At 33.0% G+C, this 72,089-nt stretch overlaps 2 protein-coding genes and 1 pseudogene across 3 annotated transcripts; all 3 read right to left on the bottom strand.

The window, feature by feature from the left end:
• Positions 1–22,572: 22,572 nt before the first annotated feature.
• LOC100794339 (50S ribosomal protein L17-like) lies at positions 22,573–44,894 on the bottom strand (annotated as a pseudogene).
• Positions 44,895–57,245: 12,351 nt separating this feature from the next.
• On the bottom strand, positions 57,246–58,195 carry LOC112999617 (uncharacterized). Its single transcript, XM_026125944.2, has 2 exons — positions 57,791–58,195; positions 57,246–57,712 (listed from the first exon to the last, which is right to left on the bottom strand). The coding sequence occupies exons 1-2, from the start codon at positions 57,918–57,920 to the stop codon at positions 57,246–57,248; spliced, it is 597 nt and encodes a 198-aa protein (XP_025981729.1). The 5' UTR covers positions 57,921–58,195.
• A 460-nt stretch (positions 58,196–58,655) lies between these two features.
• Positions 58,656–64,301, bottom strand: LOC102670457 (L10-interacting MYB domain-containing protein). Of its 2 annotated transcripts, XM_026125666.2 has the most exons (3): positions 63,933–64,301; positions 63,511–63,692; positions 58,656–59,313 (listed from the first exon to the last, which is right to left on the bottom strand). In XM_026125666.2, the coding sequence occupies exons 1-3, from the start codon at positions 64,030–64,032 to the stop codon at positions 59,044–59,046; spliced, it is 552 nt and encodes a 183-aa protein (XP_025981451.1). In that variant the 5' UTR covers positions 64,033–64,301; the 3' UTR covers positions 58,656–59,043. The 2 variants fall into 2 exon arrangements, with proteins under 2 accessions (XP_025981451.1, XP_025981450.2); XM_026125665.2 differs by lacking the exon at positions 63,933–64,301 and having other exon boundaries at positions 63,511–63,901.
• Positions 64,302–72,089: the final 7,788 nt, after the last annotated feature.

Genomic DNA, 72,089 nt, shown 5'->3' with positions numbered 1-72,089 from the left:
GTTAGTTCAAATGTTAATAAAACAATTTTTCATTGGTGTTGGTTTTTATATGTTGTTGCTTATTTTAATGAATATGTTTGCAAAATATCTTTAGTGTTGGATCTACGATCATTTCCTGTCTATTGGTTTTGCACTAGCTATCAAGGATTATGACGAGAGGAGACCGCGTGCATGCCGATGGGCCTCTGGCAAGGCACTACTCGTGTTGACGTATCGTAGGCATCTGGATAGACTGGCCCCTGATGTTGTGTGTAGGATTCCGTATGGTGACCATCATTCATTTAGAAAATTTGAGGTCATCTTCTTATTTTTCGGCCATCTCAGATGGAGTCCCTTGACGGTCATTCACCGATCAGAGAGGGTTGTACAATAGTTTGGGTACATCCAAACTATTCCACCACATCCTATTGCGCCTTCGACTTCTCTTGAAGAAATGGATGCTAGATGGATGCAGTTCAGTGACTACATTGCACCTGTATGGCAAATTTGTGTAGTGCCTAACCATTGTTTGTTAGATTACATAGAGTGGTTCTACATGATTTCACATTCATTTATGACTCCAGCACAACCAGCAGATCCTCCTAGAGTTACGCTGGTTCAACAATATGACACATTTGTTGAACCAAATGTGCATCAGCAATCGGTCGCGACAGCGGCACCTGATGAAGCAGACGTTGATGTGCATTGTCCTGGACATGCAGTGGTAATATATATATATTTTTTTTTGGTATTTTGTGTTTGTTGATCTGTTTTTTATTTTATTACTAACAATTGTTATGTTTGTTTTTTTTTTCACTAACTAGGATGGTTATGTAGCAATTGCTGATAAGTTGGAGAGGCTACTGAACCTGAGTATCCTGACTGAATGAACAGAAGCCTATACTGTTGTTGAAGAATGTCTGAGCATCGCAAGAAGCTACAGTGACCAATCAACTGTAGGTCATAGATCGAGGCGTAGGCAACGTATGGACGATCATTGAAGTTGTTTTTTTGCCTTATATATGTCAATTTTAATTTTTTGGATAATTTTTTTATTTGGTATATTTATGTGTTGACACTAACATTTGGTTAATTTATAGTTTTTGTGTGTTACTTACGAACACGTTTTTTTAATTATTTTATACAAAATGTGTTATTCGTTTATCATTAATTAGCCATTAATGTTGATTTGAAGAATAAATTAATTCATCCATAACAAATTACAAATGTATGTTTTTGCAACATTTAAGCATCATAAATCATTTTCAAAGTAGACAACACACTGTGAATTGCATGCGTCTGTTTAAAAAAATGAATACTACACCTACATATTGACATAGAAATGGCTATTCAGTTATTTTAGTTTTGATAGTAACAATGCATATCTGATGCAAAATTAAAGCATGACACAACATTGTGGTACTTGACAAGACAAAGGAAGTGACACGCGTCTGTTAAAAAAAAAAATAAGCAGTCTCATTGAACAACATCTATATATACCACACCAACACTCTCAACAATCACACATTCTCACCCAATCTACCTCTAGAAACCAAATTCTACATGAAACTATGACATTTTTGGGAGAAACAAGCAGTCAGACCATTGTCAACTGTAGATTTGCGTTTATTTTTCCAAATGGATCAATTATTCACAACAAATCTAGTGTTTATTTCCAAAGTTCCACTCTGATACACATTCGAGTACTTGATGATTGTGGTTTTGAAATACTAAAAAGCAGAATGCAGAATACCCTTCAACTAACCAACAATCAATATTTGGATGAAATTTACTATCGACAACCATTCACAGATTCAGGTAACCAATTTGTCTTTCAATGTATGCAATTGAAAAATGATGATGATGTTAACACAATGTTAATGTGTAATAATCAATACTCATGTGTTGGCCCGAAGGAGTTATTATGTCCCATTGGTAGAGCACCAGATGGTATATTAAACTTACTTCAAGCTACTATGACTCCTACTCATGATGCCTTGCTATATTACAACGAGAGGTAGAACATGTCACGCCAACACAACTTTGTCAGTTACTCATTCACAGGAAAAAATCCAAAAAGATTTGACATTCCTTCGGGATGTAGCATCGACGGACTGAAGGATGTGATCAAGCAAGTTGCACCTCAAGGGATTCCCCCTTATGGTATTCATGAATCACAAACGGTAAGGCGATTGTTTTTTCGATAGCTAGGTTATTTTGAGTATTCAGAAAAAGTTATCAAATTTGAATTAAATGAGTTGAAAATTAATGATGACGTACTGAAAGTCTTAGTACAGTCTAACTACTGGAAACAATTTGGTCCAATAGAAATTTTAGTTGTTTTAAGTAAAACCGGTATTCGAAATGGAAGACGACATGTCTCAGTCGCAACATGATTCAATGCAAAATTAGTATTAGTTAATTATAGTTTTTCATGTAATTTTTTTTGTTTCAACTATGTTGAAGTTAATGTAATGTTTAAATTGGTGTCCATTAGCTGATGAAAACATATGTTTATTATTTTCAAAGTACTTATTTATGTCCTAATTTTTTAAAAATAGTTAGTGGAAATAACATGCATAGCATAACAAAATGTCAACAAAATAATTATTTACAGAAACATTAGTGGAAATAAGATATTTTATGTTCATTTTTCACCTAAATCAACAAATTTGGTTTTCAGCCTAGAGAAATTTGTGTAATGCTGCATTCTACCTATGGATGGGGAGGGTCGCTGCTTTGCCTAATAATGACAATGTATATTCCACAACAACGCCAATGGTGGTAAAGGACAATGGTCTCATAAAAAAACCTGTTACATGACGACAAACAGATTCAATGTAAGATAACCAACAACATCGTCAGCATTTATACTAACCTAATAATTAAGCAATTACCTATATAAAATGATTCTCATACATATGACCAATGCATATTACGTGATGCACAGAAGAATCTGGTTGTGGTTGACTTCTAAGAGGAAAAAATGTAATGCTTTGTTGTTGTGAAAGAGAAACAACGATCATATTGTATCGTGAAGCAATAACATATCTCATATCTGTAATATTCATCCACTTGTCTATGGTAACCTACATGTAACAAATAACAAATAACGGTTACTTAAATGTTATTATAAGAAAAAGTGAGATAACAATAAACTTACGCACCATAGGTAATCTGCCAACAAGTAGGGAACGTAATGCTTTAATTCCTCAAATCTCTCTATGCCACCAAGCAAGTTGATATACTTTTTCGACTAGCTTGTGAGTTCTTTATGCAGATGGTTGCGCACCAATGACCATGATTCTTCACTCATACCCAACAAGGAAACTATTGCATGATAACCACGGTTACCATCCGCTTTGACATCAATATCGTTTTCAATAGAATCCTGAATGCACGGATGAAACTGATCCAACATTGGAATATTGCGTCTCTATATTAGTTGCTCAGATGATGATGCTCTACATTTAACTGAAGAAATACTATTTTACACAGAGTGTAATACATCAACATACTCCCTATAAGACGGATCATGTTTTGTTGAATTTTATTGTTTGGTCAGCAGTTTTTTTGGAACAACTTTGGTTTTCACCTTTTCTTGAGGAGGACACATAGAGTTTAGATTATGATAATCAATTTCTCAAAGCTTTGTCTTCAAAGGTACTTTGCCATAAACATTGAGATGCTCAAATTGTTTCAATATGGTTTCCATCTCCTCAATTATGGTCACCTCAGCCTCACATAACCCTTGATCTGAAAAAGTAAGCCTACGCCAAAAAATGTGGATTATCTTTAGTGGTATGAAGCCAACAACATATTTAAACAACTCACATCCACATGGAAGACCGTGGGTAGTCCTCATGACACATCCACAACGTGAAGGGTTTTTGTCAGCTTAAGGTACACGCTCATACTCAGCAGCAATTTCATTTAAAGCGTACCTTGATAGCATTCCAAGTAGTTTTTTGTACAAGGTAACTTTAAACGCATGCCCAACCACGTGTATACTTGTCTCAAAAGATGTTTTAATTTGGGCGTGTTGAAGTGTCATCATGTTGTTCATTGCTTCCTAAACACTGCATATGTCACCAAGGCTATTTTGTAGAAGTCTCTTTAATGACTAATGAGCACTCTCAACCTTACAAATGAAATATACAACAACGTATAAACAACCACAACATTTTAATTTAAGTCAACACTTAAATAAATCAACACAAAAAAAACAATATTCATACCTGTTAGTAGTTGTGTTTCCTAGATGTGTCACTTTGTTAGTCTATGTTTTCACAAATTTTTCTTTGTGCGGAATCACCCATGTTTGACACACATAGTCCTCAAAGATAGGCCACAAAGAGCAAGTCATTTCAAATTTTTTATGGTACTCATTGAAATAACTCTCACATAGACAATCAACCAAACTCCCCCAAGCCTTCATCACATAATCCCATGCATTCTTTTAAGCAACCAGCGTTTTGCACTTTCCCTTCACATCTTGTCAATGTGAAATCGACACAACAAGTTCGTAGCATCCTAGAATACAGTTTTCAGGGCATTCACCAAAGACAGATCTCTATCGATAACAATAACCCTAGGGAGTGCATCAACTTTCATGAAAAGACCCCGAAAAAGCTGTAGAGCCCAAACAACATTATTAAGATGATCTTCTTCCAAATAAGCAAAAGCAATGAAGAATGTCATTCCTGTTGGTCTAACACCAACAATATCAAGCAACGACAGTTTGTACCTATTAGTTCTGTAGGTATTGTCAATAAAAAAAAACAAATTACAAGAATTGGTTAATTTGACTGCATTAGGATGATGATAACTGCTAATTATGAGTATGTTTTGGGGTTAAATTATATAGGAATTTGTAATTTTTCTCTTCTAATTTTCCTTTTTGAGAAAATAATTGTTAAATTAACATCATTTAAGTTTTTGTGCAGAAAATATTAAAAGTGATCGATTTATGAAGCTTATTGAGTAAAATAAAACCGAAAAATGCAGGAATAATTAAGGAAAGCAAGCTAATTGAGGAAAAAAGATTAATTGAAGAAAGTAAGGTTAATTAAGGAAAGAAGACTAATTGAGGAAAGCAAGACTAATTAAGGAGAGTAGAATAATTAAGGAAAAGAGAATAATTAAGGAAAGGAGGATAATTAAGGAAAGAATGATTAATTAAGGAAATCAGACTAATTCAGAAGCCCGCTAATCTACACCTATAAAAGAAAAAGAGAGAAAAAGGAGAAGACATAGAAATTCCAATAGAATACAATTCCTTGTAGAAGGTCAAGGCTAGAAGAATGAGAAGCAAGCAATGAGAGTCATTCCTTCCCTCCATTCTCTTTCTTATCTTTTCCCTCTTTACTAAATACTCCCTTCCTCCAATTGTAAAGTTTTCATGACAATGAGAGACTAAAACCCCTTTGTTGGGAATTTGGCAGCCAAATACTCTTGATGTAATTTCTCTTTCTATCTATTTATAATATTATATTTGCATTATCCTTTCTTGTGCTTAATATTATTGTTTATGGCTTGATCACCCATTTGCATGGTAAGTTTTAGGAGTAGCATTGGGAAATGTTATTTTCTAATAGATCTGGGAAAGAGTATCTAAATGAAGTTATCACTAGAGATAGGTTGATATTTATTTAGCCTGTTATACATCTTTATTCTTAATGCAATTTACTATTTTAGCTCTACAAAAGGGATTTGGGAGAGAAAATAGATAAATTAGGCTCTTTCATACGGGAGACCAAAGTTAGAGTATATTAGTAGATACAGGTGTAAATTGAAATAATTATAAATAGAGAAAAATCATTAACATTACATCAAGGAGTAGCTCTGGTAGGCTAAGCTCCCAACATTCTCATCTTCCGAATTTCCTTCTACAATATTATTGGATTTTCTCATCTTTTTTTTCTTTAATTAATTAATTAATTTAAATTAATGTTTAATTATTTTTCTTGTTTGATTTAATTTTCAACAATTTAATTTAGTGTTTTCTACAACCTTTTTTCAAAAAAATTTCTTAATAAAATATTCATCTACCTAAGTACAAACATAGTCCCTATGGATACAATACTCGGACTTCCATTTTAACTTTACTGCTTGGAACGAATTGGAGCACTTGCCAATCCATCAACAAATGACTCCAGAATAAGTCACATACAACATTTTCATCCTTCATCCTATGTCAGTGAATATATTGATCTCGGTCAAGGAGCATCATGAGCTGTTGCATTTCGGTGTTACTCCCTCTTAGGGAATATTGGTAAGCATGTCTGACATTGTAAATTTTTTTGACTGTTGTATAACTATTGGCATTGTGATCCTTCAACGTCAAAAGAACATTTCTTGGCTTCACCATGGACTTCGTCATATCAGCAACAATAATCTTCTCATCTTTAGTCAGTTGACCCACATATAGATGCCCAACAAATGGCTTTGCCATCTCATAATTGTGAGTCCCACAAATTAACTTCACCATCCATTATTCTCCTCCCAAAACTAGCTTCACACACAACTTAAACGGGCATCCACATTTTCTACTGTCAATGCATGTTTTTACCAAATCATTATTCTTAGGCTTATACTTACCACTCCTTTCGCAAGCTATTAATAGAAATGAGGTTCTTCCTCTAACAACAGTACTTGTGTCTGATCTCATAATCACGACAACAAATCCAATTACATGAGCCACCGATCGAGCCCAATGTAAAACTTCATCACGGGTAGCAAACACCTATAACACAATTCAAAGAAGGTCTGAGATCAATGAACATTTATGTAATATAATTACTGTACCAACAACAAATTAGACAAATACCTGAGAAGTATTAAAGGCATTAGAGCAATCAACGTGTTCTACTTTCACGCCACATCTTCCTCATTTTCAACATTCATATCAACTTCTTTAGACATGATACTATCATACATCCACTATTCTTAACAAATTCAATGATAAACAAAAAAACAACATAAAAAAAATTAGACCGTCATCTCATTTGTTTATGACACAAATATAGCTCTATACAAAATTAAAAAAAAATGTATTGATATAAATTATTGTACATTTTCACTACATATCTTCACTAAAATATTCAACTATAACAAATAAAAAATAATATTATAATTAAACAAAGGACTAATAAATATCGTATAAATTCTAATAAATATATCATTCAATAAAATACCAAATTTGTTTAATTATCAATTGCTATAATAAACATCTAAATACATCATTCACTTAAAATATCATATTTGTTTAATTTTCAATCACTATAATAAACATCTAAATACATCATTCAATTAAATACCAATTTTTTTAACTATTAGTTTATGTAATAAATATCTAAATACAACATTCAATTAAATATCAAAATTGTTTAATTATCAACTTTAGTAAATATTTTAAATGTATACAAATTCTTTTTAGTAATCTAATGTTACTTTTATCCATCAAATTACTAAATCATTTTCAATTAATTACTAAATTAATTTTTTAACAATCTAATGTTAGTTTTAGTAATTTTTAAAAGTTTATATATATTACCATTTTTTTACCAATCTAATTGCTAAATTTAATTACTAAAATAATATCACCATATCAATATTTATAAAATTGCTAAAAAAACTATTACAAAAAAATTACACTACAAAAAAAAAATTAAAAAAATAAATCAGAAAAATATATTTACAATTTTTTTTTAAAAAAGCCCTACGGATCAACAATCCGCATGAAATATCATACGGATTGCCAATCCTTATGTTTTAAAAAAAATTATGCACTTCTTCTCCGGCAATGATAAATCACCCAACTTCACTGTATATTCGTAAATAACACACGTACACTTGCTATTTGTAACCCAACTTCTCCGACAATGATAAGCCCTAGCGGAAGTTAACGGAAGTGAATTATATTAAGGGAGAGAGATTTTATTAAAAAAAAATAGGTGTTGCAGAAATGAAAAACGTAACTTGCTATTTGTAACCAAAAATACCCTTAAGGGTATTTCTGGCATTTTGAAAATCTGTTGGGTGTCCCAGCAAAAACGCTGGGTGCCCCAAGCAGTTGCCTAGTGATTTGTGAATTTTGATTAGTTATAGTTAACATGTTAAATTATGTCTTGATAAGAGAGAAAACTCGCATATAAAAGAGGACTTCGACCACATTCACTAGATAAAGGGCCTAGAAGTATTTTTAGAAGGAAATAGAAAATATATGAAATAAGCTTCTCCATAAGCTGAAACTAATCATCCATTAACTAATCAAACTAATCATGCATTAACTAATCATGGACTAATTTGTAGATGTACTTTCATCTTTTAGAGAAGGTGTATGAGAAATATATAACTTCTACAATGTAACTAATGGAGAATTCACTTTAACTTATAAAAAAATTAATTTCATTTTTTTCATCTTATTTTTCTCTTATAAGTACTTGTAAAGAAACTTATCCAAATAGGTCATAATCCACCGTTCTTTTTTTCCACAAATAATTTCTATAACAAGAACTCCAAAGCTCTAAACATCAAATTTCACTGAGAATAATCCTTCCATTGCACACTCTGAAGCCATGTATCCACTAAAGGAAATCATCAATAGAACTTCATTTTTTGAAATAATTATGTGTTTAAAACTACATTAATCCTATAATTTAAAGAAATTAGGTATTGGCTTGCGCATTATGCAGATTTATAAATAATTATATAAGATGGAATACAATTTAAAGATATTAAAAATATTTAATATCAAATTATAAAAAATACATTTACTAAAATTATACTAAAAATCACATATGTATCGAACTTATATATCAATTATATAAATTATTAATTTATAAATTAATGTTTGTATTTGATATAATTTGAAGGTGTTAGGAATATTTTAAAAAAGGAAATACTATATTAAATTATAAAATATTTGTTGAAATTATACTATAAAATTAACAGATATATTTGTCAAAACAATATTATTTATACAAATTCTTTGTAAATTAATTTTTTTTTCAAAATTTTATGTAAATTATATATAGAAAATATATATTTATCAAAGTTTAGGAGATAGGCATTCCTAGGATATTGTGAATGATGTGATCTTAAGTGTAACCAATATGACTTTTGAATTTGACATTAGCGTTAATAATCTTTTTGAACTTAACTTGAAGAAACATTTGAACTTTGGGAGATTATAGGTCAACCAATTGAATAGAATGGATATATAATAATATTTTTGAATACCGACTAATCATAAATATTTCTGATATAATTCACAGAAATTTAAAGATATACTCTAGTTCATGTATTATTACATAAATTAAAAATTATAAATAATATAATAAATATAATCATAAAATATTTTCTAAATTATTTGATTAAAATAATTGACTTTTCTTAGTATGATTCTCAAATAATGAAAAGGTAAAACATTTCTCGACATGAATATAAATATCATCCAGTGTACTGCGGGAATTGAAGATGATTGAAGTGTTTATAAAATTAAAATCCAATAATAATGTACATCTGAGAACATGTGTTTTTAATGTCTACGATGATAGAGTTGTTATATTGTTAAATTAGAATGTATGATCCGTGTCATGCACGAATAATAAATATTATTTATAGACAATTTTATAAAATATTATTTTATTAAGAAATATTTATAATTAAGTTTTTTATTTTAAATATATTCACTACTACAAAATCGTTATTCTACGTCGATATTATTTCTGACATTCAAAATTGATTATTAACAATTGTTATAAACAACATCGTACAAAGTGAATATTTTTTATAATGGTTCCATAGAAAATCGTCATAGAAAAATGTATCATTCTAAAACAGTTTTTAACTAAAAGACTGTCTTAGAAGGATAGACTTTCTAAATACATTCTAAAATGGTTTTTTTTATAAATGAAACAATATTTTGAGGATTCTAAGACGGACCGTTATAGAATGTATACTTTTTAAGATGGTCTTTCAAAGAACCGTCTTAAAATATTTTTTTAAAAAAAAATTAAAAATTGGAATACAATAAAAAGGTCACAATTTGACTTTTCTATAAACAAAAGAACTAACAAAAGGTCACAATATTAACTTTGGCGTGAAGAGTAAAGTGTTAGGTGCTTACTCTATAAATAAAGGAACTAACAAAGGATCACAATTATTCCGATAGATATGGATAGGTGGCAGGAAATCATGGAAAACATATACAATGAATAAAGGAGAGCAAGACAATACAAAGTGATAGAAAGAGATCAAACAACATATTTAGAGAAATGTTATCAGACTCATGGGAAATTGAAACCCTCAACATTCAGAATTACGACTCAGTAAAGCAATCAATAAAAGATTGAAAAAATATAGTCAAGGAAACAAATTTAGAAATTTTATGAGTGGATTATAGTCAAGAAAAAGAAGCCAAGATATTGGGAATATGGGAATGAGATAAATGCTTCTTTAACAGTCCCATGGTTGTAAGGATTTCATCAAATGTGGCATGTGCAAGAATCATTGTTATCAACCATAAATGTTAAATATAGTACGTATCCCAGAATGTAACCACACATACTTGTTACAAGCACACACTCAGTGTGATAATCATATATATATATATATATATATATATATATATATATATATATATATATAATTGTTACAAGCATGTGCTCCTTGATAATAAGAATGATATCATATCATTAATAATATTGTGCAAAGAACAAGTCAAGATGAAGTTGTTTCTTAGGGAAAAAATATTTGCTCATTTTGTTTTCTTAGCAGTGTCTTAAAGTTTATAAAATGGAACAAACCCAAGGATATCATCATAGAAATGGTCCTTGTCACGAACTGCAATACCCAACACATTGTCAAACTCCCATGTTATGATGGGAATTTTAAATTCCTCATGCCATTTTGGAGTAAGTGTTTTCCTTTGTATTTTTGCCCTAAAGCTGGATACACCCATTTGAACTTTCACAAATAAAAATTCTAAGAGATGAAGATCATAAGAATGACACGTAAGGGATACCCCAAGTAGAATCCCCAGGGCTACCAAGTAAATTGGTTATTGCAAAAATCTATGAAAAGCATGACATATATTTACCTTGCTATGGCGAAAAAAATTTCTCAACATCAGCAACCAATATTGGGCTGCAAAAATTCCAAACATGTAAATATAGGAAAATAATTAAAAGGCTACAACAATTTCTAATAGCAGAAACAACTAAAAGATGAGAAGATTTCTGACGCATTTGATATTTTTGTCACATCATTTCAATACCGCAAGAAGCCAACATTAGTAAAATATACAAAACTAACAAGATGGGAATGAAACAAAGAACAAACTTCACCTCAACAAGGGTTTGTTCAAAAGTAATAGACAACAACTTATCTTGATAAAAGATAAGATAAGATAAATTACTTACAACATGAGCAGATAAGAATGAACATAGATTTTGTCTAAAATCAAGGTATACTTACTAGCCACCCAGCAATGCCTAGAAGTTCAGTCACATCAAGCCCATGAGTAAACATAGGTTTGACAATTATTTGACAATATGGAGGTTCAACAAAGCATACACACAAACAGCCAATAAAAGACCATGTCGGGAGAAACTTTACCCTAACTAAAACCTACAGAGTAAACAGATAAAATAATATTATTGATGATAATAACATAATTTAAAAATTTGTTTTATTCCCTTTTCTATTCTAGCTACCTGAGAAACTACTCACAAAATTTGCATTTAGTTATATATGAAATTAGCTTTGAACTATACAAATCTCATAATGAATTACTTAACAAGTCTTTCATAAAAACTGCCAAGGAGTAATAAAGGTGAAAGTAACTTGGAACAATACAGGAGAGAAAAATAACTTAACAAGTATAATTATAACCTTTAAGGTTTGACTTAAGAAAGATGGTGAGATATTTAATTAAATATAACAAAAACTTGGGGCATGTTTAGATTGAAAAACATTTTCAATTTTTTTTATTCACAAGTGACAAATAAACTTTGTTCACTTTGTTTCCTATATAGAAATATTTGGACAAAAATTTTCAGCTTTCATTTTTTTGCATTCACAAGTAAGTATTAAAAAAGAATCTGTTTTCACTTTCTCCCATCTACAAATATTTGAACAAGGTAAATCTTTGGAAACAGCAACAAAGTTGGCATTTTTATAATTACATTTCAAAAATAGAAAATGAAAACAAGAAACATGTTTTCAAACCAAACATGTAAATTTTCTTCTTCATCCTATTATTTCTTCTCTTTAATAAGAATTAAAATTAGAAATAGTAAATTATTTTAATGTTAACTAACAAAATGCAACACCACCCATTCAATACACCATTGTCATCTCTTTCTTCAAACAAAAGATAGTTTCTAAGAATCAAATAACATGTAAGAATATTAGGAATTTCCCTTAAAAATAATCGGCAAATGCACATTGCTGAATCCAAGCTTGTATCCATGAACTTGTATTGAGTAAATAATAGAAAAAAGAATTTAATATTCAACAAATGTGTCATTGTAAAAGCAAAATTCCATTGTCATACCTTCCCTTCACCATGCATTCATGTAATGTATAGTTTTTCTCATATTCCAAAGCCCAAACTTTTCTTAGTTTCACAGCAAGTATAGCACCTAGACTGTTCTAGAATCTGAAAGCACCTGAAGCACAAGACATTATGCAAGATAAAACAAAAGAGAATCAAAGAACCGAAAATTAACTTACAATAGAAAAAAAAAGAAACATAAAATACATATTAATACATTAATTTCCTACTGGGGAGTATTTTTTCTTATTCTCTTAGTTTTAGTCATTTCATCATCCTTTAATTAAGCCATATAATTTTATTTTCATCATCAAATGAAAAAACATTGTTTTCAAAGAACAAAAAGAAAAGAATCTTGGACTATCAACCAAGAGAACCTTATTGATAAGTAATACTAATATACTAATCCATTCAAAATGCTTATGTATTTACTTTGTCTCTTATCTCAGGACCAACTTCAAGTTAAGGGAATGGTTTAACTTCAAATTACTTGACAGCCATGTGTCTACAGAATATTGTGTGGTACAGGCAGATAATTTCTCGTCTGTGGCTTGTTGATTAGGTAAAATGCTTAGTCTTGCATGCTGGTAGAGAAGTGAATATAATGCAAAGGTACCTCCTGCACAAGTGAACCATTGATTCTAAAAAGGTTTCATTAATTATCCTCAGCAACACGAGAAATTATTTGATGTTCATGGAGTAAGAGATTTTCTTGCTCTCTACAATTTAGAAAAAATAATGGCTTATTTAGAAAATTGTTCAACATGGAATGTAAAGGGAGGAAGTGATAGGAAATTTCTACAATTGTACTGTAAAAACAAATATGGAAGTAAGTCACGAGTAAATTAATCCTGAAATACTACTCTGCTAATTAATAATTCATGTTAGGCATGATTATATTTCATGAAACTAAAGATAAAGGAGGAAAATTATGCTCATTTATATATTAAGTTAAAAAGAACAAATGACTGGATATAGACTGTGCTTTTCTTTTTTCCATTTGGTAAAGCATAAATATTCAATCGTGTAATTTTTGGTTTGATAAGAATCTGATTATAAAATTATGTATCAATCTCATGTAGTTATAATTGGCTTGGCTTTTGCAGCTTGGAAGCCTGGGGAACTGGACAGACACACACCAAGAGAACCAAGATCATGATTCAAGATTTTACCTTCCCCATTGTCATTAGCAGACATCACAATGAAAGCATATTTGAATAGAGCAACAATGGTAAATGTCCAAAAGATAAATGAAAGCAAGTCAAAAATTTCCTAATCATCTTCTTTGAGCCTCAATTTCCTTGACAATGTGGTCTTTTAAAATCCAAAGCATAACATGGCAATGTCCTTCTTATACACCTTAGGGGAACACCATGAATACAAGTAACATTTTATTAGTTATCAATACAACAGACAAAAGTCACAAAACCCCATCTACCTCAAAATATCGAACTTGTTCATGGAAGTTCACAACCTCAAAATTTTTTACGCAACATTGGAAAATATGAATACAATCACTAGATAATGACTATGTACAAATGGATTAGTTAATAAAAAAAAGTTGGCAATAGACCATGCAAGTATTAAGGGGTGCTAGTTCCTTTAGTTTATAGACTTTGAACGGTAACAATAAAAAATGAACACAAAAGAGTACCTGTTGAGACATTCCATGTTCCACAAATTTCTCAGATGGATTCATGGCTAAAAGAGAAGGAAAAGTGAGGATAATGCAAGAACAAAGATGAGGTCAATTATAATGAGACAAAATAATGTATAGAAGTAAAGGATAGATAGAGAATACAGGGAATGCACAATAGAAGAACTGAAGTAGTAGAAAGGCAAGTGGTGTGTGTCCAAAGAAGTTGCAAAATGCATTCAATTCACTCAATGCTCTATAACTCTCTCTTGGTAGACACAAAACAGTAATGAAAGATACACTAAACAATTAATTTAATAAAGACACAAAATAGTTCCACAAAAGTAATGAAGGACACAAAATAATTATAAGCATAGCACAACTTCAATTATACCAAAGATACACTAAACATATCATAGGCACAATAGATCAAGAGCATATAATTTTGAAGTTGATCACAAACCTATAAGAAGCTACACTTTTTCTAAAAGGTATCTGCATAAATAGTAGAAACCCTTCATCAGTTTGACCCATTGAACAACTAACAGGGAATTCAACTTTAAATAAATAAAAAAAAAACATTCAGAGAAACAATAATTTCTTTGAAACCCTAAATTATGATTCTGCGAACTAACATGAAACTTGATCATTAGTACCCTTATTTTGCTATAAATTGAATTCTCACGTTCCTCTCAAAACCCATTGCACAAGAAAATGTTTGAGCCCACTTGAATCTTCTTCGGGGTTAAATTCTCTCTCCTTGATTATTTTGCACCAAAAAACATTATCACCTGGTTTTTAGTTGGATAGACAAACTAGGACCGAACTTGAGCCTTACATCATTAACAATGCGAAAAGAACCATGATACGAGGAAAATGAAAAATCATTGAATACAAAGACAAAGGGAGAGAAAAATTACATCTTGCAAAGAGATCTTGAGCCAACTAAGGGGTGTTCTTTTGTAGGGCAAAGCAGAAGAGGATATTCCCTTACTGGAATCAATAATAAGAAAAATCAAATGTTACTTTTGAATAATATTGGGGATAAAGAGAAGAAATTCGATGATAGAGATGAAAGAATGAATACAAACCTGTGATTGCTCATACGACCCATGGTTGATGGCTATCACTCGCTTATAGCTATGCTTCTTCTTATTATGGTTGCGACTACGACGCTCTCTTCTACCCACTCCACCACATTCAAACCCTAGATTTTTTTCTATTTATTTATTTATAAAAGAAACAAACACTTGTTCTAAGACGATTTTCGCAAAACCATCTTAGAATAGTAGTTTCTAACATGGTTTTGGCAAAACCATTTTAAAATTATTTGTGTTTATTTACAAAAATGCCATCATATTTCATTCTAAGATGGTTTTTTGTCAACCAACTTAAAACCAGCGTCGTAAAAATAGCTTTTTCTAGTAGTGTTTATTTTTAATTATTAATTTTCATTATAGATATATTGTTCATTGTATATTTGGTAGACTATAGGTTTTACAATATAATAAATAAGAGAAATAAAAATTAATTATATGTTATGTTAGGCAGTGTACTGTTCGGGTCTACTAGTGACATGGCTAGTGATGCGACATTAAAGCACACAAATCAACCCTCCTCGTAAGCCACAAGTCTAGAACGCAAATGCTCTTCTCACAAAGTCAACCTTAGCGCCTAGTAGCCAAATGATTAGGCTATTGTGATTTTGATATATGTGAATCTGTAGAAGTATATATGCTATATGAAGTTTTGATGATGCCAAAGATAAACGCTTCTCAAGTTTAATCCAAGTCAATAACTCAAAAATTCAAGAAAAATAATGAACTTAGTCCCTAGAATCTTAGAAAGCATTCCTTAATTGATGATGCATAGATTTGGCCAAAGTATATTTTACAAAAGCTTTTTGTGATTTCAAATATATGACATTTTCTCTCTGGTAATCGATTACCAGAGGATGTAATCGATAACCAATGGCTAAATTCATTTCTGAAACAAATTTGCAAATTTTGAATTAAAATTTTAAAGTTTGTAATCGATTACCAGAAGTTTTAAACATTTTATAATAGCCTTCAGAAATTTGAATTTAAATTTTAAAGCCTATAATCGATTACAACTTGTGTGTAATCGATTACCAGACATGAAAATTCAAATTTCAAATCTGAAGAGTCATGACTCTTCATAAACTAATTGTGTAATCGATTACAACAGTTTTGTAATCGATTACCAATAAGGAATTTTTGAAAATAATTCCCAAGAGTCACAACTGTTCAAAAAGTTTTTGAATGGCCATCAAAGGCCTATAAATAGGTGACTTGGGATACAAAATTCCTTAGAGTTTTTCTGAACAACATTGTCTTATCCTCTCAAAACAAAATTGTCTTATATAACTCTCAAAATATTTCTTGGCCAAAATACTTGCAAATTCAACAAGGAATCTTGATCGATCTTCAATTGTAATATCCTTCTCTTAAAGAGAGAAAATTCTTCTTCTTATTCTTATTCAAAGAGATCTGTTTAAGAGACCGAGGTTCTCTTAAGTTGTAAGGTTATCTGAACACAAGGGAAGGGTTGTCCCTACGTGGTTCAAAATTTTGTAAAAGGATTTTACAAGATAGTGGAAATCTTAAGCGAGTTGCTTGGGGACTGGACGTAGGCCCAGGGCGTGACTAAACCAGTATAAAAACTGAGTTTGCATTCTCTCTTCCCTTAAACTTCTTTTTATTATTGTAGTTTATCTTTTATTTAAAGAATTTTATTTTGAATTATTCTTTGAGTAATTTATATTAAGGGTGCATTGTTAATCTAAAAGAGAGTTAAAATTTTAATTAGGAAAAGTTTTGTATCTTAATTCAACCCCCCTTCTTAAGATACTGAGGTCACTTGTCTAACAAAATCTTGATGATAAGATTGTACTCTCTTATCAAGTTGTTACAAGGCAATTGCACGTGATTAACAAAGTTGCTATGTTGTTACAACAACCCCGACAAAGGAGGAACCAAGGTTTCCATCCATCACTATAAATAATAGTTTCTACATTCTCTCCAACTCACTTTTTCCCTCATTCTCAACTCACTCAAACACTTAATTGAGCATCAGATGGAGGATACCTGCGAGTCCACCATCAAGGGAATCACTAGAGTGTATTATGACAGCAGACAATCCTGACGTCAAATCGGCTCCAAATTTTAGGAAGTACATTTGGTGCCCACTGTGGAGCCATGGTAAAAATCTCCCTTCGGCCACCTGTACTTACGGTCAGCACATGATTTGGTCTTAGGAGAGTGACACCCCCTGAAAATTCCAACCCATTTCCGATGGCCACCATGACAGACAAAGATGCACTCCACTAACTCTAAGCCCACATCATAGAGATAGAAAGACGCCATGAGGAAGAGCTCAGAAAATTGAAAGTTGACCATGATGAACTAGATGCTCGTGTTAGATGTCCTCAATGATACAATCACTTCGCTCACACAATTCACGAGCACACCCAATGTGAATTGCACCCTTGACAGACCAACAATACCATGATGGCACAACACCTCGAACGTACAGTGATATGAAGGGCGAATGGCATCCTTTTGTCGATCGAATCATGGAGGTCGACTTACCTCTTGGTTGGAAACCGCTCAACCTGGAACATTATGACGGGACCACCAACCTGGATAAACACCTGGATGTGTTCCTCAGCCTGGATAACCTCTATACTAATGATGACATGATCTTATGTCGGGTCTTCCCTACGTCCCTTAAGGAGTGATGTTGACATGGTTTAAAGGACTCCCTCCCTGGTCTATTGACTGTTTCGACACCCTTATCAACTGCTTTAACTTTCAATACGCAATGAGTTGATCGTACCTCCCAACTTTTGCTGCTCTAGCTAGTCTACAACAGGAAGACGACGAGTCACTCTGCAAATTTATAGACAGATTTGGTCGCCTCGTTGTCCAAATCAGGAATTTCAATCCCGAGGTCACGCTACATTTCATGTTCATCACCTTATGACCTGACAAGTTTGTTGGCAGTCTATGAAAGAAACCTCCTAGGAGCGTGGACATGTTTCGAGAACGAGCCAAGGGCTATATTCAGATGGAAGAAGGTTGAAGTTCTGAAATGATGTTTGACAGGCTGGACAAAAGTGTGAGAAAAGAGAAACTAGCCCTAGGATCAACTCACACAAGTCGAACAAGAGACAAAAATAGGACACACGTTAGCCTCTTCCAAGGGGAGCAAGGTACGAGCGGTATACACCCTTGACGACAAATTAAGCCACCATCCTCAAAGAAGCCTTTAATGCGGAGATATCCATACAATTACCCCCTATACCTCCTCCCAGACTTGGTCTAGATGGAATTAAGCACTGTAGTTACCATCGCAACCATGGCCACAACACTGAAGACTATTGGGCCCTCAAGGACAAGATCAAGAAACTTATATAGGCAAGTCACCTAGCCCAACTTGTAGAAAAACCCAATAATAGTCAAATAAGAGGCCGGTCTAAGGGGCACAATGAGAACCATCACAGGAGAAGAGATATCGATAGAAGGGGATACAAAATAAAGGATAGAGGGAGGCAAAGGTATCACCTACAAAGGCGTGACCTCCAACCCCAACAAGAGCAAAAAGATGAACCCACTCAATAGATTAAAGGTGTTATCAACATTATTGTGAACGAATTTTCCTATGGAGGGCTATCTAGCTAGTCCCAGAAGCGTCATCTTCATGCCATCAAAGATCTTGATGTCAACTATGTCAACATACAATCACTGAGAAGTCTTCCTCCCATAGCCTTCACCAACAGAGATTTCAAAGGCATCAACCCCATTAACCAAGACAACCATATGGTTGTCTCTATTGTCATTGCTAACTTCATGGTGTCTAAAGTCCCTATCTACCAAGGAAGTTCCATAGACATACTCTATTAGAAGACATTTCAAAGGCTTGAAATCTCACCCACCATAATTCAACCAAACTACGGACCACTCCTAGGTTACCCTGGGAAGAGAGTGGAAACCAGAGGTTACATGGACCTGATGACCACCTTCTGTCTGGGCAAGCTCTCATGGAGTTTCACTATAAGATATTTGGTTGTTGATGCAAACACTTCTTATTTTGCTTTGATTGGGAGGAAAACATTGAATGAGCTCGAAGCCATAGTCTCTACACCACATCTCAAGATGAAGATCCCTACCTTGATTGGAGAAATTGTCACTATCAAGGTAGGCCAGAAGCAAGCCCAACAATGCTATGCTGTGAGCCTAAAGGTGGCCTCTTATCCTCCCATCAGAGAGTCAAGCAAGCCTCATTCCCCCTTTGGTGGCAGCAATAGTCAAGTCATGAGCATTGTCGAAGAATTCCCCATAAGGACCCTAACCCTCTACAAGACAACCAGGGGTAATCCTGATGACACATTTGACGTAGATCCTGGGGATGACACCATCGACAAAGGCCTAAAACCAATAGAAGATATTTTTATGCTACAACTTGGACCTAAACCCGGATAATTCACATAGCTCAACAAAGACCTCACCAGCCACGAGCACAAACATATAGCTGAAGTTCTACTAAGGAACACAAATTTGTTTGTCGAGTAAACATCTGATATGTCAGGCATCCATCCCAGCATCCTATGCCATAAATTGGGCACTTAAGCCAAACAAGTCTCACAAAAGAAGAGGAAGATGGGAGAAAACTACATAAGGTGGTTAGAGAAGAGATTGACGAGCCGCTTAAAGCCTAGTTTATTAGAGAAGTCAGATACTTGACCTAGCTGGCCAACATTGTCATGGTGAGAAAGGCCAATGGGAAATGGCGCATTTGCACTGACTACATCATCCTTAACAAAGTGTGTCCCAAAGATACGTATCCTCTGCCTAGCATCGACAAGCCTGTGGACAACGCATCTGGCTTCCAGTTGTTGAGCTTCCTAGACTCTTATTTAGGGTACAACAAAATCAAGATGCACCCCCTGATAACTGCTAATTAGGAGTATATTTTGAGGGTTAAATTATATAGGAATTTGTAATTTTTCTCTCCTAATTTTTCCGTTTTGAGCAAATAATTGTTAAATTAATATCAATTATGTTTTTTTGCAGAAAATACTAAAAGTGATGAATTAATGAAGCTTAGTGATTAAAATAAAGCCCAAAAAAGAAAGAATAATTTAGGAAATCAGAGCTAATTAACGAAAGTAAGCTATTGAGGAAAGAAGGGCTAATTGAGGAAAGCAGTACTAATTAAGGGAAGAAGATTAATTAAGGAATGCAAGATGATTGAGGAAAACATGGTTAATTAAGGAAAAAAGACTAATTAAGGAAATAATAATTAATTAAGGAAAGTAAAGTCGAGCTTAGTGTAAGAAGCTCGCTAATATGCACCTATAAAAGAAGAAGAGAGAAGAAGGAAAAAACACACAGGATTTCCAACAAAATACAATTTCTTATAGAAGGCGAAGGCTAGAAGAAGGAGAAGCAAGCATTGGGAGTCATTCCTTCCCTTCATTCCCTTTTTTATCTTTTCCCCCTTTACTAAATATTTTCCTCTTCCAATTGTAAAGCCTCCATGACAATGAGAGGCTAAACCCCCTTTGTTGGGAACTTGGCAACAACCTACTCTTTATGTAATTTCTCTTCCAGTCTATTTATAAATATTACATTTGCTTTATCTTTTCCCGTGCTTAATATTATTGCTTGTGGCTTGATCACCCATTTGCATGGTAAGTTTTAGGGGTAGCATTGGGAAATGTTATTTTCTAATAGAACTGGGAAATGATATCTAAATAAAGTCATCACTAGGGATAGGTTGATATTTGTTTATCTTGATATACATCTTTATTCTTAACGCAATTTACTATTTTAGCTCTACAAAGGGATTTGGGTAAGAAAATAGATAAATAAGGCTCTTTCATTCGGGGGACCAAATTTAGACTATACTAGTAGATGGAGGTATAAATTGGAATAATTATAAATAGAGAAAAATCGTTAACATTACATCAAAGAGTAGCTCTGGTAGGCTAAGTTCCCAATATTCTCATCTTCTGAATTTCCTTCAACAATAATATTGGAATTTACTATTTTGTCTTTAATTAATTAATTTAAATTCTTGTTTAATTTCTTTTTCTAGTTTGATTTAATTTTCAACAATTTATTTTACTGTTTTCTATTACCTTTTCCAAATCTTTTTTCTTAATTAAATATTCATTAGCCTAAGTACAAACAAAGTCAGGGCCAATTTAAACTTTACTACTTAGGACGAATTGGTGCACTTGACAATCCATCAACAACCCCTAGGTGAAGAAAAAACTGCCTTCATCACTGGAGATACCAATTTCTATTACAAGGTCATGCCTTTTGGACTCAAGAATGTCGGGGCCACATACCAGAGGCTCATGGATCAGGTTTTCAAACATCTTATAGGTTGAAATGTCGAGGTTTATATGGATGACATGGTCATCAAGTCTCACAGTGCGGCCTAACATGTAGCAGACTTAGAGGAAGTATTCAGAGAAGTTCATAAATATGACATGCACCTCAACCCTAAAAATGCACCTTTGGGGTTAGCGGGGGAAAATTTTTGGGGTTCATGATCACCCACAGTGGAATCGAAGCTAACCCTAACAAGTGTACAACGATACTGGATACCAATGTCGAAGAAGTTCAGAAGCTAAATGGTAGATTGGCGTCTTTCTCAAGGTTCCTCCCGAAATTCGCTGAAAAAACAAAGCCTTTCTATAGGCTACTCAAAAAAATTGAACTATTCTCATGAGACAAGGCTTTTAAGTAAGCTTTCTTAGGTTTGAAGAAAACTATCGCAACACCGCCAGTTCTAAGTTGACCCAAGCCTAAAGCACCACTGATTCTCTACCTTTCAGTAGCAGAAGAAGCCACCAGTTTAGCACTCGTCCAAGAAAAAGGAAAGCACCAAACACCCATCTACTTTGTTAGCCGCATCCTTCATGATGTTGAGAAGATGTACCAAATTATCGAGAAAGTAGGGTTAGCACTCAAGGAGAAAAGAATAACTTCATCAAAGTATGGTGTTAAGACACTACAAAATCAAGATATATAATTCCATTAATATAGTTTATATAGAGATTATATCCAAGACATTTTTGTTGTATGTCAAAATGCTCCTTAATCCCTATTCTATATATCATATTCATATAGAACATATATAAGTCACTATCATTATATAGTATTTGTTGTCCTTTTGACAAAACTTAACATAATGGAGTGTAATTTACTCAATAATAAATCACAAAATGATGTTCTAGTATGGAACATAAGTTGAAGATGAAATGAGCTTACGAGAAGAAAGATATACGCCTCCTAGCATCTAAGTTGGACAAAACATTCATAGTTGACTCCTTGATAGTAAGCAGCAAAATGAAGAATTTTTATCTGCAAAAACAACAAACCAATAAATGAATAAACCATATCAACATAAGGAATAAGAAGACTAACAAACATGTAATAGAATTACACAGACATCCAAAATCTCGATAAAATGAGGTTGAGAGAAAACATATAACTTTTATGTTCCTTAACGATAATTTTTTTTTACTGTGAAACTAACTTTCTCTGTCTAGGCATCAATATTTGTTTTGATAGGAAATTGAAGTTTGCCAAAAACCATATACTATTTTTTGAGGGGTGTGAACCTTTCATCTTTTCCGTAAGACCCACCATGGCTTGAATCTAGCAAACTACAAGAGAATGATAATGAATCCAAAATTTATCAAATTAGCAAGGGATACAAAAAATTTAAAGGACTTACCCCTCAATGTCTTCATCCATTATGTCTTTGCTCACAATCTCCAGCATGTCAAGCAAGAAAATCACAATTGAATCCTTGTCCTCCTCTTTGTTTTCCAACTGAATAAATAACAAAAAAAATTGGTTGAAATTCACACTTGATCATTTTCTATACCTAGTGGCTAGTACAAGTTCATTTTCTATAAAAATCCTTTACCATATTCAAACAATTGGGATAAACTTAGTTCTATAAAATTCATTTACCATATTCAAACACTTTTCTGTACCTAGTGGCTAGTACAAGATTTTTTTTTTTTTGTAAAATTCTTTTACCATATTCAAACAATTTTTTGTACCTAGTGGCTAGTACAAGAATTTTTTTTCTGTAAAATTCTTTTACCATATTCAAACAATTTTTTGTACCTAGTACAAGATCATTTTCCTAGGCATCATATTTGAGACACAAGAATGAAGAATAAATAGCCAACGACTTACATAGAAAATTTCAGCTCACATAACTCATAGGCATTAAGCAAAACCTTTCAGAAGATGGAAATGAATAAGAAGCCATATCAAAATCAGTTAGTCTAACACAGGTTTAAAATTACTACCTTATCTCAATCGCCATTATTGCATTGCTTCTGACTGTTGGAAGAGAATAATTCAATGAAAATTCCTGAAAAAATGAAATATAACTCATCATTTGTAATTTTAATTTTAGGTAGCTCATGAAGAAAACAAAATATCATGAATGAATTGAAAAAAGCCCCAACTTGATTACAGATTTCACATATTGTATTTCCTTTCTTATTGCACCATCTTTGGATACACTTCCTATGAGCAAACTGTACGCCAAGAAATAGTGAGCAAACAAGTTCATAATGAATCACCAAAAATCTTCACTGAACTCCAAACCCTCTTCCTCTTGTACAGATGCAACTATGCAAGTGATGCAACATGAGTTAACATGAGATGAATCAATGTACCATGATTGTGAATAATTGAAATGCTTTCAAAAATGACAATTCAACTAATTCAAGAAGCCATAACATTGAGACAAGTAAAGACACTACATGCCTGCAGATCCATGCTACTTAAAAGGGAGGGGGCATGACAAGTAAAAACAAAATACCAATACAGGGAAGGGTATAAACTCATAGTCCTATAAGTTGCTCACTAAAATTAAAACGTTCTTACTTTTGACTTGGCCCTATAAAAGCCTTTTTGGATACTACAACAAAATATATTAGACAGAAGGAAACATTAAGAACAATGAGAAATAAGTTGTAATGTACTCACTTAATATATGCCATTGGTGCAACATCACCCACTCAAATGTGTCTGAAGCAATCTGGTATATCCTCTAGCTCTATCCCTACACAACATAATGTCTAGTCAGTGTTACAACCTTACTATCATAAACTAACAACTTAAACTATATCTTGTTTATTACTTACTTGTACCAATAAGCCAGTTCTGTAAACAACTTGTGAATGACTTCATTTCCTTGCACAAAACTAGCAGCACATTGGGATCCCTAAAACAATTTACAATGTATTGTAAACTATAGGCCAATCCCAGTAATCAAGCTAAATGAAAAAAGAATTGGCTACTCTGCCAAGTTCATTCTTAAGGCCAAGGTGAAAACACATGTCCACATTTATGTGTTTCGAGTGAATTGTATTCTAACAAGCATATTGACACTAGCAATCATATCAAGGCATAATAGCTCATATTAAGAACCGAAAACATATACATCATACAGGAACAAGTTCGCTGCACAATATAAAGTTTCACAAAATCAAATGTATTAAAGAAAACACAAATGAGGACTCTCACCCCCAAATTAAAAATTATAAAGAAATGCATACAAATGAACCTCCTTACCAAGTTGTACCATATTATCTATGAGTCTTTTGATCTCTTTCGTTTGCGACCAAATTACAAACACCATATATACAATTTGATATTGACAAAGTGGTAAACAACGCCACTTTGATTGATTACCTTGGCAACAGTAGTTTTGATGTGCTCGTGCTTCACCAATTATGACACCATGGTTCTATATAAATGAGAACACAAGAATCAACACCTTTGTAAACCAAAAAAGAATGATTTGAAAGTATTATCTTTTAATTAACCTGAGCATGGACATTCAATTACTAAGGGTCAACCCAATTTCCTGAACTTTGTCAGTTTCGCACAAACCCTAACTAGTTACCATTGCACTTTGCACACATATATGGTTGAAGCTAGGAACACACAATGGAGAAGATAGGTGTTCGTCCCTCGGCAAGTGTACCGATTCGTACAAGTAGTATATAAAATGGTAAAACCGAGTATCGTATCTACTGGGAATTTCTTTCACCTAGACTATGTATATTCAGTATGTAAACACTTTTAAAGCTTGAAATAAAATAAATATTGAATGGTGGATTAAGTTTTGCACTATTGAACTACTTAGCCAATATTAAAATACTCAAAGCTATAAAATATGACAACTATCAAGATAAACGCATTGGGGAGTTCCTACTGAAATATCTCTTGTTGTATAAAAGGTTTTTCTCTATTTAATGCTAACCTAGTGTTCTTACATCAAGAAAATACTTAGACCATGATTCCTCATATGAATGAGCCTAACTCTCTTAGCTTTTGTTCTTGATTCCTCAACAAACTTGCTCTAACAGAGTTGCACTAAGCATACAATGTAAATTATACTTGACCACTGCACTACATTCCTAGACATACAGATTTCTAGCTTGCTCTATCAAGTTCTAAGGTTTTAAAGCATTTTCCAATACTAAAAAGCCTAACTACACATACAAATGGGTGATCAAGCCACAAGCATGTAAAATAAGCATAGATAGAAGCAAAGAACACACCAGAAAATAACATTAAATAGATAGTAAGAGTATTACACCAAGAGTTTCAGTAGTTACTCCCCAACAAAGAGGCTCTAGCCTTCCATTACAAGCAAAACTTCAAAATACAAGAAAGAAACTATTTTTGGTGAAAGAAAATGGAAGAAGATGATGGAGAATGTCTTCTCCAGCCTCTCAACCCTAAATCTCTCTATTTTTCACGAAGCTAGGCTCTCCTTGTTGCTCTTGATCGGTTGTGCCTTTTGAGTTCCACCAATCTCAATGTTTTAAAGACTCTTGGACTTTTCAGCTTCCGAAAGCTCGCTCAACGAGCATGTCTCGCTGAGAAAGAGTAAGTGAAAATCCGCTAAGTGAGCTTGGGCGCACTAAGCGTGAGAAGAGACAACATCCTCACTAGGCGGGCTGGTTGTGCGCTGGGCGCACAGATCTCTAACTTATCCTCTTCTAGGGTTTCCCATCCGCTAAACGAGCTGGATGCCTCGCTAAGCCAAACTGCCTCGCTAAGCGAGTCATCAGTAGCTTTTACCTTCTCTTCTTTGGCCTAAAAACTGAGTTGGATTCAATATTAGGTCACAAAAATGGAGTTTCTACTCTATGAAATCACACAATAAAGAAAATATGTACAATTTCTACAAAAAGAATCATAAATTGGAGGCACATTGCTATTTCCTTGCAAATTTTCAATACCAAACTAACTTATGAATAGCAACTAACAACAAGAAGGCTGATGCTAACAAGGAGGAGGTGGAGGAATAGGATATGGTGGGGGAGAAGGAGGAGGAGGGACATTTGGGGTTGAGGAATTGGTCGAGGGGTGTTTGGCTTCTCCCACGAAGACACGATATTATGGAGCACTGGTGTCTTCTAGTTCAGGATTCCAAACCTGCACCTTTTCTCTTCCAATTCTCTCCCTCTCATTTTTTTGACAGCGGCTAAGAAAACGAAAAAACATTAGAATGACAACATCCTTTTTTATTAAAATCAATGTTAACCGATAAATCACAACATCAATTTTTCATAAAATTGATGTTAAGGGATAAAATACAACATCAATTGTATAAGAACCGATGTTAATATTTTACTATCAACATTGGTTTTTTAAAATCGATGTTAATATTTCTCTATCAACATTGATTTTTAAAAATGATGTTAACATTTCGCTATCAACATCTGGTTTTTAAAACAAATGTTAACAATGACATTTTATTTACAAAAATACCATTGCGCATTTTGTAATATCATTTTTTGTCAAAACTTATATTAATTGGGCAATGTTGAATCTCTTTTTTATAGTAGTGGACTCGTCAGCATGTTGGTTACAAAGGATACCTAGATAATGACACATTGGGTTTTTGGGAATGTTGTAGCTTAAAGAATGTTATGTAGGTTTGGTGTGGAAAATGATGATGATGCATCACTTTCTTTATTTTAGAGACACATGACATCCTACTTAACACTCAGAGACACGTGTCAACCCTTCACGTCAGCCTTGTTACAAGAGCGCGTACGCCTGATCCTTTGCAGTCGGACTCCCCAAGAAACAGGTTATCTCTAACCTGACTAATATTCAAATATAATTGAATATATTATCTATTGGCAGATATTAAATTATTACTTGGAGAAAAAATAAATTATCGTAAAATTCAACAGACTTACTAAGTTTAAAGAAAACATGTGTTCATTAAAAATATAATATTTAACATTATATTTCAATTTTAATATTTATATATTTGTTTCACTATTAAAAATATTTAAAATGGATAATTTTATTTATTTGTATTTATTTTTCAAAAGATATTAGATCATCATTATTATTTGAATGAATAATAAATTTTAATATACTCAATTTTTAAGATAAAATTCACTTAATTAAAAATATAATTATCAAATTTATCATTAATAATATAATTATGTTTAACTTAGCACCAAATATTTAAAAATTGTTTTTTTGTTTATATAAATAAATATAAAATAATATATATATATATACTATTTTTTTTTTAAAAAAAACCCCGTGCAACGCATGGGTTGAACGGCTAGTTGTTCTTAATATATATACATGTAAAGTTCACTTGAAGTGTTAATAGCTGTTGATAAAAACACTTAAATTCACAATAATCATTGAATTGAATTGAATAGATTTGGTTTAATCGGTTTTAACATTAATGGACGTACGATTAAATGATTCACATTCATGCTTTTTAATACACAATTTAGACACATGAAATATTTCTATTCTATGATAATATTTTCTATTAATTTCTATTTTTACAATTTAGATATCATAATAATTTGATTTAACTTAATTCAATATACTTAAAATTTAGATGTTACAATTTAGTATACTTTGTTTTTTAGTTTAATTTTAGTTCATTCTTAAATACTAGCATTATAGAAATAATAATAATAATAATAATCTCATTTTCCAACTTTTTCTTATTATTCTCCAACACGTGTAGTGTAGAGCATATGAATATATTATATTAAGTGCTTCATTCTTTGAATATTAGACAATATGTACATGCTAATCTAAGACATCAACTTCAGTCACCTTTGTTACCAATTTTCCATGGAATATCTACATTGAATAAAAATCCAACTATATATGGCTTAGACTGTATTGTCTTCTGCGAAGGTAAGAGAATATAGTACTGTGCGAAGGTAAGAGAATATAGCACTGTGCGAAGGTAAGAGAATTATGTGTTAGCTGAAAATATAAGCCATATATTTCAAACTCATTTCTTGAACATATATATGACTTTTGAATTTTGAATAAGTCATTACAAAAAAACAAACACTTGTATTATTTTCTTCTTAAAAAAGCTTGTATGTATATTTTGTTTTCAATCTTAACTTACACGGAAAAGCATTGATTTTTTTATCAACTACTAAAATCATTAATAGTCTAGTCTTACACTATCTTACTTTTTAACGCCATACTTTACTTTGTATTTGCTTGGTGAGCATTCCCTTTTTTCTATCAACCAATTTTTTAATCTTTCTACCACTGAAAATTTAGAAACATGATTGTCCAAACTTGATTTTTTCTTGAATGGGTTCAATAGTACTTTCTGCAAATTATGAAGATGTATCTAATTGTTATTTAATAGGTAGTCCATTACTAATTAATTAAAGGATATATCTTGACAATTTGCAATAGATACTATTGAACCCAATCAAAAAAGAATCAAGTTAGAGAAATCAAGTTCTCAAATTTTGAGTAATATAAAGATTAAAAAATTGAGTAATAGAAAAGAGGAAATACTCACAAAGCAAAGACAAAACAAAACATGACATTAAAAAGCAAGATAGTATAAGATTAGACTATCAATGATTTTAGTGGTTCAGAACAAAAAAAATCAATGTTTTTAATGTAAGATAAGATTGAACACAAAATATACATGCATGCTATTTAAATAAGAAAATACTACTATTGTAATGACTTATTCAAAATTGAAGTCATATATATGTTCAAGAAATGAGTTTGAAATATATATATATATATATATATATATATATATATATATATATATATAGCAAGAAAGCAAAAATGGCTCAAGCTGTTGCCGCCGTAGATAACCAAGTGCATAATTTTAACATTTAAAACATAAAGTATTCTATATAATTTATACCTATATCCTACATATTACATAGGTTGAAGAATAAGATGATATTTTGGGAAAGAAAATTACACATTTTGGGAACGAAAATTACAAACAGACTTCTAACCACAAGATCTACCTTTTCAATTTGATTTGAATCATTGGATGTAAAGTTGAAGTTTAGATCTAATGGTTACAAAGAACCCCAAGTCTCTTTTACTCTATATATATAAAGAAAGAAAGAGATAGCGATAATTAGAAACTATAACATTTGTAATAGTATTTATGATTTGAATAAAAGTACATTAAAAAATTATACTGATATATATAAATAACAATTTATTTATTAATTTCTATCCTTAATTATTAACTTAAAAGATTATATGATAAAATATATTTTATTTGGATATGAGCCATATAAGTGTAGTGTTCATCGGACAAGGAGGGAGGCGCTGGACTTGGTTGGGCCTAATCTCGTTTAAAAAGTATAATATACTAATTCAAAGAAATATTTCTTTATAAAAATATTTAATATAAATTTGCAAAATAAAATGAGCAAATTCAAATTTATATATGTATAAAATATTTAAGATTAGAATAAAATAAAATAATAAACATTAAATACATTTTTGTTAAAAAATTAATTATCAATAACGAAAACTGATACCATATTATTATTTTTATAATATTTATTATTGTTATTGATAATTCATTTAAATTATTTAAATTTTACTCAAATTATTTTTATAATTTATATAATAATATTCAATATTTAAGTAAAACTTAACTAAAATATAAAGTATGCTAAAGTAAAACACTACTACACATCACAATATTGTTAATGTGATGAAATTTGACAAACTATCTCAATGGGAAATTCAAACATTAATTGTCTAATCAATACACAAAACACAAAATCAATTGATAGCCAGCTCAATGAAAAATGAAGAACAAAAACAATAAATTGTAAATATCATAAATAAAAAACTTAAAAATTTGATATCATCCATATGAGTTGAACACCAAAGACCAAGTTATATCAACATCTCAACTAAAAGAGAGTAATCTCAATATTAATGCCTTGAAAAGGCTTATTATAAAATATCTTAAAAACTTCAAACATTCTCTATAGAATCAGTATCCGTGTATGTTTGAGTAGCATTTTTGATATACACTTAGATGTAAAAATTATAGAAAATAAAAAACAGAAAATTTTTATATATATAAAAGAAATTTCAACTTTTTATATGGAAAACAAGAAACATTCATCCAAGGCAGAAAATTTACAGCTTAACCACAAAACGAAATTTCTTTACCTAAATCCAGTAGCTTCATTGAGTTATCCTAACATCTGAGCGCATGAGCCAAAAGGTATTACTAGATGAGTGTCCTACAAGTTACAAAATGCTAGTGAAGAAAATAAATCAAACAATGAGCTACCATAAAGTTCAACCACAAAAAAAAAAATACAAAAATTTGTGTGTGTGAGAGAGAAAATCAAATCTGAGATCTGGTTCCACCAACAATGAATACAATTATTTTTGTCTCATCTTCAAAAAATAACTTTATGCATGTCTTAGCACTTAATTGTTGAATATGCCATCACAAAAATAAAAATTTTACATGTGAGAAAATTACCTCTTAGTTGACACTTTCAATAGAGACGATTATTTCCTTACGTATTATCTAACAGTCACAAGCTTTCAGCAAGTCTGCATAAATGAAAAGTGAGGCGAAATAGTAAGCAACTACATGGAAAAAAAGCGAAGACTAGTATTGATGAATAGTGAAAGAAAAATAACTTAATCTTATAATAAGGAATCAGATTATTAGAACCTGATAAGAAAAGAAAATTAAATTAACCTTGAATATCCATATACTGAACCTCCCAATCAGGATCAAGTTGGTGTTCATCTTGATCTCATTTAATAAGGATTTTGCTTTACAGATCCGAAAAAAGGGTGATTTGTGTCAAGAGATTTAACACAATGAGAAGCGAAAGCAGCAAAAGAGAAGAAAGTGATGCAATCCTTTCTAGGAAGGGACCAATTACCAGAGTCATGAGCAAGAGACTCCAAAATGATTGAGCTAGAACTGCTGAAGAAAGTCCTAGGATTCTCATGAACCTTAGGGTAAATTTTTGAGCCCATGGGTCAAGGTTAGGTCCACTTATCTTTGTCCATATTAGATTATGATTTTATTATTTTTGGGTCTTGTATTTAGGGTTTCATAATGTAGGTAGGATATCCTAGAAATGTAGGATTTTTCAGCCCTTGTATTTTAGGGCACCTAGACTAGTATTTGTATTAGGAGTAGTTTTGTAATTTTACATACATCAAGTGAATATCTTATGTGTGTTGGGAAATAAATTTAATTGAATTGAAAGAAGCACAATCCAATTAAATTTTAGAGAGGGAGATGAACATTTCACTACTAGAAAACACACTTTTTACATCGGTCGAATTGGGTATTCTACATCGGTGCTTAACTGATGTAGAATGTAACGTGGTTGAAAGTAAAAAATTTCAACAACAGTCACCAACTGCCAGTTGTAGAATTCCACTAATTTCTACATCGGTGTCATCCAAACCACCGATGTAGAAGGATGACTTTCGAATACTGGGATGACATCAACAACGAGTTTGAAAACTTGTTTTCTACATCAGTGTCTACGTCAGAACTGATGTAGTAAGGTGCGCTTTCTACAACGGGCCCAACGTCAGCGATGTAGTAAGGTGCGCTTTCTACATCGTTCCTCGCCTTAGCAGCGATGTAAAAAAATTGTTTAACCTGCATAATAATCAATAAATTAATAATAATGAATAAATAAAATTATATAAAATCAAATAAAGTAATAAAAATTATCTAAAACCTAACAATGAGTAATAAAAATTATGTATATTAGTAATAATTAGTAAATATAATAAAATAATATTAAATTAACTAAAAGCTAACAATGAGTAATAAAAAATATCTATATTAATAATTATCAAAAAATATAATTATACAATATTATATTAACTAAAAGCTAACAATGACTAATAAAAATTATATATATTCCTAATAATCAATAAATATAAATAAAATTATATTAAATTAACTAAAACCTAAGAATGATTAATAAAAATTATCTATATTTCTAATAATAAATAAATATAATAAAATAATATTAAATTAACTAAAAGCTAACAATGAATAATAAAAATTATCTAAAATAATCAATAAATATAATTAATTAATATTAAATTAACTAAAAGCTAACCATGAGTAATAAAAATTATGTATATTACTAATAATAAAAAAATATAGTACAATAATATTAAATTTAGTAAAAGCTAACTATGAGTAATAAAAATTATGTACCTCTGAACACATGGATGATCAATTTCAAGAAGTGATTCTGTCAGTTTATCAAGAGAATCGAGCACTATTCTTTTCTTACTTTTCTCAATGGTGTTCACAGTAGAAAATCTAGATAAATCCTGTTCAAATTATACCTTGAATTATTAAGTATTTCCTATTAGAACACTAAAGTTTTAAAAAACAGATTTTAATAACAAAAAAGAAACTTTGATTTGCTTCAATATTCTATCAAGTGAAATGAGAGATGCTAATCGTGCATCCTCAGCAGCAGAAGGATTTTGAATAAGTACCACCAACAAAATTAGTCCCATTGACCCTCTCATATTTTCCGTCCCCATCAACCTGTATTAACCCAGATTAAAATAATAGATTACCAAAGGGATCAGCAAGTTCAATAAAAGGAGGAAACTAAACAAATACACCTTGATCATACTAACACCAGATCCAACATTAACTAGAAGATAAGGAAATAAGTCGTTAGTGTCAATTTGAACAAACTCTTTCTAGCCCTCCGTGTGTGTAAAAGCTTCATGACGAATTGCCTACTAAGAAGAGGTACAACATCTAATGTGGTACTGAGCAATTAGCAATTAGCAATTATCAATATAGATTATCAAGAGTACTTTTAAAGTAATTTTGTTTAAACTTAAAAAAGTAAATTTAAAATAATTCTCTTTTTTATGTAGTATATATATCATCCTTGCATTGCATAATAAAGTTAAATTAAAAATAATTACTAATAACTTGTTTATGAGATACAGGGTAACTACGAGAGATTAAAATCCAGAGGTAAAACAACAACTAGTTTGTCAGCTAACAGGTGCAGACTTATAAAATTAGAAGTCACTTACAAAATCTAGGATTGAATTTGAGAAGATAGATTGAACTTTGCCAAGCTATCAGCAGCTAGGTTGGCTTTTCTTCTAACACGAGAATGAGATGTCTATTTTCTTCATGAGAGGATAAGCTGAATGCAAAGAGGGACAAGTGTGGAAAATCAAAATTATATAGCAGAAAAGGTAAGTGAAAGAGAGGTAGTGGAAGAAACATTAGTAACAGATAACATATTAAGAAAATTCAATTCATTGCATACTTAAAGGCATATCACCAGACCAGAATGAGGAAACAAATGTGTCCATACATAAAGGCATCCCCCATTCATCCTTTTATACATGAAATACACGGAGACTAGAAAATTATCTGAAGAATCTAAGCATTTAAGGCATATATTATCACAACTCACAAGATCAATTCATTTCAATGTGATTCTCTTTTCTCATTTATAATTCAACCTAAAATACATGACTAATATGTCAAAGATAAAACAAAAGAACAAATTAATATGGCAAAAAAATTCTATCATGAAGTCCAAATTCAGAACACAAGAATTTTATTTAGATCACAAAGGATTTCGGCTAAATTGTTGCTTATTAGATTTTTCCCCCCACATCAACCCTTGCCAGCCCATGTCCTTCCACTGCTCAGAAATCAAGCCATGGAGTTCTTCTTCAGGAAATGCGGCACTCCATAAAGCTCTTAGGGCATCCTAAGGCAATGCATCAAAAGCAAATCTAAATTACATTCTTGAGAGATAAAGATTGCACACATGGTAAGACAAATGCAGCACATAAAGTTATGTGTACATGGCTTAAAGTCAAAGTGGCATGGATTGATTTCATTATTATTGACTATATATAGTATTAGTACTAGTAATTAAATACCCTACTAGTAATTAATTCCTACAAATCCTACCATGGTATTCAAGTGTTTTTCAGTTCTGCATTAGGAATGAATATGAACAATCAAAATATTAAATGAATATTTAGAAACAAATTAACGGACTAAATGTAATATAATATAATATGGCAAATAAGTATAGGCCATAAACATGAAGTCAACATACTGTGTATTGGGGGAAATATTGTGTATTAGGGGAAATATCCCTTGTTAATGTAACAAGACAACTTTAGCAGCAGTACTTGAAACCATTACAGGAGTATATGCAAACTTCAGCAGTTTAATTCTCTCGCAAATGATGCTGTAAATCACTGATTGAAACACCAAGATGTACATTTAATAGTAAACTTATGTGCAGTTTATCTATTAAAAATTTTAGTTTTATAATAGTTTCTTTAAGTTTTAATTATAATTTGGTGTTAAGTTAATACATATTTGTAAGTTTAATTGTCAAGTCTAATATTTTCTTATGTTTTATATAAGTTTGTATTAAAATAAATGAGATTGAACATGAAGCCCTTCTTGGGTTTGGAGCAAACACCATTGCCTTTAGGATCAGATGTTTCAGGTCTTGGAAGCAGTTGTAGTGTACCACTATCCAATGAAGCAACATGGAATTTGAGGGTATGATTTTCACACTGGATTAATTCTCAGCAGGAAAGATAGACCTTCAGGTCCTTCTTTAAGATTTACCAATACTTTTATGTCTAAGAAATGTCTGCATAAGCTCTTGCTTCAGTTGCCTGGTCACTAGGAATGAAGCATTGGCTTTTCTGCTACCCAAATTGATCTAGAATATCCAAAAAATTACAACCCAAATTGATATGTGCTCTTCTGCTATATATATAGAGAGTTATTACAATATTATGCGATTATAAAATATTATATAAGATAAGATTATTGATTATTACACCAATTAGCTAATATAAGTTTATTGATTATTACACCAATTAGCTTAAAAGTTATACCTAACGGTTATTTTTAATTGGTTGGCGGTGTAATTTTTTTTTAAGATGCATAACAATTAAACTCTAATAAATTATGGATATGATAAAATATCTAACAGATGATTTTTCTTGTGATATATCGAGATGATCTATTTTACTCTTAGCTACTTTAGAAGAGTCAATCCAAATGGAATTCTCATTAGTAAGAGTTCATTCTGATGCTAAGATGGGACAATCTCAAGTTTCATAAGTGATGGTGCACTTAATTAAAATTTGTTAAGAGAGCATTATCTCAAGTTTGTGAACCTTATGTGCAGCAGGAAATAACAAAAGTTAGAAAATAGTGAAGTAAGAAGAACCTGAAGATGATGGCAAGTATGAAGGTAAAAGGCCGGTACCAAATCAGAGATTACTGAGCTGAAACTATGCCAAAAAACTTGAGCGACTGATTACTGCAACTGCAAGAAGCAAGACACAGGAAAAAGGGTGTTATAGGAGAGTGGCGGAAGTGTTATTTTCCTGCACAAAGCAAAATTAGAAAAAAGAAGTCAACAACCACAAAAGTTGATAATTATATTGAATTGATTAAAATAAGGGTTATGAATTGATAGTTTATATCTATAAAAGATTAAGGCTAAGAGCAAGAGGAAGCAATCATCAGCAGCAGCAACAACATCAAGTTTGTGATTCCTGCAAGTCTTTTGGCCAGAAGTGCAGCCATCTGGTGAAGAAGCAGTGAGCAAAATTCTACATTCTTCGCCATTGCGTAGCCATGCTTCTGTGTTGGCATGAGCACTGAGCCAAGGCCTGGGAACTAGTACCATCTTAGTTTCTCTATATTGTTTTTATCATAAAGATTGTAACTCATGAGTGTCACTATATATGTGATTCTACACATTGTGACATTATGTGTTAAGTTTAACACGTGAAAGAGGTTAGATCAGTTTCAACAACTTGCATAATTATTGAACAGATCTTCTTTTTTAGCATGTCAAGGGTCTTTTGAAACTCACAATTTGAGGTTCAGTTCATCATGGCATTGAAATTTATGTGCATTAGGATCTCTCTACTTTAATTCTTGAGGGATTTTATTACTTTTATTTTTAATTTTTTTTTCAGTTGCTAGTAACACTAATTTGGAAAGTAAAAGCTGCACTGATGAGATACTGAATTATAATAATGTAATTTAAAAGGTGTATAGAGACTCATGTGTCTATGCATGGTTGAACTATGGCGCAGAAAGTAACTTTTCCTTTATACTAGAACCTTTTTCTTAGGAAGTGGGTATCTTTACTGTTAGTGTTCTTGCAGTGCCTCCATTCATGGCTTTATCTTTACAGTCCAAAAGGAAACTTATTCCAAGGATTCCATTCTACAGTTAAAGAAGAACAGAATAATCTACTAAACACTAGCATCTGGCCCATGCATCTGATTTTCTCTTTGTATTGTTCTCACATATATGATAAAACAATATGCAATCAGTAACAATGTTGCAGGTATGTGTATATAAATTGAAGGGGAAAAGAGGAAGAAATTATAGCTACCTTTCTTCTCCTTGCACCCTGGCCTGGCCAAACCTTCTAAATGATATGAAAATCAAAATAAACAACAAATTGTTGCTTGCTAATATGCTGCAGAGGTTGAAGAGAGCTAGCCGTAATCTAGCATTTAAAATAATAGGGGATTGGATAAAAATACAGAAAAGAAAGGACTACTAAACACTACTAAATACATTGATAAATCATATGAACAACTCCATTGGTTCAGAAATACAACTAAACACTTAACTATAATGTTCATACTTTGATAAAAAAAAATCAAAAGTATGACCAAGAGGTTCAGCATGGGTTCAGCGGAAAACAGACCCGAATTTTACTCCAAAACAGTTCGAATAAAAAATAAATCGGCTTCATGAACATCAAATTTTAATAATTTCTTCAAAATCACAAAAAACAGTTTGTTTGCTTCTTTGTATGTTTTCAATAAAAGAATGAAACTGGAAAATAACTACAAATGTCAAAGAGGGACAAAAAAGAAAGCTTACAACAAAACTAGGGTTTAGTTTGGGCAAACACGCACGGGAAGGGGTGACCTGAGTCACGATAGGCTAGGGGTGCACCACCGCGGAAGGAGTGACCTGAGTCACGATGACCACTGTAAGTCGGGGTGACAAAGGAGTGATGATGACCGAGGAAGGGAGAGAGGTGAGTCACGATTAACTGAGTGACGAGAGTGTTGTTCGACTTGCTAGGGCGTGCAACTAAGTCTTTTGAGGTCACGAGAGTGTTGTTCCAGTCACGTGATAATGCCGCACCAACCACCACAGTGTTCACCAAAGCAACATCGTCGAAGTAGTGTTTCCGCAATTCAAAGACGGGTTTGTATATCACCGTCTTTGTTTTCTAACTCCATAATTACAAAATTGCCACCACTTATTATAGCACATCAGTTTAGGAGGACCGATGTAGTTAGTGTGTCATAGAAACCAATTTTTTTAGTAGTGTTTGCTTGCTACACCCCATTGCCACATCATATAGTCACACTTTGTGCATGTCCTTCATGCTTTACATGCCTCATGAAACCTAAGCACACTTAGTGGAAAATCTTGGACTTGATCGTGGATTAGTGGGCTGAACCATAATTGAAATTCACTAATCATAATTAGTGAAATTTTGGCTCCAAAATTTGGCTCCACAAATTCAATTTCAAATTCAAGTGAAATTTGAATAGAAATTCAAATTTCCCTCCAATTTTTTGTTCCACTTAGGCTATAAATACAGGCCAAGTGTGTGCATTTTTTGAACTTTGATCATTTGAGAATTACTCTTTAAAGTTCATACCTTATTTGAGGCACAAAATCCCATGCTCCTTCTCTCCCTCTCCCTCCACTCATCTTCTCCTACCTTCAAGCTCTTATCCATGGCTTCCTATGGTGGTGAGCTTCATCTTGACTCATCTTCTCCTTGAAGTGGCGTCTCCAATAATCTTTCTTCTATCTCCATTTCCCTGCCATTGAACTTCAAGAAGCAAAGGACTCTATTGATGAAGAAGATTCAAGGCCTACAAGCTCCACATGGAGCTACATCATGTGGTATCAAGAGCATCTTCGTCTAGGTGATGTTATTTTGCTTCCTCTATCTTTTTGTTCGGTCAATTCACTTTAATTCCTTATTCTTCATCTTATCCTCCATGTACATCCTCCATTGTCTTGTGGTTTGCTTCTGTTTAGAGTAGATTCAAAAAAATAAACCGATTAAATCTTAGATCTACACTTGTTTTTGCATTTCTATGGTTCAAATTTTATAGATCTACTCTTGATTCATGTTTTTGTGTTGATTTTAGGTTCTATCATTTTTCAGTCATAATCTTCTTGTGCTGAACCTTTAGATCTAAATTTTCTTCCAAAATATTGATTAGAAAAAAAAAAACACAAAAATCTAAGTGCAAATCACTTATTCCATGTTGTCTTAGAGTCATGTTAGTCATAATAATTGTCACATTATGTTCTAAGTTTGTGTTGAATTTTGATTTTGTTGATTGAATTCTAGATACATTTGTTCATGTATTCTTGTCATTCTTAGCCTATCTTTTTAATTTTGGGTCTAATTCATGCATGTTATTTAGTTCATAACATGTTCTAAATCAATTCCTAGAAGTAGTCTTGTTGAACTTTGTTTTGTTTTCTAAGTTTCCTATATGATGCCTATGGAGAGATTGAGTTGTGGTGCTGAGTTGTGGTTGGATTTGTGAATCAAAATAAGTCTTAAGCTCTCTTTAATTGTGTTATTCAAGATAATTGAGCATAAGCAAACACAAATTGTAATTATCCAAGCCTTAAGCAACATAAACACTACTCTTGATTTCTAGGTTGAAATCGCTGGTGTTGGCAGCTTAAACATACGTACTTGTAAAAATTACTGGGAATTGGTCATTGTGAATTTTGAGCTGAAAGTTTTACTGAAGTTACTAGACATCTGGAACCAAATTTTAAAAAAAGAACCAAGTGATTTGGATAAAATTAAAAAATACGAAAAATCACACAAGTTGACAAGAATATCAGTGTCCTAAAAAAAAGTGAAAAGGAAGTGTGCTTGTTGTTTTGGCTCGAAATTTGTTCTATAATTGGTGTCTATTTTATACCAATCTTAGTTTTTAAATTTCAATTAAAAATTAGTGTGAAAACAAGTGCCAAAACTATAGGTTTCTTGAGTCTTATTTTTTAGTTTTTTTTACTCTACTCTACTCTAGAGCCATTCTAGGTTTCTCTTTGAGTCCTAACTTGCTTTTATGTGTTTTTCATTGCTTTAATTGTTGAATAATCCTTGAAAATTTTTCTTGTTATAACTCTTTTGGTTTAGCTTTCATTTCATTTTTTTTGGTCTTTGGTTATTGCTTGTCTCTTTGTTTCCTTGTTTGTGAGTTGCCATATAGGAAATTGGAAAGGAGGATTGGTGCCATCCCTTGAAGAATTTGAGTCAAGAAGCAAGGGGCCAACCACCTTAAGAGCTATTGGACTAAGAAGAACTCCAAATTGAGTGAATCACAAAAGAGAGAACAACCACCAAAATTGAGGACTATTTTGTAATTTTATAATTGGCAATTTACTTACTTTCATTGCTTTCAAGTTTTGTAACAAAAAGGCTTTTCATTGGAAGTTTGTTGGGAGCCTACAATAGGTTACCAAACTTCCATTTATGTGTAATAATTTTAGGCAATTTTCCCCTTATGATAGTGAGTGTTTTTTTGGGAACCTTAAATGTGGACATGGGGTTATTTATTAATTGCGTGAAGTTCTGGATATTTAGTTTTTATCATTTTGTTTCACATATTGAGTCTTTAATTCATTCTTTGGAGTTTTGGACGGTCTTGTTTTGAACTGTAGATGTTTTTAATAAGTTTTATTTGATAACGGTAAAGTGAATATGACTCTAATTTTTTAAGTGATTTGAATAAAATTGATTTAATTAAATTCTAAAATTTTATATGTTTTCTTAAGTATATGTATGTCGGGGCAGAGGGTGTCCGATAATGTGCTTTTCTTTTTCTGATTTGCTTAGAGACTCTCTTTTGACTAAACTTTTCTTTGGAATCAAATAATGTTTTTGTGATGTTTAGTCTTCTATTCTGTCAAAATTTTGAATGGAACAAACTATGAGACATAAATTTTTCTTTAGGCACTCTCTATAATGATTAATGTCAGTCACAATTTTTTCTTCGTTATCATTACTTTGTATATTACTTTGTGTCATTTGTCTATATTTAAATAAATATAACATTGACATAATTTAATGTTTTAATATACATTGTGTTTTCACTACTATAATGTTAATATCTATATGTTCTCTTAATTTGAGATAAGTATGTGTCGAGTATATACTTTCTCTAATAATGTGTCATGCCAAAGAAGTTTTAATCAAAATAATATTTTGTTTTATAAAGTGAATCATGAAATTGTGCATTATTTCAAATATTTTATGCTGAGTTAATCCAAAGTATGTATTAAGTTCTCTCATGCCTTTTTGTTAAAGATATTTATGTTTTCCTGAAGAAAAAAAAGATATTTCAATTGAACATTTTTTAAGGCATTCATGTTTGAAGCTTTCCTCTTGATATGACAATACATATTCTTTAAGTTATTAAATCTAATTTGGTCTTGTACAAAATGATGAGTCTTATTGATTTATTTTTGGAGTTTTTCTCTTGATATGACATCTCATACTCTTTAAGTCATCAAAGGTCATTGATCTTATATATGCATAAAGATTAGTGACACTCTAAGGTTTATTGCGAAATATTTTAAATTTGTAAATAAATTATTCTTATATTTTTTCGATTATAAATATGTAATTATACGAAATTGTCACTATTTTAAAAAAATTTCTAGTAAGAATTCTACAATTTTTTTTAATTTGGCTTAATATGTTTTTTATCCCTAATAAATACCCGAATTTTGTGTTTGCTCCCTAATAAATGTTTTCTTTGTGTCGAGTCTCTATTAAAATAACATTTTCATTTTTTATCCTTGATATTTTGTTTTAGTCCCTAATAAATTAAAAAATATTGTGTTTGCTTCCTAATAAATTAGCAATTTTTGTTTTAGTCTATATTAATAACAAATGAAAAATATTTATCATAAAGCAAACACAGAATTTGCTAATTTATTAGGGGCTAAAGATAAGTGTATGTCAAAGATCATAAACAGAATTGTTGTTTTATTAGAGACTCATCGCAAAAAAGAAAATTATTAGGGAGTAAATACAAAATTGAATATTTATTAGGAATCAAAAGCATATTTAAGTCAATTTTTTATTACTTGTTATAATACTCAATTTTGTAATCATATCCTAACTCTATTTTTTAGTTGGAGTATTTTATAATTTTCTAGAGTTCTATTTAGATATAAATATCAAATTGCTTTGTGCATTTTTGCATTCTTGACTCAATCACATAAAACAAATAACTTTGTTATTTTGCTCTTCAATATAGAGATCATGAAATTAATATCATGGTTTTTAGGATGACAAAGTTGTTTTTATTACATACTAAGTTTAAGTGTTGTTAAGTTGCATGTTTTGGTTTTCTTTAAATGCGACTATTGTCTATATTCTCTTTGACATACTTGTTGATACTTTTTATTATATTGATGATAATTACACCTTATTGATGTATTATTATTGATATAATTTGTTTAGATACTATTAATGCATTATTTATCTTGCATTTATATTAGATATTTGTTTGAGTACCCTATCAATATTGAATTTTTTTATGATATAAGTATTTTTTTTTGTTATTCATTATATATAGTATTATTTTTCTTATTTATTATGTTTTGAGATTCCTAAAGAGATCTCAAGGAACAAGAAAATTTCTCTAAAGATGCATATTTAGGTTCATTTTATACAAAACCATTTAATTATGAGTATGTGACAATTGATGCTTGTTAGATCTAGATTGTCCGGTATGTTATAATTGGATGATTCAAAATAGCCATAGCTTTGATGATAACAAAGATATAAATTGTTAATGGACTAATGACTTATGTGAAGTGAAACAAGATATTCTAGATATAAGCTCAAATGCTAAAAATTCTTATTCTTATACTTTAACAAGCTATCATCCAAAGGCTAATGGAACTATTTTTACTAACTATCTTATTCAGTGTCTAATGTGTTGTTATTAAACTAGTGTCCAATGGTTTGTGAAAACCAGTACTTATGTAATGAGTTCATTTACACATCTAAAAGGACATAACTAACTTACACAAAGTTTTATATTTAGTAAGTTAATGTCGAGGTTGATTGGCTCATTCTAATATTTGGATTTTCTCTCTTGATGTATGTTGTGACATTTCACTAACATTTGAATTTCCAATGTATAAAAATAGAGACAAAAGAAGTGTCATCAACGACAAAATCAATTGTCCAAGTAGTGGAGGAGATATCTGTAAAAACATTCTACCTTTGCCCCCCTATCTCTCCTCAACCAACTACTATAACGACCCATCTCATCGCTATGATATCACAATCTAAACCACGTAAATTTCAATTTTTAAATGAAAACTCTATTAATTTGCTTATGAAAAAATGAGATTAAAATTTTTTCGCAATGTACATTTGCCAAACAAACACATAATTTCTTTAAGTAATATATATATATATATATATATATATATATATATATATATATATATATATATATATATATATATATATATACTTGGTACACATCATTGACATAATGGAAAGTAAATTAGTTCATATATATAATTAAATATGTGATTTACATCCGCAATTCAAAAAGATATATAGAATAAGCTATAGAGGAGTTGATTAACAAAACACAACTCTCTCCCAAAATAATCCTAACGTTATCACGTTGGCTTGGCAGCTCCACAAAAGAATCTCACTTCGCGTACTCTACTGCTGTTTGTTTGCTCCCACGAACGAAGATTCGTGATCATCATAGATATCAACCACGTGGTACAAAACTTGCAAGGGTGAATTTATTATAAAAGAAATTAATACAAAAATCAAATAACCATGATTAGTAAGAAAACATTTACAAATACCATAATCATACACAAACATCCATTAGTCCAACATACACCCAACAAGTAGTCATCATCCTTCCATAATTACAATCAATCATACTCAGTATGATGCATGCACCTGATCTCAACTCTCAAATGCAATGTGATACCATTCATCAAGAAATAGCCTAAGCGTTTCCACATGACACCCTCACTTATGAAAACTAAGCAACAAGTGTTGAGGTCACCCTGTCGTGCACATACAACCCCCCCCCCCCATGGTGATCAGTCTGAGTCTCAAGTGAGTTCCAAACCGAGTGACATGCCCCTAAGTACAAGTATTACCCCTTATGAGAAATTACAAGTAGTTACTGACAAAGTTTATACTATTTATATGCAATATGAAGTATAAAACATGAGCATCGTCAATGCATTGATCGTGGATAATTAAAGATTCTAAGTCATCCCCCTCCAGAGAAGCTTAAAACTCTTGAACCACTCTATTTCTCCCACTAGGGATATCCATCATGGTCATTGCACCCCCATGTACATATACAACATACATCATCACAATGACATTTTCAACATCAACAACATCTCATCTCAATGTCATTATCAACATCAACATTATCTAATCTCAATGTCATTCTCAACGTCAACATCATCTCATCTCAATGACATTATCAACAATAACAACATCATCTCATATCAACATAATAATCAATAATGGCATCACTTCATGTCATATTATCATCAATAACAAGATGATTCTCATATCAATATTATCACCAATAACAACATCATTCTTTGTTGATATTATCACCAATAAGAACATCATCTCATTTCAATGCACTACTAGAAAAAGTTGATTTAACATCGGCGGATTAACATCGGTTTTGTCAAAAACCGTTGTTAACGTAAACACGGCAGCATAATTGTAAATAATGTGTATTTCTTAACATCGATTTTATGAAAACCGATGTTAATGAAGTGACTCTAACATCAGTTTTCAAGAAAACCGATGTTAACGAAGCGACGTTAACATCGGTTTTCATAAAACTGATGTTAGAGTCAATTTGTTAACATCGGTTTTGAAAAAAACCGATGTTATAGGCGATTCGTTAACATCGGTTTTCAGAAAATCGATGTTAACATATAATCAGTTAAAATCGGTTTTTTGAAGAAAACCGATGTTAACATTGACATCAATTTGTTAACATCGGTGTTTTATTGAAAACCGATGTTAAACTTACATTTTAAATTGTATTTGAAACGACCTATTTTGCTCGCGCTCCTTTCTTCTCCGTTTACCCTAGCCTCTCTCGCTTTCTTCTTTTCTGTGAACCCTTTCACGCTCTCTTCTCCATTGCACTGTAAACATCGAAGGCTGTTGTTCTCCATTGCACTGAAGGCCGTGACAGGTACGCTTCATCTACCTGTGTTGTTCTATCGAAGGCTGTTGTTCTCCCTTTCGTGCTAGGTCTGTTTCTGGAACCCTTGGTTAAGCTAAGGAGCTTTTTTGGTTTCTGGTGCAAGGATTGGCGAATTGGTGGTCACCTGAGGTACATTTGACTGGTAGTACGTGGTGTTTGTGGTCTGTTGAGGTACATTTCACCTGAGGTACAATCTCGCCAGCATTGTCGCTGTTGTGTTCGAGGTAAGCTTCATGTCTTCATTGTAAGTTTGTGCTTTCGCGTACGTGGTGTTTGTGGTCTTTCTTCTTATAGATTGTTAGTTAGTTTCTTAAATAGTTACTACTACTAGCTAGGGTTTCGAATGCAGGTAGTGTTGCTTGGAAAGCTGTGTATCCATTAGGTTCTGGTCACTATTTTCCTCAGTTGCTTCTCCTTGCATCAAAAGGTATGCACTCCTTGTTGTGTATCCATTAGGTTCTGCTCTCCGTTTCCAGCAATGTACTGAATGTGGATGAATATGAATCTTTGTTGTATGTTCTAAAAATCTGGTAGCTGCCTCAATTTCTTGAATAGCATTTTTTGTTCTTGTATGGTTTTTTTTTTTTGCACAGCAGAAATCAGTAGTATTATATATGATGTGCTCAGATGACTTTTCCCTTTGTCATATTAGGTATTTCCTTTTTTTTTGGAAGGCATAAAATATATTATATTATTAAGATAATCAAAGCAGTACAAGTGGTACTGAATTAAAAGAAATACAAGCACCTCTGGTGTTGCCCTCCAAAAGAAATCCCAAGCTAACCCAGTAGAAAAGGCAATCCATTCGTTGAAATAATTGATAATACTAGCTTCTGCTCCCCTGGGTGATATACCCTCTCTTTCAGAATGATGCCTTATATTGTTGAAGTCACCCATAAAGCACTATATACAGTCTGGGTCTTGTTGTTTTATCTGCTTAAGTGCATCCCATAGAATCAATATATTTTTTCCACTTTGTCTTTTTCCCATCTCTGCGACCTCCTACTTATCTCTGATTTCCATCTCCGTTATCTTGCTGATGACTGCTGGCTGTTGTAACTCAGTATGAACTCTTATGCTTTTTGCTAATTCCCATTGAGACTCTGCCTCTTGGATGTCTATTTCATCTGGTTTCTTCGAATTTCCATTAGCTTCTGGACTTTCATTAACTGCAGGAGGTACGGTGTCACCCGATAAAGCAATTGATTACTTAAACCACCCGTATATAGCTTCTGGACTTTCCTCTACAACCTCATTTGCAATCAAAACCCCATGAAGCAATTGTCTGCCCTTAACAAAGGCTAGTTGCCTTTCATCTATTAAGTGATTCATGACCTTGCTTAGCCTATTTGATAGGACTTTCGCAATAATTTTGTAAACACATCCAATAAGGGATATAGGTCTGAAATCACTAATAAGTTGGGGATCCTTAATCTTAGGGATAAGGGCAATGAATGATGAGTTGAGACCCTTAGGGAAAACTGCATTCACATAAAATTCCGAGAAAAACCTTAGGAATTCAGGCTTCAATTCATTCCATAAATGCTTTAAGAACCTGAAATTGAAGCCATCGGGCCCTGAGCTTTTGTCACTCCCACAAGCCCAAACAGCACTAGAAATCTCCTCCTCTTTAAAAGGTTCCAACATCATTTCTCTTTGCTTATTGGACAGAACATTAAAGGAAACCCCATCTAGGTTGGGTCTGTTCAAGGAAGGTTCAGCAAATCTGGCTTGGAAGTGTTGGAGAATTGCAGCCTTGACCACAGCAGGTTTATCTACCCAATTGCCATCAATATGCAGCCCCCTCAAGGCATTCCTTCTTCTGCTAAAGTTAATAATTCTGTGGAAGTAAGAGGTGTTGCCATCACCCTGTTTGATCCACTTACTTCTAGATTTCTGTCTCACTATTGATTCATGAAGAAAAGACTGCTCCCAAAGGTCAGACTGTGTTTTTTTAAGCTGTTGAATTTGCTATTCAGAGGGGTGAGCTGTGAGAGAATCCTCTAGATCATTCAACTTTTTTTGAGTTTGCTTCACCTTGTTGCCTAGGTCTCCACAATTATCTCTGCTCCAGGTTTTTAGCCTATGTTTGAGGTTCTGAAGTTTGCATTTTTAGCCTATGATTTGCAGACCAGCAATCCCTAACCACCTTAGTGTAGTCCTTGTTAAACATCCAAGCATCAAAGACCCTAAAAGGCTTAGGGCCCCAATCAGTGCATTTAGAATTCATTAGGATGGGGCAGTGATCTGAATAGTTCCTTTCAAGATTGAATTGGGAGCTATCAGGCCACTTAGATAGCCTGTCATCAGAAACTAACACTCTATCTAGCTTACTCTTGCAAGAGCTATTAGGCCTAACCCAAGTGAAAGGCTTCCCCACACAGGGGATATCATCTATCTCCATTTCAGCCAACCAATCATTAAATTTAGCTATAAGGTTAGCTTCTGAATTGGAGTGTCTACTTCCCAATCTTTCTGTTGGGTGTCTAATGTAATTAAAGTCTCCCACCAGGCACCAAGACTGAATCTGGGACTAGCTCTTCCTTGAGTACAGCTTCTCCCACAATTGTCTTTTGCTTTCTATCTCACAAGGAGCATAAATGTTGGCCACCACGACTCTCTGCATTTCTGCCATCCAAACCCCCTCCAACATAATGAATCCCCTTTCAGCAGTTTTGACCTCAACCTGGAAATTATTATTGTTCCAGATACACAATAAACCCCCAGCAGTATTCACAGCAGGGACCCATTCCCATTCAAAGTCTGATTGACCCCACAAAGTCTGGCACAATGCCTTATCCAAAGAGTCCCTCTTTGTTTCTTGCAAACAGAGGAGGTCTATCTTGTGTTTCCCAACCAATCTCCTAATAGAGGCCCACTTTATACCTCTACCAAGCCCTCTAATGTTATAAGACAGAATATTCATTTTAAAAATTTCCTGCTACCCAGCTCCATAGTTTTCTTTCAGCTTGTATAATATCAAGGCTTGTTAGAGAATCAGCTATGATTCGTACTTATACAAATATGTATCAATTTAGTACCTCTGGTACTTATTAATGAATATATTATATTTTTGGCTGATAAAAAAAAAACACACAACAATCTTATGCTTGTGTTGATAATGATGCAGGTATATTTACAACGACAGGACCCCCTTTGAGAAATTGGCTGATAAATTCTTCTGTCCTGGTAATTGATTACTTTTTTTTACTTCACCTCCAGTGTTACTAATATAGAAATTAAAGGAAATTCAATCCAAAAGAAAACTTGCTGTCATGCTTTGCAAGTGATATAAATTATCAAAATCTAATGACAATGAGTGCACAGAGCTGCAACTTGGGAGTAGTTTCTGACTAATACATCAACATTAGGATTCCCAAGCATACAATGAGCTAATCAAGATTTTCATGTATCATTTTTGCTGTTTCTGCTGCTATATGGAGAACAGTGTTATCATCATCATTCTGAGACAAAATAAACAGCTTAGAACTTTAAATTAGAAACATAACACACAGAGACACACACACTCATGACACACACACACACACTCATCATACAAACACACACACACACACACACAGAGAAGTTTGATAACAAATTTGTTCAATTATACATGCAGAAATTTCTTCAATTGTAACTTATTAGGTGTGACAAGGTAACTGGCCTCTTCATAAGGTACTTATCTAAATTTAACTTAAATTCTACTGCAGTGGTGATGACATACTAATATTAGTGAAAACAAATTTGCCAAGTCTACATAAGTTAATTTGTTTAGAGTTGTTTATTCCTATTTTAAGTTTTGAAATATGCTTGCATGATTGTATTTGTATGAGGATTATATTGTTTTTTATATAAATTATGGCAAGCTGAACAGTAGTGAGTATAATGTTGGTATTTTAGGGGCAGTGTACTTATTTTTGTTTTTTTTTTATCAGCAAAGATAATTTTTTTTTTGCTCAGCAAAAATAGATATGTATTAGATAGATGAAAGAGTACCAGAGGTACTGTGAGTACAAATATATTTTGAACATAGCTGGTACACAAGATGAATTAAGTACCAGCTACAACCCCTGACTTAAGTACATATGTGCTGCACCTCTTGGAAGAGGTCTCAGCCAGTACATTCCCTTTCTAATTACATAAAGGCATCTGCCAGATTAGAGGACCACTCTATAGAAACCTAAGAAAAGTACAAAACTAGTAGCCAAAATTGTATCCTCTACTAATACAGAAATGCTTGTCTAATACTACTGCACCAGTGATTAAAATGTTCTGTGAAACCTTTCTCAAAGTTCCTAAGCCAGGTCCAAAGAATGAAAATTGCATCATTCTCATGTTCATTATTGTTAAACCCATATTTATGCTCTCTTCCCTTCATGTCTTGTTTTATCACAACTTTAGCTGAATCTCCCATCTTCAACATAGTTGAAACTCTTGTCTCATTGTCCAATGCCACACTTTGATGGCCTGTATCTCTTTTCTTCGTATGTTCTAGTGCTTCAGCTTCAGAATGCATAAAGCAATTAGAATTTCCGAGTGATCACCAAAGGCTTCTGCATCAGCATTGACACTCTCCACCCTCTTTGGTTTATGCTTCTGTGTTTTCTTTCGTGCCTCCTCGTTATAAATCTCAGCTTTATTTAAGGTTGCACTAGAACGATCACCACCAATCTGTGCTTCTTCCTCGTCTATCAGGTCAATATCTTTCCTTTCAACTTTTGTTTTGTAAATTACAGTGTAGTTTTCAAAAGCAAAGGTGAAATGAAAGATATTGAGCTGGTAGAGGAGGAATAGGCACGGATTGGTGCTGATCCTTCTAGTGGGACCTCCAATAAATCTGAGAATTATAAGGAGGAAGCATGGAAGAAAACACAGAAGCATAAACCAAAGAGGGTGGAGAGTGTCAACGCTGATGCAGAAGCCTTTGGTGATGACTGGAAAATTCTGATTGCTCTATGCATTGTGAAGCTGAAGCAGTAGAACATACGAACAAAAGAGATACAGGCCATCAAAATATGGCATTGGACAATAAGACAGGAGATTCAACTATGCTGAAGATGGGAGATTCAGCTAAATTTGTGATCAAACAAGACATGAAGGGAAGAAGGCATAAATATGGGTTTAACAACAATGAACGTGAGAAGGCACAGAAGAAAAGGGTGGTGGATGAGGAAACTGCCGACAAACATCAGCTGGATGAAGTCCTATGAAGATCCTCCTCATTCTCAAAGAGGGGAACGAGCAGCAATTTGAAGGTTGTATATTCAGGAACTAAAGAATTCAAAATAGCTAGTAATAAGAGGGATTTGTTTTTGGGATTTTCTGAGCACCAAGAGCGGCTACGCAAGAAGTTTGCACTTGAGGAGGGAAGGATATTTGCAGCTAATGAACAAGTTTCTTAACTATTTGTCCTTAAGATTTTACTGTTTCTTTTTGCTAATATGTAAATATAAATGGTATAAGGGTATGGCGTAAAAATATGGTCTATATTTACTTCTAAGATTGTTAGGGGTAAAAATGACCATGTTCCTATGGCATAACCTTATATTATTTATATTTACATATAAGAAAAAAAAAACAGTAAAATCTGAAGGACAAATAGTTAAGAAAGTTGTTCATTAGCTGCAAATATCCTTCCCTCCTCAAGTGCAAGCTTCTTGCGTAGCCGCTCTTGGTGCTCAGAAAATCCCAAAAACAAATCCCTCTTATTACTAGCTATTTTGAATTCTTTAGTTCCTGAATGTAAAACCTTCAAATTGTTGCTCGTTCCCCTCTTTCTTTTCTGCAAAAAAGAAAATCAAATGCTGTCCAAACATGGATGAAGTCCTAATAAAATCAATATCAAAGAAAACATGGATGAAATCACAATTAAAAAGCACAACTACCTATCTTTCAGAGTCCTTTGGTTAATTTGTCTTGTCTCCTTATGTGGTGGGGTTTTGTTTAATAATCTTATACTTTTGCCTTCCAAAAAAAACTTATCACTAATCCTCTTTTCATTAATCCAATTTTGTATGTTATTGTATAAAAGATCATGGGTTCTCCACCTACCTCCACTACTCCTCCTCCTCCTCCTCCTCCTCCTCCTCCTTCTCCTCCTTCTCCTCCTCCTCCTCCTCCTCCTCCTACTTCGGACGCATCGGCTTCGACGTCTGCCGTGAAGCAGACATGCAAAGCCTCATGCCTACGATCGTTGTCCACTAGACCACCTGGTGTTGAGAGACCAGTGGTGCATGTTGATCCTGCTACAGGGAAGGCCAACGGTCCCCACAAGAAGAAATTAAGAACATATTTGGGGATTGTGGCACGTGATAAGGTGGACATCACCTACGAGAACTGGAAGGAGATCCCTATTGCTCAGAAGGACCTGATTTGGGAGGATATTTAGGTATTTCTCTTTTCTTATTTGATTGTGTGTAATTAATAGCCAAAAAATTTTGTTATTGTAACAAATAAACTTTGTTTCATGTTGTCAGGCGGAATTTGATATCCCAGAGGCTTCTGACAGTAGGACGAAAAGGAAGTTACTACAGACCGTGGAGGAGAGATGGAGGCAGTTTAAATCAGACCTCACGAGGAAATGGGCCCTTGCAGCCGATCAGGACGGTGTCGAGGACACTGTCTGTGACAAATACGACATCAGCAAGGAAAAGTGGGCCCAGTTTTGCTAGACTCGCAGAGACCCTTCTTGGGAGGTATGTTCCTTTGCCATTTAAGTTGTTTTTCATATTAAACATGATGTTGTTATACTTCATTCTACCCATTTCAAACATTATTGTTTAATTTTTTCAGGATGTGCGCATGAAGGCACAAGCCATCCAGAAGCAGAATACTGCCCCCCACGTTTTGTCTCGTGGGAGTTATGATTATTTGGAGCAGAAGCTCCTGGCTGAGAAGACCAAGAAGAAGATGCAGGAAGCTGCACAGTCAGGAAGCGTTGATGGCGTCATCGACCCTCCATCCCCAGTCAGACGCCACGTGAAGTGGAAGATGGCCCGCATGAAGAAGACAGGGGAGATGACGACTGAGGCCGCAAAGGAAATCGCTGAGAAGCTTGTAAGTCATGTTCAACTAACCATTACAATTATGTTTGAATATTTTGAGAATGCCATGTACCACTGTGTGTTTTCTGTGCAGGATTCGTTTGAGGTGCAGGCCACACAGGGATCGTTCGTCCCCCATGGACGTCAGGATGTTCTGGCCGCTGCTATTGGACGTCCAGAGCACCCTGGACGTGTCCGTGGTATTGGAGCCGGTGTCACCATCAAGCAATACTTTGGATCGACTCCACGGACGTCCCGCAACGCTTCCTCCCTGCCTCCTGACGAATTACACCAGCTGACTCAGCAGATCAGGGACCAGCTAGAGGAGTCCATCACAGAGAAAGTGACGAGGCAGGTCATGGCATCCTTCAGCCACCTTCAGTCGCAGATGCAATCTCAGGGACTTGTAGTGCCTCCTGAGCCTCTGGTTGGTCCTGGTCCCTCCGGTCCTCGAGTGAGCACAAAGGGGAGTTGTGTTGATCCCTCAGGAAACGATCCTGAGACCGGTGACTCTGACAGGTGCGGCTTGTACATAGAAGCAGATCCTGCCCGCCTGGTTGCCATCGGGAGAGTTTATGAGGGATCCACTGTTGTTCATAACACTCCTTTGTTGCTTGGCCAAGTAAAGGTGAGTGTGGAGGAGGTTAGAGATGCAGATGCTCCAGTTCCTATAGCCACTGATGAGGTTTCCTTAGTGGGGCAGGCACTTCACACCTTCCTTGCTTGGCCGACACATCTGGTCAAGTCTTTATCACAACAGGTACTTATTGTCCTTACTATATGTTTCTTCTTTTCAAATTAGGCTATTTAACTTTGTTTCATAAACAGGTAGCTGTGTCTCCGCCAAAACCACCTCCGAAGCCCGATCCGGAGGTCGATGATCCGCTTTATCTGATGACATTGACCATCCCAGAGCTTTTCTTGAGGCCTTATCAGGTTAGATGGGATGCCACCGTGTTCGGGGTCGTTAATCCAGATTTCCCCCTGTACATAAAGCACGAAGACCTCTCCGAAATCGCACACGGTGGTCAATGTCTCAGCATATCAGTGTTACAGTTGTGGATTTTGTAAGTCTTTATATAAAAGGCTTTTATTTACCTAAGTTATGGCTTTCAATTCATAAATATTTAACTTTGAATTAACATAAACAGACATCTCACTGAAACATGTATGCGAGCGGGGAATTCTGATATCTATGGATTCCTCGAGCCTCAGTCCATTCAGAGGTCTGAGCAATCGCAGTTTGAATCTGAAAGTTACATAAAGAGTTGGATGCAGAGTTCACAATGCGATGTGTATCTTGGAGCCTACCTAAATGGGTAAGTCACAAAATAACAAAATTTAATTAATGTTTACTAATGTACTAACCCATTTTAGGTTCCACTGCAGCGGACATTGGCAGATGGTGGTCATCCTACCCAAGGAACACTTAGTTGTCTGGTTTTGTTCATTGCATAACAGGCCAGACAACTACCTTAAGGGGATTATTAATAGGTTAGTGTTCTTTTCAATACATTTGCATTGTAATACCTCAACGTACAACACCAGTTTTTAATTGTTACTCATATGGAACAGTGCTATCAAGGGTCTTGATGATGCTCCATAGCCTAAATCAAAGGCTCCTGCTAGGTGGATTATCGTCAAGGTACGTTATTTACATAAAACTTTCACTTATATATATTTCTTTATGTGTCTGTACACTAGTTGTTTAATTAATATCCAAATTTTATTATGTATTTAGTGTAATAGACAAAAAGGAACTACTGAGTGCGGCTACTATGTCATGCACTGGATGTCCACCATCATTTTAGGAAGTTTTAGAAATAATTGGGAAGCGGTAAGTTTATTTCAAAGAAAATCGATTTATTTATAATTTGTATTACATTATTAACTTAATATGATTTATTTAATCATGCAGTATTTTAACGACCCTAGACCATTGGAGCCCGAGAGATTAAAAGCATTGTGGATTCAATGGGCACAGTTTTATCTCCGAGTTAGAGATCAGGCCTAGGATTTAGGGACATTTTTTAACATTTTTTACATTTTTTACATTTTCTATGTAACACGAACATTGAATTCATTTGTTGATTGTTCTTTATAATATATAAATCAATTATTTGATGTTTATTATCATTAAAACTGCTTGAAAGCAGAATAAAATGTTTATTTGCTGTGAATTGGGCCTCCTGAAATTGCATTTGACAGGTACAATTTTGGGTTTACTGTAAAAACAGAAAGTATATATAAAAAAAAATATTTGAAAACAACATCGGTTATTAACAAAAACCGATGTTAATATCATAACCAACATCGGTTATAATAAAAAACCGATGTTAACGTTTGTATATTAACATCGGTTTTTTGTGTATAACCGATGTCAACGTTTGTATTTTAACATCGGTTATCTGTGGATAACCGATGTCAACTATTGTACATTAACATCGGTTAATTATAAATAACCGATGTGAATATTTGAATAGTAACATCGGTTATTTATAATTAACCGATGTTATACACAAAGAACTACACCAAATAAGTGTAAGCATCATCAACGTTGACATCGGTTTTCTAGAAAAACGGATGTTAAGGGCATACATTAACATCGGTTATTCTAGAAAACCGATGTTAAACTAACATATTAACATCGGTTTTACTGGAAAACCAATGTCAACGTTCATCATGCTTACACTTTTGTTGCTGTTGTTCATTGTGTTTAACATTTGGAGAACCGATGTTGTCATATGTATGTTAACATCGGTTCTCCAAAACCGATGTTAACATTCATACATTCAACATCGTCACTTTCAACATCGGTTTTAGAACCGATGTAGAATGTTCTAAATAACCGATGTTAAAAGTGTATTTTCTAATAGTGACGTTATCATCAATAACAACATCATCGGTAATCACATCCCAAAAATACATACATAAAAATTTCATGCATGAGATTCACACTTCTCAGGTCTTACAACATAAGTCTAATACAACAACAATCCATAATATCTTGAGACTAGTATTTTAGGAAAAAATTCTAAATTAAAAAGGAGAACTATAGTTTACACAACAAACTCGGATGGCCATTTAAAATTTAGTAAATGAGTAAATATAAGAACAAGTATGAAATTTTGGGCAAACTCTCCTCTTTAATTAAGACCTTTCCCAAAAATTCCAATTGTTACAACAACAACATCATTCACAATTTCATTAGTCGAAAACACAATTTTTCTTGAAAACCAGCTTGCAACAGGGACAAACATGCATCCCCATAGTTTGGCTATCTGACCCCAACTATGGTATCAAAAGCAGTAAATTATAATAAACTTCCTTCACCTATCGTGAGCTCTCTGCTAGTTCCTCTTTGCATCATTTAGTGACCTCTCTTGTTCATGTTCTTCAATCGAAATACAAGGTTCTATATACAAAATTGAATGAAATTTAGTATAGATTTCAAAATCAAGGTTAATAACAAAATTTTGGGCCAATTACCCCTGTCAAAACATAAAAGGCTAAGGGGTGTTTCCGATTCTACTAAAAGGAAATGTCATTTTGAAATTCCAATCACGCCAATGTGATCGGGGTTCAACAAAGGTCATGAAAATAAAATCAATTTTATAAAAGGCTAACTTTTACAACGTCTCATTTTGGGCAAACTCTCCTCTATGATTGCAGTGCCCAAAACACAAGAGACACTAAGAGAAACTCAAACTAACTAGGAGAAAGGCTTAAAAGTCAAGATTACCTGAGAGAAGTTACGAAAGAAAGAATTGAGGGATTGTTCTCCATCGAATCCTTGAGGTGGATGCTGAGGATTTCACTCTGATTAAAATGTTCCTCTCAGTGTGGTGGTTCAATGACAAGCAACGGTGGCTCGTGGTTGCCACCGATGGTCGTGGGTGGTGGAGGAGGAGGTGTTAGGGCTTGGGTGTGCGTTTGGAGAGAAAAAAGTGAAAAATCGTGTTTTTCATGCTGAAGAACGTATTTATAATCTGCATATCTCACTTAGCAAGCTCGTCTCGCTAAGCGGAAGTCCACTTTTGGCTCTAAGTACGATTTTTCACACTTATGCAATTCCTCTTGAGTTGGGATTTGCGCTGAGCGTGTTTCTCGCACTAAGGGAGAGGTCAAAAATTGTTACTTTAAGAATCCCAACGGTCAGACTTCGGGGACATATGTTATGAACCTACATTCAAAACTTGAAGAAGATCCAATAGTTAACGAATCCAGGATCGCGGTCTTACCGAAATAGGTTTAGGTAAAATTTGAAATCTCAATTTCAACTTAGGTCAATAAAACTCCACATAACTCAACATCCACATCAAGAAAATCACACATGAATAATTCATATCATACCTCAACTCATTAAAGTCAATCACATAATCAAATAACACGATAAATACAATTAAACATCGATTTATAGTTAGCAAAATTTCAGGGCGTTACAACTACCACGTAGCAAAAAAGACAAGTTGTTTTGATAACATAATTAATTGAGGAAGGCGTGATCTGACAAAAGACATCTTTCTTGAAGCATATTAAAGCTACCTCGAGTATCAAAAAGATATTATGAATCATATTCAAAAGTACTGAAGCTCTTGGATGCTCAAAATTGATACTTAGGGCCTATTTGGATGCATTATTGTAAAAGAGCTTATAGAGAAAGAACTTATCCAAGAAGCTCTTATCTGAAAAGTTACTTTTACATAAGTTAATTTGATGTTTGGATGATAAACTCTTAAGTGCTTATTTAAATTAATATGGTATTTGGATGAAATTTTAGAAGATCTTTTGCATAATTAAAATTACCAAAAAGGATATTATATGCTTTGACATCATTAAAACTAATAATTAAATACTTAAACATTATTATATAATTATTAAATGCCTTAAATAATTAAATATTATTAAAAATAATAAAAATTATTTTTTTCTTCTATTTCATTTATAAAAATATTTTAACTTTATCATTATATTTAAAATATTGTTATATATTTTCTAGAAATTTTGATTAAAAATAATTATTTTTATAAAAATAAAATAAAATGTATCTCATAAAAATTCGTATTTAAAATCTAATTAATTTATTGTCTTAGTAATGTTGTCACATACATTCTAGTTTATAATTTAATTATTATCTATGTAATTATAATTTATAACAAAATATAAAATATCATTAACCTGGTAATAATACGATCAATAATGTCTTTCAATATAAAATTGTTCAAATGTACCCATACCATAAACATGCAACCTTGTAGTATTAAAAAATAAAGAAATTAAATACGTGTTGGACACATATTCTTCAGAGATTCTCTAAATCGTTCCATTTGTGGAGTACTTTGAGCATCCGGTTCTTCCCATGTTATAGTACTAGAACCAACTTCACTTTCATCCTCATCACTATCTATATCTTCATTATCTTCATCTAGCGAATCAAATTCTCCATCACTCTTGTCATTTCTTTGAATGAAGTTATGTATAGCCATGCAAGCAACAATGATTTGGTTTTGTGTCTTCAAAGCAAAAGATGGCATATTACCCAATATCTTCCATCTTGCTTTACATAAACCAAATGCACGTTCAATTGTACTTCGAAGACTGGAATGATAATAATTAAAAACTTCAACTCTTCCCCTGATTCTAGGCCCAATTCTAAATTGCGAGAGATGATACCTAGTTTTCTTGTAGGGTCCTAGAAAACCCATAAAAGTAGGGTAACCAGAATCAACAAGATAATATTTACCTAAAGAATAAAACAATAGAGCATGTTAGGACACAAAATTATAATGATACATATTTATAATATATAAATTTTAAGTACCTTGAGGAGGATGTGGAAAATGCAATGCAGGCTTACGTAAAGCCTCCATAAATATCTTAGTATCATGTGCAGAACCTTCCCAACCTGCCCAAACAAAAGTGAAACACATGCTAAAGTCACAAACAGCCATGACATTAGTGGTAGTGTAGCCTTTCCGACCAATATAGACTCCTTATAGATGAGAGGGAACACAAACTCGTATGTGAGTACCATCTATTGCACCAATACAATCCCTAAAGTAAGGGTGATATCTGGCATCTTTTAGAATCTCATCAGGAGTATCCCTAAATGATGGATCAACAGGCTTAATTATATCCTTTGCAAACATACACACAGCTTCTAAGACATTATGGAAATGTCTAGATATTGTTTCACCTGAATGTTGAAATCTTTCCTCACAATTACGAACAGAACCCGGTTGACTCAACATGTATAAAAACAAGCCAACTTGCTCATAAATGCTGACATTTCGAGTTTTCTTTAAGTTGTACTTGGTTTCCAAGATATCACATAATTCAAGAAAGACAAGTTTATTCATTCTAAACATCTGATAACAACGTATTGGATGACCATTTAGAATTTCAGATACCCAACGATGGCCTGTCATGCATGCTTGAATCTCTACATGGATTTTTCACAACATATTTCATGAAGTAATTGGTAACATTAGCTACAGTAAACATCAACACTTTGTTCTTCGTAATGTGATTGTCATCGTCAGATGAAGAGTCATTTGATGATAGTGATGAGTCATTTGATGATAATGATGAAGACATCTTGTAGAAGGAAAAAAAAAATCATAACACAACTGAAAATAAAAAAATCAAGAGCCAAACCATAACTAATATCCATAACATAACCAAAATTAAAATCAAAGATCCATGACATAACTGAAATTAAAAACTAAGATCCATAACACAACCAAGGTTCATAACCAAGCAAAATTAGCAAGTGTCAATGATATCAAATAGAGGAGAAACTAAGGAATTTGTGCTTAAGTTTCAGACTTGATCCATCCAAGTTGTAGCTCAGGCTCTTCTAAAGCAACAAAGGTGATTTTGTTTGCCCTTTTTTTCATAAGTTTAGTGGCTTTGTAAAATAGTTCACTCCCACGCTCAAGTCCTGGTAGATCTTTCAACTTTGCTACACATGCAGTAATGCTAGTTGGGTCTTGAGCAGATACACTAGATTCAAATGTTTGAATAATACGATCTAATTATGAGGAAAGCTTGGCAGCAACCCCAATTCTTTTATCACCCTCTCTTCCTCTGTCCATTTTCCTTTGCCGAAGACGTGTTTTGAGTTGTCGTGTCTATCTCAGGCTCATTCACTTCCATGTCAGTGTTATAATCAATGTTATCATTTGTCTCTTCTGTTCTTGTGTTGAATTCTTCATATTGTCTTGAATCTTCAGATGGTGCATATGCTGCAAAACCAGTAGCAATAGTACCTTTAAAAAGGAATTCCATCTCAGGTAAAAATTTGAGACCTTGCTCTTTAAACTTTGCTACTTCAGGATCCTCCTATAAAATAAAAAATAAGAATTATAATATATATTTGGCATGAGAATTAAGAGATAAAAATCAATCTCATTATAATATATTTGGTAAGGTTGACATTCGTATATAATTTAAATTAAGCAAAACCAACTTTCTAGCTGACAGAACTTGTGTTCTGCAGTATTTGTGCCTATTTAGATAATCAATTTGGTGACCTTCGAGTGTTATCACGAATAATCACTATTAAAAAAAAGGACAAGTTGAATTGACCAAAAGAACAAAAGAATAAGAAATGGAGAGGAGTCACTAGTCAGTACAAGTAAGCAAAATAATTTAATTAGGTGCAACAATAAATGTTATAAACTTTTTCTTTTTTTTTTCTATAACGTGTTAGGAAATCTCCCAAAGCATACATCACTACCACCATCACGCCTAGATGCAGATTGATTGGCCTGTGGGACACAATATTATAAGAGGTCAACTTGACAAACCACCCAAGAAATAGTCCAAATTGTGCTACCTGACCTTGTCAATGAGTTCACACAATACCGTATCAGCCACATAATTACAAATAAACCAACACAAACATTCTGTAATTTTTTGTTTGTGTGTTTCTTATAGAGAAATTAAACCATCAGTAAATCCAAGTGTCAAACAGGTATATATAAACAACCAGAATAATCATCCTTCACCGTGATATGATTCTTTCTCTTGAGTTCAAGCGTCAAAGAAATTTGAATATAGAAGAATTTGGGTGCTCCCAACTAAATCATAATGGCAATGCAGAGGCTACAATATCACACAATGATATTATGAACCTAGACAATGAAAGGGTAAAGTATATTCACTCCAGGCAAAGCTAAGATGATATTTGATACTCCTCACCTGCCAATCAAAAGGCAACAAATTTTCTCTATGATTCCATTAAAATTTCCTAACTTTTCTCAATCATACATGCATGTGGTACTAAAGAAAGCCAACAAATTTTTCGTTTCATCTGGCCTCTATATAAATATAATCAATAGGTTTCTCCAGTGCTATGGCACTTTGGTTAAATATCCAACACCTGCTACGTTAAGCCACGTGAAAATCAATGCCATGTGAGACCGTTCGTGTAATAGGATTTTATAGTTTTTTATTTTGGTAGATAAAATTTTAGGGAGAGCAATACCTCAATTTAATGCAAAAAAATTTTCTGGGTTCAAAGAGTAATTAATAATAGAAAATTTTATATTTATCTTGTTTCAAAAGGATAAGTGTTTCTGTTTTTGGTCCCGAGGAGTGTGGTTAAAGCTTGCAATTTATCAAATACGACTCTGACTTGTTCTACTTGACTAAACTTGTAAGGAATCAGTAATTAGAGGTTTTTATTATTATTGAAAATTACTATGTTATGGGTGTATTGAAAATCATTGTGCAAATGAGTTAATAATGCTTTTTAATAAATATATTTTTATTTTTAATTCATTAACTTAACATTTGTAAGTTTTTGCAATTTAAATATCATGTCGAAAGAGAGCATAAACTTTCATTTGGGTGCTCCCAACTAAATCATAATGGCAATGCAGAGGCTACAATATCACACAATGATATTATGAACCTAGACAATGAAAGGGTAAAGTATATTCACTCCAGGCTCTCTAAGAATTTGGGTCGAGAAAATAGTGTGAAGGAATTGGATTCAACTACCCTACCCACCAAGTCTAATAGCCATTTTGGGTCTGGAAACTATTTTGTTGTTGTTGGTCTTGGTACACCCAAGAGGGACTTGTCACTCATTTTTGACACAGGTAGTGATCTTACATGGACTCTGTGTGAACCCTATGTTGATTCTTGCTACAAGCAGCAAGATGCAATCTTTGACTTATATGAACAATGAACACAAAAAAGGTACAGGAGTTCACATTTTTCAAATATAGTAGCATAGAACTACGTTCTAATCTCCTGAGCTGGTGCTTGATGGTATTGCTAAATTCAATAACATCAAACAGAACGGTCTTCATCTCGTTCTTTCACCTAAACTAACAATTCTCTTAGACCTAAGATATACACATACATAACATAAGGCACGCCTGACCTCTCTTATACGAAAAATTAAACACCCACATAAAGCACCATATCACTGTGACACTATCCACAAAATTTAGATGCAATTTCTTGAATATCTTTACTATTATTTTCAAATCAGAATTAGAATTTAATTTCAATAATCTAAATTCCAATTCTAATTAGACAATAGCACGAAAAGCACTTAAACAACTTGCATCTAAATTTCAATTTCTAAATGGAATTTCAAAGTGTCAGTTGCACTGGTTACTCAGTATACTACACAAGCCATATGATCTCAGCAATCACTAATACATTTAGTCTTTTGAATGGAAAGATCACATTGATTTTTGAAAGCAGATCACAATATCATTAGACTTGTCATTTCAGAATTTGGTAATGCGTCACTTGTGAAAAAAAAAGAAGGGGGATTGATTTTTCAACCATGACATTGAGAATGGACATAGTTCTGGAATAGGTATTCACTGCCAGCATATTCTTAACTTAGAAAAGGAATAGAGAAGAATTATGCCTTTCACATGGATGGAATTTTCTGTCACAGACTCACATTTCATTGCTTGTTCTGTTTATGCAGAGACATGTTTGCTGATTAAAATTAAATGCATGGAATTTCAGAAGAAAAATGTGTGGTACCAATCTCACAGTAAAAGTGCATTAGCTGTGAGACTAAAGGCAGAGGATGAACCACTTTCTTTGTTGAGCAGAGGATGTGCTGGGAATATCCTTAGTCTTGTGCGATGCATTTGAGTCTGCAATGAGGAGAAGAATAATGAAGTTCCTCAACATTTCTGACAATGACTACTTCATGGTTTTCACAACAAACAGAACCTCAGCTTTTAAGCTTGTGGCAGACTCATATCCATTCCAATCTAGCAAGAAGCTTCTGACAGTTTATGACTATGAGAATGAGGCAGTGGAAGCAATGATTAGTTGCTCAGAGAAGAGAGGAGCCAAGGCACATAGCAGCACCTGCAAAACCAAAAGAAGGTTCTGGAAGTGTGGAAGCAAAAGGACCAGTTGAGAGACTTCAAAGTAAGAAAGCACAAGATAGTGGTGAGAATGGGGGGTTTAACATTGAGTGCAGGTGTTTGGATCAAGTGGACTCTTTGGGATTGATAATGATCACCAATAGAAGGAGGTACCTTATAAATTGGCTGGTGAACTCCATGATGAAGCTGAAGCACCCTAATGCAGAGGGGTTTCCCTAGTCAAGATTTATGGTCCTAAGGTGAAATTTGATAGGGGACCTGCTTTGGCTTTCAATGTGTTTGATTGGAAAGGTGAAAAGGTTGAGCCTGTCCTTGTACAGAAGCTTGCTGATAGGAACAATATATCTCTCAGCTATGGATTTCTCCATCATGTTTGGTTTGCAGATAAGTATGCAGAAGACAAGGGGAAAGTTCTACAGACCAAAGAAGGAAGAGTCCAAGGAGTTACCACCAACAAGAAGAAAGATAGAGATGAGCTAGGAGTAACTATGGTTACTGCTGCATTAAGCTTCCTGGCTAATTTTGAAGATGTATATAAACTATGGACTTTTGTTGCCAGGTTCCTTGATGCTGATTTTGTGGAGAAGGAGAGATGGAGATTCACAACTCTCAATCAGAAAACAATTGAAGTTTAATACAATAAATTTCACTTCATTCTTCTGGATTGTGGAACACAGAAGACTCAAGAGTGTGGATTCGGATGAGGATTTCAAGAGGAGAAAATAGTTTATTTATCCAATCATTTTGTTGATTAGTTCATAAGTCATATAGACAATTCATCAGTCAAATATATTTGATTTTACTTGCTTCTTCTGTTTTGTCCTTGCATACACATTCAGGCAAAGAAATCACAGCTAGAAAATTGAATATACCCTTCTATTTATTCCCAAACTGACAAAAGTGTAAGTTCCAGCACTAGTATATTGAGCAACTATTCTTCAATGATATGTATGTCTATTTAACAAAAATCAAAATAAATAATAGGCGAGGTTGGTTCTGCCTCAGTTTTCTTGTCACTACACTGGTTGCAATGGTTTTCGTTGAATAACACATAAAAATAAAAATCAAGAATCACACATAAAAATCAAAATCAAAATCAAGAATCACACATAAAAAACAAAAGAACAAAAGAAGGTTGCAATGGTTTTCGTTGAATAACACATACTTGAATTTTGGCTTCCCACCATTCATCACTAGCTGCAATGGTTTTCTTCTCCCCATCCCAGCCAAGACCTGTGTCCTTCCCAATAAGCTTAGCCCATAATTGCCATTCCTTTTTCAAAGAATCCCACCTATTTCTGAATTGCTTATATTCATATCTCAAATTTGTTGCCTTATTGAACTTTTCTGCAATATTTGCCCAACCAAGCTTAGTGAAGTGGTTGTGAGGTTTATTTCCAGCATTCACCTCTTCTATGCACACTTTCAACATAATCTCAGTATTTTTATCACACCATTCTTCTTTCTTTCTTTTCACAGGAACTTGATTGAGAGACATTTCACAAGCTTAACGAAACAAACAAAAGCATATAAAGGAAGAAGAAAAAGTGACGAAGGAAGAAGAAAAAGAATGACGAAGAAAAAAACCTGTGATGCTAACAAAGGAAGAAGAAAAAATGACGAAGGATGATCGGAAGAGATGACGAAGGAGATCAGAAGCATGGGAGAAAAATTTTGAGGAAGGCATAGCACGGCAAGTTCTCAGGAACGAGAGAAAATTTTAGGGTTCAGAAAAATGAGGAGGGTATGCTTGTCATTTTGAAATTTTCTTGAGGACATTATTGTCCAAGCCTTATTTTGGGATCAGATTCCCGAAAAGGAGATTTGAGAAGCTGGAAATCTAAGCTTAAGAGGAAGATCTGCTGAGAGCTTTTGCTTTTGTAAAAGCTAAAAAAAAAAATAATAACCAAACACTCTTAAAAAATAAAAAAGATCTTTTTTCTGTAGATAAGATAATAAAAGATCTTTTGGGCCACATTCAAACGGGCCCTTAGAAAGTCTTATCTTTGCTTAGCAAAGTTATCTCACTATATTCAAACTTAAGTATATATCCTTTCTTTGAGAGATTTGAATATTACATTCATTCAAACTATTGTCTGGAAAGTCAGGAGTGACTTAGTGATCAAAGAATACTTGGATATTCTAAATCTCTTGTGGAGATTAAGGGTAAGACAAGAGTGACATAGAGAATACTTGTTGTTGTCAAGAGTGACAGAATAAAAATTCGACGGCTTAGAAACACTCAAACGTAGCTAGGAGTAGCAAAGTAAAAACAAGAAATTCTTGTAATCAATTGTGATTAGTAGAACCCTTTACTATTTGTGAAAGAGAACTGGACGTAGTCTAGATTGAGTAAACTAGTATAAATATTGTGCTTTTGATCTAACTTCTATTACGACTTGTTTATTTTTAGTTGTTTTGATCTTATCATTGGACGCACAAGTTTTTTTAAAAGTGTATTTGAGAAAATCTGTCTATTTAAGTGTGGACGCTCTTGTTAAAAACATTCTTTTCAAACTTGTGATAAAATTGATTTGTGAAACTCTCTATCTATTGAAAAATATTTTAAGTTTTATTAAAGATATTATTCAACCCCCTTCTAGTATGATATATGTTATTTCAACACTCATGTTCCCTTTTTGTTCCATATTAGCTTCTTTGTCTAACTCTTATTAGTTGGACATTTTTTTAAGCAATCCACACTATAGCCAAAACCACATACAACATCGATTCTAAAGGTCATTCAAAGACGGTTCAAAACCGTCTTTGAAATCAACATCGTCCATAGAAAACTGTCTTAGAAAAAATTACCCTTCTAAGATGGTTCTTTGTTAAGAACCCTTCTAAGACAGTTTTTTTTAAAAAACCGTCTTAGAAGGGTTCTTATCTAAATATCGTTTTAGAAGAGTACTCTTCTGAGATGGTTCTTAACTAAAAACAGTCTTAGAATATATTCTTTTTTAAAAAAAAAAAAATTAAAAAATGGGAAATCTAAGACAAATTTCTCAAAAGTCGTCTTAGAATGTATAAAATCTAAGATTATTTTTCAAAGAACCATCTTAGAATGTCTTTTTTCAAAAAAAAAAATTAAAAATTCTAAAATGATTTTTCTAAAAACTGTCGTATTTTTTAAAATATAATTAAAAAACCCACTACTTTTTCTACACAATAAAGCACAATTTTCAAAAAAAGCATATGTATTACTTTGATAACCATTTAAGTGACGTATCACATAACATATCTAAAATAATTTATAAAGATTAAATTAAGGTTAGAAGAAAATAAATTAATAACCATTGAGCTGAACCAATGAGTATTTATATCCACCCTAGAAAAATAATGCACTATAAAGCACTCTTAAAAATTATATAATTCAGGTTGATTCATCCATTCATCAATGAGCATTTATATCCATCCTGGGAAAACAATGCACTATAAACTATATCAATCATGACATTTTGCTGCATTATAGACATGTTACGAGTATTTATATCTTTATTAAAAATTTAAATGAACTCATACCTCTTCAGATAATTTGATTAACCTTTCATCTTGTTGATCCCATTTACGAACTATTACCTGCATGGCCATGAGATCAAACCACATAATCACTGTGTCACATATGAAAGGGATATATTAAAAGAGAGAAATCAAATATTGATAACAACTCCTAAAATTAAAAACTACTTTTATGAATATAATTCTTTTTATTAAAATTTCTTGTCTGATTCTTCTTTGAAGATTACTACACATCCACGTTAATTATAAAATTGGTGGTTTACATAATATCTGTATTCACGCTGTGTTTTTTTACCTACAACAGAAGATGCCTGTGAAGTTAATCAAGTAAATCTCACATAAGCCATCAGGATATGTAGCCCAGAAAACACACGTGCAGGTGCAGTCATGCCTCATGATTTTCATAGACTAGATATCTAGGATGATAACCTTCATAAACGCGTCAACTTCTGGACTAGGTCGTATTTTCCTTTCATTCTCTAGGCGGCCCAGTTCATTCGTATATGCTGCCAGAGTTAAGAACATTTATTGAAGAAATTTAATTGTCAAATACATAGAAAATCTTCAACATAATTAAATTAATATTTAATTACCTGCAAGATCTTCTGCACCTTGACATCTAGCACAAAATTCCAAAGTTTCTCGTACTGTCAGTTCTGCAATGTGATCATCTATTTGGCTAATGTATGCAGAAGTCGTCGAACATAAAACTCATCTAACTCATGGCCATTGTATGTTATACTACCAGTTGTCTGTAGACACAGAACAGTAAGAAGAAAAAAAATATAAGAGTAGCGAATTTTAAAATGAGCACGGTAATATAAAAAAAAATGTTAGCTTACAGTGTCTTTCTCCACAATGGCTTAGATTTTGCTAAATATGAACATGGGAGAGCGGCACAATTACAAACAACCAAATTTCAATGCAGGTTAAACATCGATGAAATCAAATTAACCAAAAAAAATGAAGATTTTCTTTATTTAGATAAATCAAAATTTAAGATTATTGTATATAATCTGAACAAATTATACAACTACTAGTCATATAAAAAAATGAAGAGAGTTAAAAAAATCAGAAAAATCACTTAAAATTATACAACTAACAATCATGTAAAAAATAGTAATACACTCTCTAACACTTTTTTAAATACATTCTTTATTATATTGATTAAATTTACAGAAAATCATTAAATTTAAAGGTAAGAGAAATTGTAATTAATTATACAATAAATATATATAATTTATCTTAATGTAAATAAGAAAAGGGTTTCTTTGCCTAGTATTCTTATAAAATTGGTAAAGAATTGAAAGAAAATATTATATTTATTGTGAAAATTATAGAAGAGGAGAGAATGTAAAAGAATTTTTTTTTTTAATTCAGTAACTAATATCCTAAGGATACTTGTTAGTATTTTTTATAAAAAAAAAAAAGAAAAAAAAGAAAAAGAATAAAATATAAAATAATATTGTTATTCATGTGATATATAAAAAAATAAAGGAAAAATATTATATAATAAGAGTAATTATATGAATGATATATTATTAATAATAAATTGTTTACCAATTCATTTTGAACTCCTTTTATTATTTTTACATAAATTATAATTATGTCACTCGTCTTATCCTGAATTTCTCCTTTTCTTTCTTATCTTCTCGTAAACTATGTTGCTAAAATAAGTTATGGTAGCAGAATTATACAAAACGCTGAGTTGAAATTTTCTTTCCCTCATTTATAAGCGTGTTTAGTGATAACTTCCACAGTATTCATTTATGATACAAACCTTCAAGTTATTATCAAGCTTGCCCGCTAGTGCCAGAAGCAAGGAGGTTTTTGCCCGCTCCTGGAGGTCCTAGTAGCGAAGTCATCCTGCAATAATACAGCGAAAAAGTAACCGGTTACAAAAGCTCACACACACATGAAATCTCTGAACCTATCAAATAAAGAAATTAACTCACACCCATGATAACATTGCCATCACGTTGCACCCTGATTTCAAATTACTATAACTAGTATGTTTCACAATTGACGATGTCAATCAGAAAAAGAGAAATAACTCAATTCACACGGTTGCGTAACAGCAACATTAACATGAGAGTGATAACAGGGTAAGAAGTGAGTGAAAGCTACAGCCTACACGAAAGAGAGAACTTACTTTGAAAGGAATTTATAAAATTGAATCACCAAATCGAGGTCATTCTCATATACCGTACTGACTTTTCCCAGGCATGAGATACCAAATCTTGGGTCTGTTGTATAAATTATATTAATAACAATGTTTCATAATAAAATACTATGAAGTTTGGTTATACAAATACAATAGAACAGATTCTGCATGCAACCATTCTATGTATCAAAATGCTCAAGTTAACCCCAAAAGCAGTGCCAACTATATTTATAAGAAAAAAAAAAAAAGCATTGCCAACTACAAATGTATGCATATCTTATTTTTGGAATCGAGAAGTTCAATTTGTACATGACTTTTGTTTTTCAAATTAAGAGAGATTAAAGAAAAGAGTGAAAAATATGAAATAAGTTAAGCAATGTAAATGAGAATATGGAGAAAATAACAAGTTTATGATCAGTTTGACTTATAAATCACAATGGTAGGAGTACAACTTTAATTAGAATTCTACTAGTGGTCTAGTGGGGAAGAGTTTAATCAGACTTTAGATAAGTACACACCTCTCTGTTAATACTATTTTGCCAAAGAAAATATTAAATATATATACTAATAACTGATTGCCAAGCTAATTACAGACTTATTAACAAAATTTGATATAATTAGTAGATGATTGAATTTGTTAAAAGCTCGATTCTTAGTCATTATATGAAAAGATCTTTATCAGAAAAGATAAAACTATTAATCTCTTAATTATGAGTTCAGAGATAGCTTTTGGTCATACAAAAAAGAGTAAACAAGTAATTTCGTTTCCATAAGTGGCAACTTGCTTTAGTCTCTAAAACTGTACATGTCTATAATTTAATCCCCACTTTATCAAATGTCTGACAAACTAGACCTTTCCTATTAGAGTTAACCAAACTTAGAAACTAAATACTTTATAATAAAGGGACTCACTCACCACTCTCATTCAACTATGCATGCTCAAGTTAACCCCACAGCTATCCTAGAACAGCAAATCAACACGCATAAAAAGTTATCACAGACAAAAAAGAAGCAAAAGTTAACCCCACAGCTATCCTACTCCATGATATTACACTGAAGACCTTTGCAGAATTGCCTCTCTTCCCTACAAATAACATAGCCACAGTAAAAAATATGTCACCACCCACACCACATAGGGAATGAATGATGTCTAAAACAAATGTTAAGTACAATAAACCAGCCACAAAATGTAGAAGTTTGATAGTTATTTGATGGATGTAATTCAGAAAAATTAAGAAAAAAGTAAGCATTGTTTCCATGTTAGTCAATCAATTATTCACAGGCAACAGTGGTCATGGGACATGTTAAGTCAACTGACACACAAGTTGACCCACATATTCTGCAATCACTTAAAATGTGATAACCTTCTAAGTTACCATTTGTAAAACTGCACCCTTATCAATTGTTCTAGTAATCTAAGAACTTCCTAAGTTCTTGTTACATACAATCTAATTGTTAGTAATAAAAGAACGACCACCTAGCACACGTGTTGGCTCCTCCGTTTTTTTTTTCACTTTAATATTATTTTCGCTTTCAAAAACCTGCGTTGTGCTTCCTCTACTTCTTCATTCCACCATTTCCTAGCTTAATCGAAATTTCAATTTGAATTTCAAAAGACCAGGCTATGTGTGCTACACTACTAGAAAAAGAGGTTTTTACGATGCACTTTCCACATCGGTCCTTTGAAATTGTTTTAGAAGAATACACGGTGGCACTTTCCACGACATTTTTGGAGGCATCGTCCTGGTATGTGCTATCAATTAAATGACTCTCAATCACTCATCTACATTTTTTCCCTCTCACTCACACCTTCATTACTTTCAACTTGACCTAGTCCCTCCTTGTCACTCTCCCAGTGTCCCTCACTGCCGCTCTCGCAGTCTCCCTCACCATCGATCTCGTGGTCTCGCTCGTCGTCACTCCCACGCCTGTTGTCGTTGTTGTACTCGACTTCAGCGTCGGTGGTGAGTAAGGGTGTTCACACCGTCGAGCGCCGCCTTGGCCAACTATATTTGGGTTTTGGGGTTTTGATGAGGTTTTCTCTTTCGCGCACCGCCACTGCCAATGAAGTGAGGTTTCCTTGTTTGGGTGGTTGAGATGAACGTGAACAAAACGACACCGCACAAAAGGTAATAACTTTTGTAGACTTGTTGATACTATCCATCTCTCAAACACGGAATCAGAAGGCAATAATCCTTTATTTTTGTTACTCTGTGGTTGAATTGATTTTTTTTGGGGTTATTAAACCTATAACACAATGTTCTCTTTTAGGGCAAAAGGGTATGGTGAACTCATCCGCAATGTTAGCGTCTTTGCTTAATTGGGCATGTAGTGATGTACTTTTGGTGTGATTCATAGCGAGCAGTTGTTGATCTTTTTTCCCCTTAACATAGGTGTATGATATGGAGACAAGTTACTTATTGCAGGATCCTGAACAATGTGGGAATGCATTAAAAGGATTTGAAGCCTTCCTATCTTCATCAAAGAACACTGCACTGTATGGATTTCTTCTCTTTGGCCTTCTTTCTTTATTTTATCTAATATAATTTATTCCATATTTTTTTTTGGGTTTGTAACTTGAACATGCCTACTTTATCTTTACAAATCATAGTTTTGCAAACAAGGATTTAAAATTTGGGTGTTTCATGTCATCAGCTTGTAATTCATGGAGTTTGAGACCCCCTTTGGGTTAAGAAATAATTAAGACTCACGTTTTTATCAAATCTATTAAATATAACAGATTACAATTTTTTAACTCATCAAATCATTTGCTTTGAGGTTGTTTTATTTGGGGTACTGTGACTTTTGTCACAGTACTGATATGAACCTTCATTACACAAGGGCTGACATAGGATCGTCTAGGATTAAACCTTGATGGAAAATTCAAAAATTGAATAAGAAAAGGATGAGAAATTGGCAAGATTCCAGGGTTGGGCAGTGGCTAATTTCTTGGGTCTTAATAAGGTGGGTCTTGGCATAAAATGGATGAATGAGATGGTAAAAAGGTAGGTTAAGTGGTGGTTGAACAGAAAAACAGAAATGGTTATAACTCAAGCTACAGGTTTCCAAATGAGGTGATTTCAAAACGAGGTGAAAGGTCTCGTTTTGAATTTCAATTTAGGCTTAACAATCACTTAATTTGAATGAGTAAAACGAGAGTTATGGTCACGAGATAATTCTAGGCAGAATTGAATTTTCTGGAATTGTGGTTTGAAAGAACAAGGTTGAAGATGAAATGGTGGAAGGAAAGAATCACTCTTTCTGGCGAGGGCAACACACAAAGGATGTGAAAGACCTTTGATATAGTCAGGGTGTTCTTGAATCACTCAAGAACTTAGGAGAATCAGTCTCACTAAGATAAAAGAGATAAATTCTAATTTTTCTGAATAAAACTCAACTTTTATTTATTGATAAAATGGTTCAGCTTATAAAGAAGCTTTACCATCAGATTTTACATATGCTTCATTAAAGGAAATTACAATCCACTTAAATTTAGTAATGAGCCATTAACGTAGGGAATGAAAAAACTTAATGGCTGAGTGTAACTAAAATTGTGGCAACCAAAAGTCACCCTAAAAGCCATCAAGCCAATCACCATTTGGTTTCCCAAAGGCTAATGCCTAAGTTGCCAATTGGGCCCTTATTACAACTTGAACTGAACCAAACTAAAGCCCCTTTAGTTGATTAACCCAAAACATATTTTTGGTCAGCCAACTTTACATGGATTGGGCCATTATTTAGACAAACTAAACACTCTAAAATTGGGATGAAGTGGCGCCATTTAGTCCTCCTCCATTTGGGCCATGATACAACTCATAACCTTCGACTTTTCTCCTTAAAACTTAGACTTGTATTCAAATAGTATGGACAACACTTGTTGAAGAGCTTCCTTTGCTTTCCTTGCTCTAGCCCTTGTTATAGGTCCTCCAAGTCCTTCAAGTGGATCCTTGCCCTTGCTCTTGGTCATGTCCTCATCATTCTCTCCCTCTTGAGAAGGATTTTTCCTTAAATCGGATTCTCCATCTGCATCAAAAAGAGATAAGTCGGATACATTGAAAGTG

Source organism: Glycine max, chromosome 15, assembly GCF_000004515.6.
Source record: "Glycine max cultivar Williams 82 chromosome 15, Glycine_max_v4.0, whole genome shotgun sequence".
Taxonomy (NCBI): domain Eukaryota; kingdom Viridiplantae; phylum Streptophyta; class Magnoliopsida; order Fabales; family Fabaceae; genus Glycine; species Glycine max.
The sequence above is the reverse complement of the archived record's forward strand: the minus strand, read 5'-3'. Positions and strand labels throughout refer to the sequence as shown.

What these genes read in the sequence shown, in the direction of transcription:
- LOC112999617 (XM_026125944.2), bottom strand. Translation starts at nt 57,920, where the DNA reads ATGGCTGTTTGTGACTTTAGCATGTGTTTCACTTTTGTTTGGGCAGGT. An exon ending in TTTTCCACATCCTCCTCAAG is followed by an intron (nt 57,713 to 57,790) that starts GTACTTAAAATT and finishes TTTATTCTTTAG; the next exon opens with GTAAATATTATCTTGTTGAT.
- LOC102670457 (XM_026125665.2), bottom strand. Translation starts at nt 63,843, where the DNA reads ATGTCTCTCAATCAAGTTCCTGTGAAAAGAAAGAAAGAAGAATGGTGT. An exon ending in GGTGGGAAGCCAAAATTCAA is followed by an intron (nt 59,314 to 63,510) that starts GTATGTGTTATT and finishes TTTATTTTATAG; the next exon opens with GAGGATCCTGAAGTAGCAAA.